The sequence below is a fragment of the Thunnus albacares genome, chromosome 8 (genome assembly GCF_914725855.1).
Source record: "Thunnus albacares chromosome 8, fThuAlb1.1, whole genome shotgun sequence".
NCBI lineage: Eukaryota > Metazoa > Chordata > Actinopteri > Scombriformes > Scombridae > Thunnus > Thunnus albacares.
In genome coordinates this window covers 659,752-731,840 of record NC_058113.1, presented here as the reverse complement: position 1 = coordinate 731,840, position 72,089 = coordinate 659,752, and the positions used below count along the sequence as shown (strand labels likewise).

General features: G+C 40.1%; 2 protein-coding genes and 1 long non-coding RNA gene across 6 annotated transcripts in view; 2 read left to right on the top strand and 1 right to left on the bottom strand.

Moving 5' to 3' along the window:
• The window catches only part of tcaim (T cell activation inhibitor, mitochondrial), a 13,570-nt gene extending 2,491 nt beyond the window's left edge, over positions 1 to 11,079 (bottom strand). Inside the window, exons 1-10 of one of the 4 annotated variants that reach the window (XM_044359339.1) lie at positions 10,802 to 11,079; positions 9,017 to 9,117; positions 7,369 to 7,501; positions 6,929 to 7,025; positions 6,597 to 6,852; positions 5,586 to 5,708; positions 2,621 to 2,718; positions 1,426 to 1,517; positions 1,105 to 1,337; positions 886 to 1,017 (exon numbers count right to left, since the gene is read on the bottom strand). In XM_044359339.1, coding sequence (XP_044215274.1) covers positions 886 to 1,017; positions 1,105 to 1,337; positions 1,426 to 1,517; positions 2,621 to 2,718; positions 5,586 to 5,708; positions 6,597 to 6,852; positions 6,929 to 7,025; positions 7,369 to 7,501; positions 9,017 to 9,051 — 1,199 coding nt within the window. In that variant the 5' untranslated portion in view covers positions 9,052 to 9,117; positions 10,802 to 11,079. Of the gene's footprint in view, positions 1 to 885; positions 1,018 to 1,104; positions 1,338 to 1,425; positions 1,518 to 2,620; positions 2,719 to 5,585; positions 5,709 to 6,596; positions 6,853 to 6,928; positions 7,080 to 7,368; positions 7,502 to 8,334; positions 8,421 to 9,016; positions 9,118 to 10,801 lie in introns of those variants that run through there. The other 3 variants (XM_044359338.1, XM_044359340.1, XM_044359342.1) reach the window with 3 other exon arrangements.
• Positions 11,080 to 23,415: 12,336 nt separating this feature from the next.
• On the top strand, positions 23,416 to 25,885 carry LOC122987649. The gene is made up of 5 exons (XR_006404542.1): positions 23,416 to 23,620; positions 24,390 to 24,460; positions 24,870 to 24,923; positions 25,073 to 25,141; positions 25,322 to 25,885. It is a non-coding gene; the product is annotated as an uncharacterized LOC122987649 (long non-coding RNA).
• Positions 25,886 to 36,789: 10,904 nt separating this feature from the next.
• ggctb (gamma-glutamylcyclotransferase b) lies at positions 36,790 to 63,579 on the top strand. The gene is made up of 5 exons (XM_044359596.1): positions 36,790 to 37,060; positions 37,146 to 37,291; positions 37,416 to 37,548; positions 61,655 to 61,848; positions 63,475 to 63,579. The coding sequence occupies exons 1-4, from the start codon at positions 36,950 to 36,952 to the stop codon at positions 61,814 to 61,816; spliced, it is 552 nt and encodes a 183-aa protein (XP_044215531.1). The 5' UTR covers positions 36,790 to 36,949; the 3' UTR covers positions 61,817 to 61,848; positions 63,475 to 63,579.
• The last annotated feature ends 8,510 nt before the right edge of the window (positions 63,580 to 72,089 follow it).

Sequence of the window (72,089 nt, the reverse complement as noted above, 5' to 3'; positions counted from 1 at the left end):
CCACTGAAATACAAATTGAAACATAACTGGCAGATAAGATAAATGGTCCACAGCCTTTTTATTAAAAATGTTAACTGCATGAATTAATTGATTTATTAATGTGAAAGCATCTCTCTACAATATCCTGCCTATATGAGTATAAAAAACTGAGGGGGAGGCAGAGAGCTCCACTATGGTGTTATTAACGTCATGTCTCTAGCAGTGGAGAGCAGCTTCTCTGCTGTGTGTTGGATAGGCATAGCTGTCCAGGAATAGCTGTCCAACACGCTGAGTGGGTGCAGGGTTTTTGAGGTGAAACAAACTGAGAAACAAACAAACTGAACTTTAAGTTGTTTGTGCTGCAGTGTGTGTTGGTCAGCCAGTCTCATTTGTTACTGCTGGAGTTCACTGCTCCGCTCCGCTAATGTTAGTCTCTGAGTGATGGCGTTGAAAGTTCACAATATACTTCACGTTTGTCTAACAAAGGTAATTATATACTTATTAAATCAAAAATGTTTGCAACCGCTCCCTTTTGTGAAAATGAACTCTAGAGTGTGTGCACTGTAGACTGTTTTGCCTTTTCGTTCCGTCAACATCACGTTATTCACAAACACTTAGAAAATCAATTTTTGACATTTGTGAATTGATGCAGAATCATCCATGTCAGCATTGGGCTGCATCTTAGAATCAAATAAGGCATGGTCACATTATACTTCGAATCGATGGAATTTCTCCACATTCCCTGAAAAAGGGTGTGATGTCACTTGTCACGCTTCTGATATGGGTAAATAGACTGATCAGAGCCATGACAAACCGTGTCTCATACAAGATCACCTGATTTGCAGACGAAATCTCAGGAGAGCTCTCAAGCTTTATACCATAAATAAAGTGGTTTGTGTGACTCACTGGTTTTTGCGGTGGGTGCGTTGTCTGGCTTTGGGGGCATGGCTCTGGAGGAAGGCCTGCAGCTTGGGAGGGTCACAGTTGGTGGGGATAATGAAGTGGCCCATCTCATGAAGACTGGGGGAAGAGCGGTCACTGTGACACAAACGACAAATCATGTCTTCGTTACTGAAACAGCAAAGAGTCGTGTGTTTTAGGTGTTGATGGTGTGTGACAGCGTACTTCTCCAACATCATGGTGAGCCCCTGCAGGCTCCTGGGGTGCAGACGAAGCCGTCGGGACAACAGACTCTTGTGGAAGGTGTTGAGGGTGCTGTAATGTTCAGCGATGGGCTGGACTGGTCCCAGCCTCTCCACGTGGACTACCTGAGTCCCACCAAGGAGGAGGCTGATCCTCTCCTTCAGCCACTCTGTCTGCTGCTGCAGGCTACGATAGCTGGGAAGCTGCTCAAACAGCTGGGAGACACACAGGCAGAGGAGGTCAGGAAACAAAGAGGAAACATGCAGAGAACATGTGACAGCAGGAGAACTGCAGCTGCATTACTTTGGTCCACTGATGATGAACATCCATGGTTCCCAGCATGACGTGTCCTGAAGCGTTCATCCCTGACTGGTCACTAAACACAACAATGTGTCCTGGAGGGAAGGTAGAGGAGCAGGTTAAAAAGGAAGTTCATCAATTTTACACATCTACATAAGTCTGTCTACTGGTCTTGGGTAGAAGCACTCAATAAGTGAAAGCAGTACAAGAAAGTCGTCCATGGGACTTAAAATTAAAAAAAAAAAATAGATCTAGGAAAACTACTCAATTGACATCACCTAGCAGGTATTAGAGAGTAAAAGTTTGAATCAGAAAGTCTTCTTTCTGGTCTGGTTACATAAGCCTAGTCAAACATGGACTTCATTACAAGTAACCAAGAGAAAGCAGTTTTTGTGTGCAGCACAAATTTCAACAGAATTGGACATGCATTCTTATTTAGAGATAATATATAGGAATGCATGTGATAGAAGAAACACAATTTTAGTTCCTTTAAATGTATCCACTCTGATCTGATCCTGCCATGCTGTGTCTTCAATGGAGGGGACTGTGTGAAGGAAAACAAGGAGTCACTTTTGACAAATAAGAAGCATCCCAGGAGATCACACCAAAACAAAACATGCATCCTTGAATTCTTCAGTTGTATGATCTTCAAATTAAGGAGAGATGTGATGAATATTAATCCCATGTGACCATACCTTTACAGACTGATGTGTTATTTATTTGGGGTGGCTGTGGCTCAGGAGGTAGAGCGAGTCGTCCACTAATCAGTAGATCGGCGGTTTGATGTCAATGTGTCCTTGGGCAAGATACTTAACCCCAAATTGCTCCTGATGGCTGTGCCATCAGTGTATGAATGTGTGTGAATGGTTAGTTTCCTCTGATGGGCAGGTTGGGACCTTGCATGGTAGCCCCTGTACCCATTCAGTGTATGAATGTGTGTGAATGAGTGAATGTGATTTGTAGTGTAAAAGCGCTTTGAGCGGTCGGAAGACTAGAAAGGCGCTATAAAAGTACAGTCCATTTACCATTTTATTTAGCTCTTGATTGGCTGAACACCTAACACCTGATAAGGTGTAGAGATGGAAAATATGCAGGACCTGGAGAACCACTGCTTTAATCACATGCTATGATCTTGTCCACATAGAAAGACTGACTGCAGAGATTTGGCTTATCAGCTGTCCTCAGTGAGACTCTTTACCTTGTAGGTTGTTCAGGGCCTCAGGGTTCTGCTGAGACAGCCGGCTCAGACTCTGAAGCTGACAGCACCTGTGGGCCACTCCCCAGCTGCGCTGCCACCTGCACAACACAACTGATGTCATCATCATGTTAACACATACTGAAATTTGTATTGCTTCATGCACAACATTCAATTCATTCTTATCAGTTATGGAAGTTTTTATTGGACTTTAATAGTTGTAACCCACAGAAGACAATCCACAAATGTATACCATGATCCACAAATATTTAACTATCCACCAACATGTATTTTTTATTTGTGTTGTGTAAAGTCATATCCACAAAAATACTGAGCCATATGCAAATACTTGTAACTTACTCTGTAAACATTTATGCATTTGTGGATCCATTTGTGCATTTGAAACTGGTTTTGCACAATTGTGGATAGCTTCCTGTCAGTCTGTGGGAAATCTGACATTTGTGACTTCTGTCCTGTTTGTTTGAATTGGATTTTTGTCCAATTTGTACCAAAGCTGATCTGTAGAAACAATCCACAAATGTGAGGTGCAGTCACTAGCTACACCTGCAGGTGGAGACATTCCCTCACACTACAACTACAACTACAATCTGCACTGGAAAAAGGCTAAAATAATAGTCTACCTAGCGTCCGCATCCATACAACAGGAGAAAACAAGGACAGCAGCCTGGCTTCAGCAATAAAAAATAAATATAATTTTTTTTGTGCTTGTATTGCACACACACCCACCTGCATGCTGCTTTGACCAGAGTTGACCTAATTCCCGAGTTAAAATAAAATACACTTAAGTGTACTTAAAATTTAAAAGAACAGCACTGAGTACATTTAACACACACTATTACTTTTTGTATCAAATTTCTGTTTTGCTGTACTGTCATAGTGTACTTTAACCAAGTTGTTTTAAATACTCTAAGTACATTAATATGCAGTACCTTTATAGTTGTACTACAATGTATTCATTAAAAAGTGTATTACTTTTTAATACCAAAAGTGTACAACAATTGCAACACCTTTAAGCACACTTTAATCATTTTACATAAAAGTATGCTATAAGTACACTGGAATGCAGTATTCTGAAGTGGGCTTTATGGAATACATGTGAAAATGTACTTAGTATACTTTTATAAATCTTTCTTTAAATACTCTTGACATCCAATACCAGTGTGTGTAATACAACTATTTATTTTACTAAGTATAATGTTAATAAATACAATAGTAGTACACTTTGAATTTATTGTATTTGCACTTATAAAAAGTAATTCAATATGCAGTAGGATAGTATTCAAGTTGCAATTTAATATGTTTATTAATAGTGTGTATATGTTAGATATAACACAACATATGTTAATACCAAAGAGTGAACAAAAAGTGCATTAGTGCTTTAATCATTTTACATCACAGTATGTTATAAGTTAATTGAAATGCAGTATTCCTGAGTGGGCTTTATAGAACACATAACTACTATGATTTTCATATACTTTTACAAATCTTTCTTTAACAACTCTGACAGGAAAGTGTAAAATAATAAACATAAATAAATGTATACAGTGTAACTTAAGTAGTAACTAGAATATTTGCGTTTTGTGAAGAAGATGCATGTGAAAGCAACAGGCTGTTAGCTGCTGCTGCTGCTGCCAACTGCTGCTACTGCTGCTGCTGCAAGTTTCTACTAGTAGTGCCCCCTATGGATAGAACTGTATCAAATGTCACACACTCGTGCAATGTGGCTGTATGTACAACATTCACAAATTTGGTTGCAATCCAATTCAGTATTGACAAGTTATAGCCTGCAGTGCATCAGGCCTTCAAAAGTTTGGTAACCAATTACAGACAAATGGTAACCAACATCCAAAAACAAGCTAATAAGATTTGTTGGGGGTCCAAAACATAAAACACCTAATAACTGACCACATGGTGGCACTATTAGCACTGTGTTTTGATATGTTGAGCATTTACACAAGGGACACCTCTACATGAAGTATGAATAATTTTGCACTTTTAGTTTTTGAGGTATTAGCTTTCAAACATTTGTCCCATAGACTGATCTGCTGCAATACCAATTGGACAAAAATCCGCAAGCAAACAGGAGGGAAGTCACAAATGTCATGTGGCCCACATACTGACAGGAAGTGATGCACAAATGCACATGTACAAATGCATCCACAAATGCGTAAATATCACTTAAAATGTATTTTTGTGGTGAAACTATTTACATTTGTAAAACCTTTATCATTTTTATCTCAAATTAAAATATGTGTTTACAGAGTAAGTTATGCATATTTGCAAATCGCTCTGTATTTTTGAGGATGTGACTTTACACAACACAAATAAAAAAATACATGTTTGTGGATAGTGAAATATTTTTGGATCATGGTACACATTTGTGGATTGTCTTCTGTGGTTTACAACTACTGAAGTCCAATAAAAACTTCCATAATCAGTCTCACTGCCCATAAGAACTGATATTAAATTTATTATTCTGACATTCAAATCCTCAATGACTTCTGACTGCTCACTCTCTAAACTAAAGAGCCAGGATGTTGGAAATGAGAAGTTGTGATTATTTTGCAGGGAGCAAGGCTGATCAGATGCCGTCAGACAGGTGACTAGACTCAGGTAGCAGGTGTGTGTTATGTACTGAAGGTGGAAACACAGAGAAAGCACCAACTAGGTCTTCATGCACAGGTAGTGCAGAGGGCAAATGTCAAACAAATGAACTACGACCTGGGAAATCGTGCAAAATTTAACCAATTACACCTCTCATATGTTTCTTGTAAACAATGTAACTTGGAGCTTATTACTTTACAACTCTCTGATCAGGTGCAACTCCTTTACTGATCTGTATCATTGTAATAGCAGAAACAGCAATAGCAGTGAGAGCAGCATTTCAAAGTGCTTGCTGTGTCTTTCTGCCATAAGTGTTGGAGGGACGCAGTAGTGGTGAGTGTACCTGATGTCAGCCAGGTGAAATTTGAGGCCTAGTTCCTTCTTCAGTCTGTGTAACTCTTCTCTCCGAGGGAGACTAGCACTATGCTTCTTCGTTGCCTCAGGCTCGTTGTTTCTTAGCCACAAACTGACAAAGACAAAATAAAACAACTCACACATGAAATAACTTGAAAATGTACTTCATATTTCCTACTCCTCTTTGGAGTTTGTCAATGATCTATCCCTCTTATGCCAAAGTTCATTTGATTCAAATGAATTTGTGAAATTTGGTGGGCACTCAGGGATTTACCATTCACTAATGGCATACTAGGCCTTACTGCTTACTAGATCTGGTTACTTTACTTCTCATTATCAATAAATGTTAAAAAAATACACCTACCAACATCTCTAAATCTCACTAGTGAACATGTTTTGACTTGTTTGTTTAATCTGTACACCAAACTAAAAGTAAAAACAACAGTTTGTGGTTCTAGAGGGTAGTTATGTGCTGAACTGTTTCTTACAATGTATGATATTTCCATCTGTACCAAAAAGTACTGATGTTCAGTTGTAACTGAGTTGTAATTGTGTTGTGATACAGAGCTGAGGTCCAGTGCAGTGTTTCTCCTGTAACTGTACAGGCCTGGTGGGCCGCCAGGCCAAAAATTTTTTTTTAAATGCCAAAAATAACACTAAATACCTATTCACTCAGAAATCAATAGTGTTTGGGAGCCTCTGAGCAGCAATGTTTTGAAACATGAGTCTATGTCTGTGTCGATGCCTGGAAAACTCCTGGTAGTGTAGCTCCTTTTAAGGAATAGGGCAGTGCATAAGCGAGTGAGTGGTTAAATGAGACAGCAAGCGGCAGAAAAGTGACGGTGAATGCAAGTTGACCAGAGGAAAAGGTTAACAGTAAGTTATCAATCTGGCAGTAAATACAGTACGGGTTACAGTGTGTCAGTTAATAAATACCGCAGTTCACCCACCCACCAGGCCAAAGTAGTCAACCTAGGGAAAACACTGCACTGTTACTAACTTGAGTGTAGGCTCTACTCTCTTGGCCTGCTGCAGCTCCTGCTCAGGGTCTCTGAAGCCAGTGAAGGTGTAGTAACTCTTATCCCATTTGATGGGTCTGTAGAAAGGAACGCCTGCCTCAGCTGGATGTTTAGATGCTTCTGCATTGGCTTTCAGTCCCTTCATGTGCTCCATGGGCAGGCTGCAGGACTTCAACACATTCATCACCGTGCTCAAAACATCGTTTGTGTGCAGGGTGAAACTCACTGAACGGAACCCTGTAAACCAATGGGAGGTTTAAGATTCCCTAACAGACCTTCTGAATATTATGAGCAATATCATCAGAAACTGTACCTGAGGTGAGGAGGTCTGGGGATACATCACTGCTGTCCTTTGTGTCCCTCACATAAAAGGTGAGCTTCATTGGCTGAACTGAGCCTGACCCGGGCTTCTGCAGGTTTTCCAAATAGCCATTTAGTCTCTTTAATGAATTTTCATTCACTTCCTGCAAAACACAGCATCAAATGTTCTACACACGGTGTGGTGAAGCTGCCTCTTCCACAAATTCCTTGCATGGCCCTCCAGCAAAACATTACACTTCTGTGTTGATGAGAGCCTGTTGCTACACACACAAGGACACACTGTGCTACTGTCTGAACACAACCTTACAACACCTTATGTCAGTCTGACCATAAGTCAAAGTTAACAGTCTCAATTCAATTACTTCAGATTTGTTTGATTCACAACATAATATTTGGTTGTGTTTATGAATTACTAAACAATGAGAGACCTACCCGTTCCTTGGGATATTGACCGAAAAAGTCAGGATGGACTGCAAAGTAAAATGGTCTGAGTGCATTGACAGCATCTGCACCTGACAGAGCTCTCTGCTGCACTAAATGTGTGGCCACATGTGTCCGCTCCAGTCTGTAGAGAAAAAGATATGGAAGTTAAGGGGTTTTTATAGTCCAGAGTTGAGTGACTAACTAGGGCTGTAACTAATGATTATTTGATAATTGATTAATCTATTGCTTGTTTTTCAACGTATTGTTGACTCTAAAAAATATCTGATACATTACTTCAAATGTACAATACATTATTAAAATTGTTGTACATTCATTTTCTGTCAATCATTTCAGCACTGCTCAATACATGAACTCCTACTCCTTCAACTACATTTTATTATTAGAGAAGATGGTGAATACAGGAGTCTGATACCGGACTCTGTTCAGTAGTGCTAGCAGAACTGCCTCCATCTCAGTGCAAACAAAACCAAAGAGTTGGTGGTAGATTTTATTTTCACATGACAAAACATCCCACAATCACACCAGTGAATATCCAAGAAGTGGACACAGGTTGTTCAGTCATATATATACCTGGATGTTCACCTCAACCCAAAACTGGATTGAAATGTTTAATGTGCACATAATGTGGTTCTGTATGAAACTTTAGACACATATGATCAATGAATAATCATCTTATATTTCTCATGGTGTAATCACACTGATGGAACATTCCTATCAAATAAATGTAGTTTGAAAGTGAGTTTTTTTTTAGGCTGCGTGTAGTCTGTATGTATTTTACCAGCATTTTGTTTAAATTTACATTTATTGAAATATAGTCAGTGAATGCTGATGAACTTCTAAAAATGTACCCTCAGGTTTCACCTCAATGCTTTTTCAACTGCAAATCACCAAACTCATAATTACTGGATCAGACTGTGAGCTTACAATTGTGTCTCTATGTAAAATATCTCTTACCTGTTTGATCTATATTTTTTCTATCTTCAACTATATTTTTCATCTTCAGTTGCTGCCTCCTGTGTTTTGTCCATCAGACTAAAGCTGAACAAATATATTTAAAATATAATGTAGGCTACAGCCTAATACACAGTCAGATTCCACCACTTTATCATCCATTAAGGAAATTCAGGTCTGGTAAATGATAATTTAATGGACGACCCTGAATAAAACTTTATTGTGTTAACTTATTGACACTTTTCCCCAGTCTAACTCAGCCTCTGTCACTGCTGCTGTGTTTATTGAAGGTATACAGTAAGTGCACAGTCCACAGACATGAATGCTTCTACCTCCACCGGATTAAAATGGAGGCTTTTATTTACCTGTTGCCATGATGAATTGTAGCATAGAAGCTTAATTGTAGCTTTTTTCACTCAAAATACATGCACTTAAGTATGAGTGAACATAGTCAGAGTTGATTGAACGGACTCTGATAATCTGTTCTGGAACCAAAAACTCAGTTTCCCATCTCAGGATTTATCAACTAAGAGTTCAGGGATAGGCTCAGAATTTGTTAAACATGCTTTCTGGAATAGACCCACGGTGATGACCGAATTCATGTGAGCTTCAGCTGTTCTTAAGTTGATACAGCTACAATAATACCATGCACACAGTCCTGTCATATATCCCAAATGAGTGTTACCTGATGGTGCAGCGCAGGAGGGAGTTGACAGACATTACTGATGCTGTTTGTCAACAGATGAGCCTTAAATCATGACCTCTGCAGCCAGTCCATCAACAGTTCTGATAGCAAAAGACATGATTTTACCAAATTGTCACACAGCATCTGTCATCAGGACAGTACAACTTTCAGCAGTATTCCTCCCAACAGGCCGGTGGTTGGGAAAGGGGTCACTATAACCAGAGGCCTGTACCACGAAGCAAGTTATGTTTAGCCTCGCTCTCTTTGGGTTGGCTGGTTTCACTTCACCTAACATTGTCCGTCCTTGATAACAGGTATCAGGAAGCTGGCTAGAAACTAGCTCAGTCAACTCTGGGTTTTCCAGCTAGGAGTGTGTTCATATGAAAGAGGTGGGATTGTTAATTATGGGCAATATCATCAGATCCATGAATGAAGTACTTAATATGATATGAAATGAAACAGTGATACCTAGGGCAAATTTTGGTTATGATGGCAGCACAGTCGTACAATGTAGACACATGAGAAATAATTCCCAAATATTAAGTCTACAGCTTAAAAAAAAGTGTGTGATTATACAAGTCTTTAGTATATAGCAGGCCTATCTATATGTATTTTTTGCTTTTTTTGTCAGATGATAAACAAACTATTCTGAGTATGTGATGCTTATATAAAAGTTACAGTAATGTCAGACGTTGTTGTTTCTGCTGCCAAAACAGAGAGGAAAGGTAGTCAGTGCCTGATGAGGTCTATTTGACCCAAATGTTGCATTTATAATGATGGGAGCTAACAGTGTGTGGATTATTTTTCTGATAAAAGACAACAAAGGATTTAGTTTTTATTTCCAATATCACCACAAAGTCACCTCATGTTATTCTGTGCTGAGAGTAAAATCACAGAGACTGTCAGCAAGCCCTTTAGGAACGAAAGAAACTTTGCACAATTGAAATACAGCTTCACTCATCATTATGTGTTTAGTGCCATTAACTATCACTCCGTTTGTTAGCTCTGTTTTAAAACCAGAGTGGAAATGGAAAGCCGGGAAATGTAAAATGATTCTACTGAATATATATTGCTCTTTTTTTACCTGTCACTTTATTGTAAACTCAGGACTTTTGTTCATGTCAGGATCCTGTAAGAATGATGACTCTGTTTTTCCAATGATCCGACTGGTCAGTGGACGGATGCTGACAAATTGTGATGTGATCCTCTTGACTGTTCAACATAAATTACCTTGGTGATTTATCCCGGTTAAAAGTGAGCCAGCTTCATAATGCCTAAAGATAGCTGGCGAACACTAAGCTTCGTGGTACACGCCCCTGACACCGCAACAGGAAATCAGTGTTAAAGTTTATCAGTAATGCTCTTTGGCACATTCTAAACTACAGCATAAAGCAGCTACTTCTGTAAAGCTGCTTTGTAAGCTATGGTAAGCTCTTTCATGTATGACAACTAAAAGCAACACACCACCAGACCATCAAAACAACTACCAAATTATGTAATATAATAATAACTACAGTTTATGTACTAAACAAACAAAAAGAAGACATATCTTCCCTGCAGTAAGGTTAGCTAGTACTTCAGCTTTGTTTGCTGTGTGACTTCTACTCAATGACAGCAAGAAAACATGGCTCCAGTTAGCTTCTCTCGCTAGCATATTAAGTAGTAGCATTATATGCCTTTTGGTTGTGAGCTGTTACTGTCTAGCTATCACAGCTACAATAAATCACAAATAATGGTAGATATTAAGGTGGCCTGTGACAACAAACAGCGAGGCTCTGCCCTCACCGTAAGGACCACTGCTTCAGGTTAGCTGCGTCTGTGTTGGTTTTCCTCCTTCCTCTGGCTCTTCTTTGGCAAATGAGCTACACTTGTCCGCCACCACCTGGGCTGGAGTACGACTCAGTACTCCAGCAGTGAGGAGAAGGATCAATAGTTAGAGCTGGAGTTTTTAGAGTTCAAAGTATTATCACTGCTATATATATATATATGCCACATTAACAAAACTGATTCCACAGCCTACACCGTCAAATTTACAAAGATGAAATTTGGAAGATAGGTAGAAAGGTTGCAGATCTGGCCAAACACAAAAATGGATCCATGTCCAACGCAGGGGGGCGCTTTACACACACACACACACACACACACACACACAAGCACACACGCACGCAGTCTGTCTCGCTCAAGAGCTTGTCATTGTCACAGAATCCTGTGCATTTAATTCAGTGGTTAACGGTCATGCAGGACAGTCAGAAGGATATGACTTGACATTCCAACTTGATGAACTGTTTGGTTCAGACTGTTGGTTTTTTGCCAAAATGAGGAAGTTTTCTTTTAAAGTTTCAGGTTTACTCTTGGTCTCATATTCCAACTAAAAGAAATATTTTAAAAAGTATAACATTATAACAAAGGTACAAAAATATATTCCGAACCAATCAGTTCAGAGGCCAGGGGCCATACAGGAATTTGGCCCTCCAAGGAGAAATCAGCATCATCGCCGTTTTAACGCACGGGCCTACCAGGGCTCAAGCTTGGGAAAAAAATAAAATAAAACTCACGGGGAGGGATAAAAAAAAGTCATGTCTCCTTTGTACGTTTTTTGTACGTTTGTGGTGTCTGGGTTTAGAACGAAGTGAGACATGACCTTATGGTTGTGGTGTTTGTTTTGCTGTCAGCAACAGTTGTTGCATTTGCACTTTTAGTTTCACTCTTTTTTAATCTTTCTCTCATGTCTTTCTGTTTCTAAGAAGCTTGTTTAAACCTCTGAACTTCAGTTTGTGGCATAACTATTATTCGGAGTTGTTGTCGGTGTGATGCCGGAGCGCGAAGTTTGAAGCAGAGGTTCGTATGCCGTCTGCAAAGAGTAAAGAAGCACAAGAGATTAAACTGAACTGATTAGGGGTTGTGGGGAAAACAAAACAGACCCTTTGGCGAGTGGATTGAACTCTGAGACTCTGGGATGAGTTAAACACACACACCCTCACACACACACAAAACCCGAACCCTTCTTCACTCTTCATCGTTACCTGGCACCCCCATACACAGCAAAGTATATCTCAGCTTCCACTCGGGCATCATCCATCAGCTGAGCTGGTGCTACGGCACTGCTAGCTTAGAAACATCTGTGAAGTTTGCGGACATAGTAGCTAAATCTGTCCATGGAAAAATAATTTGTTTCAGCGGATATCTTAGTTACAATGAGATTGAGCTAGCAAAGCAGTTTTGTGTTTATGTGTGAGGTATTTATTCAGTTTGGGAAATGCCGCGATTTCCAGAAAGCATCAGCTGAAGTTGGCTGGCTGAGTCAGCAGGGACTAGAAATCATCTCTTTTGCTAGGTTGTTACTAAGGGTCGACCTACCTGCTAGAGTATTTAACTAGGTTTTATTACATCAGATTCTACTGATGTGAGTGATTGTTTAGTCATACCCCATGTATTTTCATGGAAATGGAGATAACACAAGCAAAAGTTTCTCTATTTTTAGAGCGAACTGCCTCACAATATGAATACATTTTGTTTATATATTTTATTTTATTGGTGAATGTTGTATAATCGCAATATTACACGACAGGGTGTGCTTTACCTTATTGTTGGCACTGCAGTGATACTTGCGGTTTACTGTCACTGTCGTGTCGTGTCATGATGGTAAAGCACACCCTCGCGTGTAATATTGCTTAATTTGATACCATGGCAAAACCAGAAATCCCATTCAGGACACACTCCTTTATTTAAAAACGTTTTTATAAACATTAACAATTGAACAGAAACTTTGTGTGCTTCATTATTTAAGCATACAGCCTGCATTAGAATAAGAGTTACAAATTGAATATTGGCCTGTAACCTTCTAGTAGAAAGCAAAGCAGCCCAAAAACAGTCATTTCAAATCAGAGGGACTGTAAGAAATGTGATGCTGTAACAACAAATACAGTTGTGTGATTATATGCTCTCATTTTGGTTTGCAATCCTGTAGCTATGACTGAAACTTTAAGTGTTTCAGCATTTAAACAAACACACACTGGCTATATTAGAGTAATAACACTGAGTTATAGAGTGTTGATACCAATGATAAGATAAAAACACTGGTATTAGTATCATTTTCTAAATGCCGGTATTGATTTGGTATCTATATGTCTATGGTATCCATGTATTGATTCTTTTGACATCCCTAATTATATCCACTTTATAATGTGGTTATCAAATTGTGTAGAAGAATTATTCCCAAACTGGGATCCAAAGACCTCCAGGAGTCCTTGAGAGGGCTGCAGGGGTTTCCCGCGAAAGCACGAAATAGATTCATTTCACTTATATTACACTAACTTCCAGGGAGTGTGTCTTCTGAGAGGGGATTTTTTTCAGACAAAATCCTCTCAGACACGGGTCTGTGGTCTATTGTGCATCTATTTTGGAGGTCCTCAACATGAAAAAGTTTGAGATTGTTGTGAGTGTGTGGACAAATTGTCACATCACATTGTTGTGAGTGTGTGGACAAATATATACAAGACAGTGCCATATAGTATTGAGCTGTTTATTTATTATTCATTGTTTGTTGTATAATATTATCTGTTGTACTGATATCTTTACTTTTGTGTACTTTCAGAAAAAGAGGAGGATGATTAGTACACTGCACTATTCACAAACATCCTTCTCTCAGAAGTGGTTCCTGGTGGTTTGCACTACACATTTGTCCAACAATCCAACATATGGAAGTCAGGGACAAAAATATTTTAGCCTTAAACTTACTGGCATTAACTGTCACTCAGTTTGGTGTATAAGAATAAGTTCAAAAGCAGTTGATCTTAGAGATGCACAGCCTCTGTGTTCAACATTAACTGATGTCAACTGCCCCAGGAGTATATGAGAAATGCATTTGTTTTGTTATATAATGTATGTTCACTTTGACAGCATTAAATAAAACCTTATGTGATGTAAGGTAAAGGTCTTTACGTGTATGTTAAGTAAAAAACTTTACTCTGGAATTCTTTCACATAAACTGCTTGTTTGTCTAATAGTGTGTAATGCTACAGTAAATCAGAGGCATGCATACTAGAGTTAAATAAAATAAAAAATTAATTTGCACAAAAACAGGCAGAACCTTTGTTTGACTCTACAAACCCCTGAAACCCCAAAGAAAAACCTAATGCAAAATCATAAAACCTCATATTATATACTTTTCATAATAGCTCATTTTTATGTTCAACCATCTGGTCATTATTTCTGAGTTCATGAATGACCTTGATGCTTTTGTGATAATACAAGTGTGACTTATCTTATAAATTACTGCCTCAGCATCTTTCGCCTTTCTCTCACACTAAAAATGGACCTGGTGGCCTTTAATCATTTCACACAGAAAACCAAATTGCTAAACCACAGATTAGCCTTCTTGCTAACTCCCTGGGAACTGTCTCTTATTGACATAATGTTATCTTTGCACACTCACTGGCACATTCATTTGATCATGGGAAGGCAGTTTCCACCACACTACCCTTGTATGTTAAAAAAAAAGAAAAAAAAGAAATTGCACATCAAACATCTCAAAGTATAAAAGCCTCTTTTTTGCTGCCAAAACATTAGTTGGAAATCCAAATCCAGCATCACCCTATTGGATTTGGTCCTTCAGACACTAGGCAATATTGGATACATATCATATTTGTTAAATATATTGTTATATTATTATAGTGGTGAGATGAACTTATCGTCATGCAAAAAATGGCCAGGACCTTGATGCTTTATCTTTATCTCATCCGTACAATGTTTCAACCTACAGACAAAACAAAGGTAGCTATCACACTGTTAATAAAGCACCAGGCTTTGTCTGTCTTCTTATAGTGGGCAGACCTCCAGCGGCACCGCTGGGTGATGGCAGAGACGATGATTTTAATCTGAGGGAATTGTCAGTGGAGGTCTTGCAAGTCCTGCTTGATCCCTGCGACTAGCTTGACGCTCTTTGTGTTCCCAAGGTCATTTCCACCACGGTGGATCACCAGGACATCTGGCACAGCTCTTCCTCCAAGGCTTCAATGAAAGAAGGAGAGGAGGTTTCTTTAAACCATGCACCCCTAGCTGAACCACTGTACCTGGGCATCCAGACTAAAGTTGGTCCCAATGGTCTCCCTCATTCGTTTTTCCCCCACGGCAAATGTAGCTGTTTTTTTTGGGTCCCGTTGATTGTAACACGAAAAGAAAACAACATTACCTTTCTATGAAACCTTGTGCTGGTGTGTTATTAAATTTAACATATTTTATATTATATTTCTATGTTATTTATTTTTCTACATTTTACCAGTCTGCTGTGTGCTCTATGAGTGTATAATGGATGTAATTTAATGTTAAAAAGTTCAGTTAGTTTATATCATTCTCTGCTGAAATCACAATAGGCAAGAGCTGATATCCAGGTCTGATTTCCAGATATTTCCATGATATTTATACTCATTCTTGGCCTCTGTGGAGGATGTCAAGCTAGTCAATGACGGCATATTTCTTTGTATAAAATGAGGATAATAAAAATAAAACAATGAGTAACTATCCATTCAAATATATGAATTTACATGAGAAAAGCAGAGGTGTGTTGCATTGCTAACTACCAGCTGCTAACATATTGAATGCATGTGCTAACCAAGCTAAAGCATAGACAGTATGAGCTAAAGATAGATGATGTAGCTGTGATAATTATTTAATTTCAATAATAATGAAAATTACATTACTTGTATTTTTAGAGATATAGTATGTTAAGATGTATGGCTTTAAATGTGACTGTGGTTCGTTGTTGGACTTAGCTTATTGTAACAAGCCTTCAGTTGTAGTATTTTTAAAAGCAGTCAAAAGTTCTTCTTTTGTGTTTTCTTGCGAGTTGCGATTGTGTTGGGTGAGTATGAGGTTTTTCCAACTGGTGTTGCCGTACCCAGATGTCCAATCACGGAGAGGAAACGTAGCTGATCTTGCAAAAACCTGATTATGATTTATATCACTCATAATTTCATAGACTAGACTATCTTTTTGATTAATTCAGCTTATTGATGGTTTATTGAGTTTAGTGATACTGTGGGATCAGAATTATTCTTAACTATATTTTGATGTATTTTCTTCAAAATAAAAACCCCACCTGGGTTTCAATACCAGGTGTTAAATCTAAAGGAAAACTTATGGAGCAGTGTGCTACACAAGTGAGTTTGAGAACTTCTCATATACCCAAACACATAGCCTATTTCAAAGCAAAAACAATTGTATATTATCCTTGGGGTTTACAATGCCTCTGCTAGATTAACTTGTGACCACTGTTATTGCAGTGATAGCAGCCACAATCAATCAATCATCAATCAATCAATCAATCAATCAATCTTTATTTATATAGCGCCATATCACAACAGAAGTCATCTCAAGGCACTTTTCACATTGAGCAGGTCAAGACCGTACTCTTTAATTTACAGAGACCCAACAATTCCCCCATGAGCAAGCACTTGGCGACAGCGGTAAGGAAAAACTCCCCTTTAACGGGTAGAAACCTCAAGCAGACCCCGGCTCTTGGTGGGCGGCCATCTGCTTTGACCGGTTGGGTTGAGAGAGAGAAAGAGAGAGGAAAAGGGGGAGGGGGGACAGAAGAAAAACAATCACAACAACAAACAACAACAAGCACAAGCAGCAACAGCCAGGGAAGGATGCCATCAGGACTGTGAAGGACCGCGAAGGTTCGGCCCGGGAGTCAGGTTTTTCTGTGAGATGAGAAAGCACAAAAAACTCCGGGGAAGAAGCAAAGTTAGTGACATGCATTGATGTTACATGAATGCATACAGATGGAGAGGAGGAGGAGGAGAGAGGAGCTCAGTGCATCATGGGAAGTCCCCCAGTAGTCTAGGCCTATAGCAGCATAACTAAGGGCTGATCCAAGGCGAGCCTGGTCGGCCCTAACTATAAGCTTTATCAAAAAGGAAAGTTTTAAGCCTACTCTTAAAACACACAAGGCCAGTTTGCTGCACCCCTAAAGTTAAAGATTTCTCACCTCAGATCAGAGGTTATAATGTCTGCTTATATTATTTGGGATAACATAACTATAATCATTTGATGTTTGGACCATGTCCTCTTTCTGATGACATACTTTTGATGAAGTCACAAAGAAAGTTGCATTATTAAAACTGTGGAGATGTATGACTATATGTTGGGATGTCTTCACTGAGCGGTTTAATCACTGCCCCAAAATTGGGTGTGCTTGTTGAAAGGGAAACATTTGGGTATTGTGTTTGTGGGTGGTTGCGGTTGCTATGGTCCTTGGAGTATCGAGCGTATGGATCATTGTTGTTTATAGATGCCAGTTTAGCCAAATAACAGTCCCTAGCATCCTTGCCAAATTTGTCTCCGTATGGCATTCTCTCAGTTTGCTTCTGCTTCTCCAGCCTCGGTGTCATCACAAATAACACATACGTAACTGACAATGACTGATTGAGTTCTTCAAGAGCCATCTTAAAACACACTTCTACTCATAAGCCTTCAAATGTGCCTAACTTAACCAGCTCAGATATTTCTCCTGAAGTCTCTGTAGGTCTCAGTACGTGAACTTCAGTGACAGCTGTATGCATGCTGCAATGTGAATACTTTATTATGCCCTGAGATGACTTTTGTTGTGATTTGGCACTACATAAATAAAAATTGAATTGAATTGAATTTGCAGGGTCAGCTACGTTTCCTCTCTGTGATTAGAACATCTGCTGTCGCCATAACAAACGTTCACAAACAAAGGTAACCAGTTAACAGGAAAACTAGTTGATTTGTAACACCAGTGTTTCGGTATGACCACAGACCGTTATCTGGTGACTTTCAGGGGAATGTGTTGTTGTTGTGGTGACGGCAGGTGTTGAAAACACGAACAGAACATGTTGGTGTCCTCCTAAAAGTCTGAAATTATCATATGTTCAACTCAGTATGTATTTGTCTGGTCCTTTTTGTATTACATTATGTAAATTAAATGGTATCACCAACAAGAAGCATTCACATTTCTTATTTTTCTGAAATCAATCTTTTTAAATAGCTTGTTTGAGAGGAAATGCTGAATCTCATTGCAGTATCCACACTGATGGTCACAAGTTAAACAGATGGTAGGCTGATCAAACCCAGTGAATACTGGCTATGTGATTACACAGTTTACACAATATTTAGCCCCAAACTCTACTTTTAGTGCGTGCACAATGACAAAGCAGGTTAATTGGTTGAATATGAGCCCCTTTCAGATTGAAGATAACAGTGTAAAATAACAAGATAGACTACAGCTGCACTGCCAATTTATAGGCTATGTTTTGCTTCCCACATTGTAAGAAACTTTATGAGGTGAATGCTTCTTGCTGAGCATAGTTTAACATACGTAAATGGTTGGCGTAGATAATAAACACATTGATTAAAGTAAAACTGGGCTGCCCATACAAACCAAATGCCCGGCCAATTACTCTTCTCTGGCACCAGGGCTGGATAGTAATGACATTTAATTATTAATTGTTAAATAATAAGTGTATGTTCACTTATTCAACTTCGTCTGAGGAAGATCATCTGTGGCTAAAACTTTGGCAGTTGTGTCACACATACAAACTCTGATAGTTAGCCTGTATCATGAAAGAAAGCCAGAGTAGTTTATTGTTTTGATGTCCAATCATGTTAAACTTGATCTGCTGTGTATAATGTTAAATTTGTCATTTAAATAAATGTAAACGGACTTGCTGTTGTTTGTCATTTCACTGTCACCAAGTGCTCTTGGTATGCACATCTAGTAGGCCCTATGTGCTCCTGATTGATATAAATTTAGTGCTAATCCATCAATCTTTTGAACTCCCACCCTAATCCTAAACCAATTTAATACTGTTGAATAATTCATCATAATTATATATTTTCTCCCAAACAACAAATATCATGTGCAGTATGACTTCTAGTATTGTCGTTTAATTGTAGTGGAAATCTGATGATGTTTCATATTTTAAAATAATCCTTGAAAAAATTGATATACAAATATGACTGGGTATACATTCCTAAACTGTGTACAGTGTTCCAAAAAGTAGTAATTTTTAAAACAGTAATTCTTTGCATATTATTTGTTTTGTGTGGGGAAAAGTATTTTTGTTCCAGATCATGTAATTATTTTGGATCGTATAATATCATATAATTCTACTTAATCAATATACTCATACATCTTACAGTGGTTGGTTCAGGAGTTTCTTTTAAAAGGACAGTTCCACAATTTTTGAGGTCTGTCTTGAAACAACAGTCAGGTGCCCAAATGCCACAATCATTCATCGTGTTCATACTGACCATTAGAAGATCCCTTCATAATGCACTTTCATTGTAAGTGATGGGGGACAAAATCCACAGTCCTCCTTCTGTGCAAAAATGTATTTAAAAGTTTATCTGAAGCTAATATGAAGCGTCAGCATCCAAATGAGTCAAATCAAGTATTTGTCTTTCAATGTTAGTCTTTTTATTGCCAATGTCCCTTTTTGTGTTACTGTACTTCTGCCACAGCTCAACAGGGAAACACTGTCCAAGGAAACACAAAAAGGGAATCTGATGATAAAAAGAATGTAAATGTGGCAGATATCCACTTGATATGACTAACTCAGACTGCTGAAGCCTCATATAAGCTTCAGATCAACTTTTAAATGCGTTTTTACACAAAATGATTGTGAGGACACACTGGATTTTGTTGCCCATCACTTACATTAAAAGTGCATTTGAAGGGAATCTTTTAATAGCAAGTATGAACAAGAGGAATGATTACAGTGAGGAAAACCTCTTTCACTGTTCATATGGACACCTAACTGTTGTTTTAAGACACATTTGAAAAATTGTGAACCTGTCCTTTAACAATAAGAAATCCAGCTGCTGTGAAACACACACATGCCAGAAAAAAAAGAAAACAAAGCAGCATCTTCTGTCAATAATAGTTATAATCAGTGAGCCAGGCTAGCAAAATAAGGTTGGCAGTAGGAGTAACATCTGGTTACTGATTTGCTGCAGATCTATATATGGATTTACAGTATTGTCTGCGAGAAACCTGGTTACTTTGGTGTATGTACAGGAGTAAAGAGACAGCACAAGCCCACAACACTATATGAGAAGAAAAACAAAGCGTGAGAAGAACAGATGGTAACAATCACCTGATGATTAGCGTGTGGATAGTTGTTTATTCTGGATTATGTATTTTCACACATGCCCTGAACTCATTTTCTCAAACAACACAACTTACAGAAAAGCATTGATTAACATGACCACAAAACCATGATCCATTTGACTGATGTTACATTAAAAAAACATTAAAGGCAAAAGCAGACTCAAGTAACATTAGTTCTCTGTCCCATGTGTGGAATCAAATAATGGTCATAAATATTTTGAGCTTGTGACATGGTTTGCGAATGTGTAATAAAGTATAATTTTCACATGTGTAAAAGTTTTTGTAGCTGTAGAAATATTTTGTGTATGTGCAATTAAAATCTGTGCAGGATTTTTTTCAACAGTGAGGTTTCAGGAAGTCTGAGAGACGGACACACAAATTTCCTACCTGTGTGCGTGACACTGAAGTTACAACTACAAACTACAAGTTACGAGTACAAATTTTGACTCTGTTTTGACGTGTGAATCCGATTGGTCAAATGCAGAGTCAGTTTGTCCAATCAGAGCGCAAATGGTTCCATTGCGTTCATCCCCCTGCAGGTCTTGAAAGATGGGGCCTTTTCCAAAGTAGCCCCTACACCTTCTCCCTATCCGCCATATTAAGTGCCATCCCAAACCAACTAGCTGGGAGTGGAAGTGGGTTATAAAAACCTCCAACAGTGAGCCTGCATCGATGCTGACTTACTTAGCATGTGCAACACCTATTGTGTTCATCATGGATGAAAAGTTAAGTTCTGTGCGACCACCTGTACAAACATTTACGAGTAAACTGCTCAAACTAACATAGACATTTAATATTGCCACACAGATGTTAAAAACTTAAAGGTTACATTGTATTTAGGGTCAAATATACTGTTCCCTAGTCTAGAAAACGGTAGACGTGGTCATTTGATTGTAAAGTGTTGTATATTTTTGTTTTTTTGCGAAAAACAAGCAGCTTATAAACATAAGAATGCAAAACGAGAAGATGTTTACAAAGAAAAGAAATGCAACCAAAGATGCTTGGGAGTAATTTTAATATTATAATATATGTATGTGTTGTCATATCTCCAGAGACAACGATGTTCACAACTTCTGGTTGTTATATCCCAGTTAGTGGCAGGTAACTATACTTCTGACTACAAATGTATACAGGACAAGGTAAACACTTCCCCCTGAAACACTCATTGTTTCAGGGGGAAGACATTCATTAATGATTGTGCATAAATGTAATTACCACAGATAAATTCTATTAATGCACAACAGGCTTTCAGTAATACTTGCAGTGTTATTGTACCATTGTATTGCCATATACATGTGAAATTTAGCAAATGACAATATAACCCAGGATATCTGATGTGAATAATGAAGCTAGAACGAAAACATTTTTGAATTGCATGATGACAAGTGGTCTTTAAAAAATTGATAATTTTAATGGCATGTCTGAAAAATGGCTCATCTCTACTTAAACAAAAGGATCACGATGCAAGGAGTGTAGTGATGTGGTATATACCCAAGAAATGTATTTTTGTATTTTTGATAATAAAAATGTTTTAAAAAAACAACAAAAAAACAAACATCTGTCTTCTGAAAGATCTCCTCTCATCTTGTAACAGCTGGTGGATGATGGCAACTGATGCCGCTCCCGCCCGTTGACTGCGGTCAAGCCAGCCGCCACCCTGGAAATCACAGTCAAGCCAGCCACCACGTAATTTCCTACTGTGCGTACACTTCCGTTATTACTATAATGAGGCTTTTCTGCCGGATCATGAATGATCCGTCAATTAAACATGTTTTGATGTCACTTTCATTTACTTTACAGTTGACCAATAATATTACAATTTGATTGAAAAAATGCACTATTTATTTCACTTGTTCACCAAGGAGTTTATGACTCGGGAGAATTCAAAGTGGAATTAGAATCTACAGAGTCTTGACTTCACTTATACAGATTAATAATGTCTCATATTCAGCATATTATGAAAAGGAAACTGTCTGTTTCCAATGAAGGTTCCACTTCTGATACATCCTAGAGGACCCCAGCTAGCTGCACAAAAACCTCCAGAGTATTTCACTGGCGAATTTCACAGTAAAGGCCCATTGAAAATATTATACACCAAAATATATTCAAAAAAATATTTTAAAAAAATCAATCAATGATTCCACTTCAGTTCTCTTAGTAACACCCTGAATCAGGAATCTTGGGCTCTTCCACTGGCAAAGTGCTAGTGAGCAGTCTGTGGAGACCCTTACCCTCATCTTTTTTCTGCATATTTTTTATAGACTTGACAGCACCCTTGGCAGTCTGCCTGGTTGTGCGTGTCATTTTTGTGAGAGAATGCATTAGGAAAGTGCTCATGTGACAATACTGAAAACCAGTGTTTCCCACAGAATTAGATTCTATCTGTGGCAGTAGCTCACCCAGGGGAGGGAGCGGGGGTTCTCTAATTAATCATTCAATAATACCGCATATAAGGTGCTCCACTGCCAATAGCATACAGCTATGTGCAGCTAACCTTGACAAACCAGCTGTATTTTGACAGTGTTGTATTAAGAACATAGACTAACTTATCAGAGATAACTTGCAGGGTTTCCGCCAATGTAGTGCAAGTTGACCCACCGCCAGGCCTAAGCATCGGGAATTAAAAAAAAAAAAAAGTATTTTAATATGTTTTCTAAACTAAAATGTATATAAGTAGTGTAGCTACTTTAAGGAATAGCTCAGTGTATAGCGCGCAAGATAGAGTGTGTCTGGCTGCGCCAACACTGGTCTGTAACTCACACAGCCCGCACATAGAACCAGAATTGGAGCAACCCCGCCTGCCATCTGGGGAGAGACTCATTGAGGGCAGACAGAGAGCAGGAGAGTTTCTGCCGAAAACACACACAAAGATCCGGGGAGACATGGTAAATGATAAATGGACTGCACTTACATAGTGCCTCTCTAGTCTTCTGACTACTTAAAGCGCTCTTACACTACAAGCCACATTCACACACACATATGCTAATGGCAGGGGCTGCCATGCAAGGTGCCAACCTGCACATCAGTAGGAACTAATCATTCACACATAGGTTCACACTGTTATGTAGAGTAGGAGGAATGGACCCAAATGCAGAGACTTAAGGCTGAGTGACATAAGGCACTTTATTGAATGCTTGTGCATACAAGACAAGGCTGGCATGACAAAGCAAAACAGAATACCACACAAGCAGATCAAACTGAACAGACTAAACAGGATGGAACAAACCAGAATGAAACAGATCCAACAAAGACTGAACACAAAACCAGGACTTAAAAACTAACTGAACTAATGAAGAAATGACATGCAGGTGGGGAGATGGGCAGAGAAGCTCAGGTGAGGGGAGTGAGGTGACAAAACAGGAGAACAGACAGGGAACCATTAGGCTGGGAGAGCATGGTAGGACTGACACAGAGAGCTGAGGGGTTCTCTGTGTCAGAGAAGTTCAACATAGCCAGGCTTTCTTTCGGTAAACTGGCTTGACAAACCCTAAACTCGCAATCAGAGATCATTGGTATCACGATGGTGGTTATGATCTTTCTTTGTTAACCCAGGCTTTCTGCTTCAGGTTCTGTGTGTGTTCCCATAAAAAGGGGCGTTTGATGTGTCATTTGACTCTTAGTCTGCATGAAATGGATAGATTGCGTGCCGTCTACTTTAGTCAAGAAGAACAATGGAGGGTTACAATACAATACAGTTTTACAATATAAAACAATTATCACAGCAAAAAGCTGCAAATAAGGCAAGAGAGGAATGCTGGCAGAACATTGCTGGTTGTGTGAATTCGTAAATTGATATATTTATTTTACCACTCAGTGCACTCTCAATGATTCCCACATTCAGAGCTTAAACTTGATGCAGCAGATTTAAACATTATACTCAAGAAGTGCATTTAGGTCTGACTCTGTCCCATAATGAAGGATAAGTGGAAATTATTTTAGCTTTTGGCCCAATCAAAGTGAAATTAATTTTATAGATTGAATATTGCCTGTGATTAATACCAATAGACTATCACTTTTCTTTCTTCTTTTTTTTTCAAAGTATTGTCTTCAATAGTGGTTAGTTTTTTTTATTAGTTTCTTTTTACAATTCCAAACACAGTTTGATATATTTCAACAAAATCCCATCCCACAAGTAACCCTTACCTATTGCACCATTATAAATTTACAATATGACATATCAAAACAATGGTAAGTATTATAAAAGACTAATCAATTTTCTAATTGGTGTTCTAATAGCTGTAGTACCAGTAGCGTAAAAAGGACTTGGCAGCAAATCAGGACCAAGCATAAAAACATCCTCCAAAGTGGTATGTAATTGCTGTGCCTTTATCATTCTTTTAGTGTGTGGATGATATGCTGTGTAAAATGTAAAAAGTGTTAATATTACCTGAAGCAAACAGGAAAAAAAATAGAGGAGGAAGACTGGAGCGGGGCCAGCTCCACCAGACTTCACAATTTCAGAGAAACTGGCCTTCTCTAACAATCAAGGTCGGCCAATAATGGAGGGGATTAAAGGGGGTGTCACATCTGACCCTGGTGTTGGCAGCTCCCAGCAACATTTGTTTGTCCTGGGTATGTATAAGTGGTTTGGTGATAAAGTACTAAATGCATATTTGTCCAGGCAATCTGGTGTGAAAAGTCTTTACAGTCGACGGAGATACTATGGTTTTGCCGGAGCCGCCAGCATTTTATGCAATTCTCTTAAATAATTTTTAGGAGGAGATCAATGATGAGGAGACACTGTCTGGACACTCAGGGATGGCTGTGAGGGTAAACTTATCTTTTATCATATGTTGAAGTTGTGGACCCAGTTATGCCTAATGTATCAATTACATGCTTGTGATAGTCTGCACATAGGTTTAACTGCTTCAGGTGACCTCAAAAAATTAAATAGCTTCACTTGCTGATTTATTTCGCAGGAAGAGGAAAATATGCAACACTCCCCTGAGCCTGTGGCCTCCACCTCTAGGCCTTCAAGAATGCAAAGGGTAAGGGTTTTATATTTTCTAGTAGTCCTATGTCCATTTTTTAGTGAGCCTTACCAAGAACACACCATGCTAGGTGAATCATGAACACTCTACAACATCAATATGACTGAAAAGTCTATCCCATTGATCTCTGTTGCTTGATGAACAATGATGTCCTATCAACTAATACTATTTATACAGGTTGGAGCAGACAATGTGAGGGTCCTATACAAAAGGAACCTGGAGCTGGACAATATTAAAAAAGAACAAGAAATCAAAAAGCTCAAATTGGAAATTGAGCAACTGGAGAAGGTATTGCAGTAAATGGTATTTTTATTGGTTAAGCATGATTGACATTGTATACTTATGACTCTTTTTCTCTTTTCCCAGCAAAGGCAGAACAACTAAATAAAAATGTGAAACACATCCTGTGATTGGTGATTTTTTTTCAAGGTTCAACTTGTCAACTAAACTTGTCATTGTACAACACAGGGTTGCAAAACAAGACGAAAGTTCCTAGCTCCTTCATGCTACACACATAGAACATAGGCTACAGTATTTACAGATAATTCAATTTGGAATAAAACAGAATCAAAATGATATATGAAATAAAATATTTCTTTCTTTTTTTTTTTTTACATAAAAAATTGATTGGTAATGCCCTGTCTAATGGCTGCCCCAGTGGGATGATCCAGAGTGATGGGGTCAACGATGTCAGGTGCCACCAATGGCACATGAGGGGTTCTCTCCTTTCAGATGGTGGTGAAGAAGAATACCCTTTGCAAGCAGACTCAATCATCAAAGGAGAACACATTTAGTTTGGAGACCTGATAATCAAATAACGTCTGAGACAACTCTTTGATCAAACATATGCCAAGTTGGTGTCCTTTCCACCTCCTGACCCCTGCTGATGTGACCTCTCCTGTATTGCCCCTGGATTTGCCTTGATCTTGTATGTAAATGCCCTCCCTTTCTACCCCTTTGTTTACCATTTGTTATTCACCCTCCTGACCTCTACTGAACTGACCCCTCCCGACGTGCCCCTGGCAAACCATGATCTTGTATGTAAATGCCCTCACTACTTTGATCCATACTGTAGCTTTTGTTCACCATTTGGTGCTTTGATCTTTACTGTATAAAGTCTCTCCACTTCTTCTGCTCTGGGTCAGTCTACTGTATCAGACCAGCTCTGTGTCAGTAAGCTCACCGCATTTCCGGAATGCTATTAAACCACTTCCACCACAGCAAACTTTGAACCAGGATTCGAGTGTATTTTCTTCAACAGTGGCAATGTTGTGGAGCACCATGCATGCTGATATGATTTGGCAGGCCCGCTCGGGAGAGACCCTCAGACCACGGAGACTGTTAAAAAAGGACTTGATGACCCTAAAGGTCATCTCATTCCTGACCCGGCATTTACTGAGGGCCACATTAAAGCACCTCTCTGGTGGTGTCTGTGGGTCAGGATAGGGGGTCATCAAGAACCGTGTGCAAGGGCATCCTCTGTCCCCCAGCAGAAGTCCATCATAGTGCCCTGTTAATAAAAGGAGAGGAAATTACTTGATCAGTGCCACAATTAAACAAGTAATAGCATTAATTGTATATATTTGCCATACCTTGCTAAAACCGATGACCCAGTGATGACTCCTGGGAAATGTGGGAGTCATGAAACGAGCCAGGCTATTTGGCCTCCACACTTGTGACCAATAATTGGTGGTCACAAGTCATCTGCAAAGGCATTTCAGGTTAATTTAACAATGAAAGACTGCAGATTGAGGACCTGAGGACTGAGGATGTGCTGATGAGCTACGGTAAGCGTATTGTGTAATTTCCAGTTGCCGACTGTGTTTACTGATAGCGTTGTTGCTGCTCTCAACTCAGTTGATTTTGCTATATTTCACATTACTGTGGATTAATACCTGCTGTATATTTAAACTTTCATCAGTTCTACACAAGCACTCTCAGAGCTTTCTCTCTTAGCGACTTTTCTCGCTAATCGCAGAGTTGTTAGTTATTTTAGCTCTGCAGCTAGCATTAGCAGCTAACTTAAACTAAACAGTTAGTGATGACTTCTCTCTCTCCCTCTCGTTCTCCTGCTCTCTCTTGCTCGGTGTGTCCAATGTTTAGTTATAATGGTACGTGTAATAAGTGTAGTTTATTTGCAGTGCTGGAGGTGAGGCTCAGTGAATTGAAAGCACGGCTCCGCACCATAGAAAAACAATCAGTAGCTAATGTAGTTAGCCAGCCCCCAGTATCCGGTGCGGGCCGACCTAGCATAGCTTCTACTCCCCTGGTAGTTCCCGAGCAGCCGGCAAGCCAGGGTGGCTGGGTGACTGTCCAAAGGAAGCATAGCCCTAAGCAGAAGCCCACGGTTCACCACCAACCAGTTCATGTTTCTAACAGGTTCTCCCCCCTCAGTAACATACCTGCTGAGAAACCAACTCTGATTATTGGCAGTTCCATAGTCAGAAATGTGAAGTTAGCGACACCAACAGCCATAGTTAAATGTATTTCTGGGGCCAGAGTGGGCGACACTGAGTCAAATTTAAAACTGCTGGCTAAGAATAAACGTAAATATTTGTCAATTGTCAATATGGATTGTCATCCATATTGGCAGTAACGACTCACGATTACGCTAATCTGAGGTCACCGAAATTAATGTTGAGTCAGCGTGTACATATGCAAAAACAATGTCGGACTCAGTTGTTTCCTCTGGACCGCTGCCTAATCTGACCAGTGATGACATGTATAGCCGCATGTCACAATTCAACCGCTGGCTGTTGAGGTGGTGTCCAGCAAACGATGTGGGCTTCATAGATAATTGGCAGACTTTCTGGGGAAGACCTTGTCTTATTAGGAGAGACGGCATACATCCCACTTTGGATGGAGCTGCTCTCATATCTAGAAATACGGCTGAGTTTATTAGTCGACCAAAACCATGACAACCCACGGTTGAGACCAGGAAGCAGAGCTACACGCTTCTCTGCGCTTCCATTAGAGCAGTTACCTGTCTGTCCTGTGTCTGTCCCCCAACCATTTAAATCAATTAAATCCAAAGTAAACAAAAGAAGAGTCATTCATAAAAATCTAATAAAAAATTAAAACCACCACTGCAATAGTACAACAAAATAAGAGAATTAAATGTGGACTCTTGAACATTAGATCTCTGTCATCTAAAGCCGTATTAGTAAACGATTTAATCTCAGATCATCATATTGATTTATTTTGTCTTACTGAAACCTGGGTGTGTCATGAAGAATATGTCAGCCTAAATGAATCCATTCCGCCCAGTCATATTAATACTCGACATTCCTCGAGATACTGGCCGAGGAGGTGGAGTTACAGCCATTTTCAACTCAAGCCTAATCATCAACCCTAGACCTAAATTTATTCTCATTCGAATGCTTTGTTCTTAGTCTCTCTCACCCAACCTGGAAAACTCTACAGCCAGTTCTATTTGTTATAGTGTACCGTCCTCCTGGCCCGTACTCTGAATTCTTATCTGAATTCTCAGAGTGTTTATCAAATTTAGTCCTTAGTACAGATTAAGTAATTATAGTAGGTGATTTTAATATTCATGTGGACATCGATAATGATAGTCTCAGCACTGTGTTTATCTCGTTATTAGACTCAATTGGCTTCTCTCAGTATGTAAATAATCCCACTCACTGTCTTAACCACACCCTTGACCTTGTTCTGATTTATAGGATTGAAAACAGCCCTTTTCAGCACTTTGGCCAGGCTGACAAGATTCATAACTCTATTGATCCATGTATTCCTATAGCTCTCAGTAGTAATGACTTTATGAGCTTCTTTAATGATAAAATTCTAACTATGAGAGGCAAAATTCACCACCTCCTGCCCTCAACAGGCACCAATTTTTCCCAAAACACGGGCACCTTAGAAACAGCTGTAAATCCTGACATATGTTTGGACTGTTTTTCTCCAGTTGACTTTCCTGAACTAACTTAAGTGATTTGTTCAGCTAAACCATCAACCTGTCTCTTAGAACCCATCCCAACTAGGTTGCTTAAGGAAGCCTTACCCTTAGTTAGCACTTCTTTACTAGATATGATCAATCTGTCTTTAGTAACAGGCTATGTATCACAGACACCTTCTACATAACAATAGTTTATTTGAGGATTTTCAGTCAGGATTTAGAGCACATCATAGCACAGAGACAGCACTGGTGAAAGTCACAAATGATCTCCTAACTGCATCGGACAAAGGATATGTCTCCATACTTGTCCTGTTAGAGACCGCATTCGACACAATTGACCATCAAATCCTTTTGCAGAGACTGGAACATTTAATTGGCATTAAAGGAACTGCATTAAGCTGGTTTCAGTCCTATTTATCAGACTGATTTCAGTTTGTACATGTTAATGATGAATCCTCCATGAAGACAAAAGTTAGACATGGAGTTCCACAAGGTTCTGTACTTAGACCAATACTATTCACCTTGTATATGCTTCCTTTAGGTAATATTATAAGGAAACACTCCATAAATTTTCATTGTTATGCAGATGATACCAATTATATTTATCAATGAAGCCTGATGAAACTAATCAGTTAAACAAACTCCAAGCATGCCTTAAGGACATAAAGACCTGGATGACCTGCAATTTTCTACTACTAAACTCAGATAAAACTGAAGTTATTGTGCTTGGCCCTAAACACCTTAGAAACACATTGTCTAATGATATAGCTACTCTGGATGGCATTACCCTGGCCTCCAGCACCACCGTAAGGAATCTGGGAGTTATCTTTGATCAGGATATGTCCTTTAACTCCCACATAAATCAAATCTCAAGGACTGCCTTTTTTCACTTACGTAATATCGCAAAAATCAGGCACATCCTGTCCCAAAAATATGCAGAAAAACTAGTCAACGCATTTGTTACTTCTAGGCTGGATTATTGCAATTCCTTATTATCAGGCTGCCCTAACAAGTCTCTAAAGACTCTCCAGCTGGTCCAGAATGCAGCTGCACGTGTACTGACTAAAACTAGAAAAAGAGATCACATTTCTCCCATTTTAGCTTCGCTACATTGGCTTCCTGTAAAATTTAGAATTGAATTTAAAATCCTTCTCCTCACTTACAAAGCCCTTAATGGTCAGGCACCATCATATCTTGAAGAGCTCATAGTACCGTATTATCCCACTAGAACACTGCGCTCCTAGAATGCTGGTGGTTCCTACAGTCTTTAAAAGTAGAATGGGAGGCAGAGCCTTCAGCTATCAGGCTCCTCTCCTGTGGAACCATCTTCCAGATTCGGTCCAGGGTGCAGACACCTTCTCTTTGTTTAAGAGTAGGCTTAAAACTTTCCTTTTAGATAAAGGCTCGCCTTGGATCAGCCCTTAGTTATGCTGCTATAGGCCTAGACTACTGGGGGACTTCCCATGATTCACTGAGCTCCTCTCTCCTCCTCCTCCTCTCCATCTGTATGCATTCATGTAACATCAATGCATGTCACTAACTTTGCTTCTTCCCCGGAGTTTTTTGTGCTTTCTCATCTCGCAGGAAACCCTGGGTTGCAGGCTGAGCCTTCGTGGTCCTTTGCAGTCCTGTTGGCATCCTTCCTTGGCTATTGCTACTGCTATTGCTGCTGTTATTGTTATTGTTATGATTGTTGTTATTCTGCCCCCCCCCCCCCACCCCCCTTTCCCTCTTTCTTTCTCTCTCTCAACCCAACCGGTGAAAGCAGATGGCCGCCCACCAAGAGCCAGGTTCTGCTTGAGGTTTCTACCCATTAAAGGGGAATTTTTCCTTACTGCTGTTGCCAAGTGCTTGCTCATGGGGGAATTGTTGGGTCTCTATAAATTAAAGAGTACGGTTTTGATCTGCTCTATGTGAAAAGTGCACTGAGATGACTTTTGTTGTGATTTGGCGCTATATAAATAAAAAATTTGAATTGAATTGAACAGGGGGAGACGAAGCGTTTTCTATAAAGAAATGGAAAAGGCTCTCCACCCGCCCACCCCACTGGCTTCTTTCCCTTCATCTCAACCTCAACCCTGTCATCTTCATCAGGAGTGGAAAGGAAGATGAAAAAGAAGAATGAAGAAACCATGCAAGAAAAACAAAGAAATAAAGAATTAAATGCTATTTGTTCCTCAAAGTTTTTTAAATTTATTTTGAATAAGAAGTATGTTTAATTAAGCATTAAGTTAAGGATGTAAGATTTTCAAGGTTTTAATATGATAGAAGACGTATAATGTACACTTAAGATTACAGCCTACATCTCCTGTACTTATCCTGTAACTACAAGGTAACAAGGGGGAACTAGCAGTGCTTTAGAATACAGCCCCCACATCCTGTAGTTACTCTGTAACTAAACGTAACAAGAGGGGAACAACCAACATAACTTACTCTGTAGCTACAGAGGACAATGTGAGAACAGTTTGTTTCAATTTTACTTGCCATAAAACAAGGAAGAACAAAATAAATGAACTACAAAGTTTGCAATCAGAAGAGCATATGAACCATATATTTGTGTTCTGATTCATACCTCATGTTTTATCTTTAGCTATATTTATATTAGCTATAGCTATATATTTATTTCCTGGGATGAAAGGAGACCATGCACAGAGCTGAAAAAAGAATAAGTTTGCACCTTGAGGAGCCGTAATGCCAGATGAAAACAAATACCAAGGAAGACTTTCAACATTTTAATGACTTCAAAATTGTCAACATGTTTTTACGCATAAGTGAGTGACATCTTTGGTGGGTGAATTCTGTCCACCAGGTGGAGCCACGATGCCATAGACGAGTGTCAAGTGATGAAGTTTGCTGGTGAGTTGAATGACAGCTGAGATAGTCTTCAGAGGCCGAAAGCATCCATGACAACACACTGTCCCCTGGACCTTTGTTCCGAAGTAAACACACAGATGTACCCTGTAATTATTTTAAATGCCTCAAAATGAAAAAGGAGCTATGTATTTCACCTGTTTGTCGGTAATAAGGTAATTTTGAAATAAAATCACGTCAGATTTATTATGTGCTGCAGAAGTCATCACTCCATCTTCCCTGATACGTCCAGATTTTTACTCAGTTTTATGGTCATACTGTACCCTGTAATAACACCTAGTGGTTAAATAATAACTATTGTATTAGTTCTCTCTAAATTCTTCCCAAATTTCCAGATTATTGCTCAGTAAGTCGTACATACTCTGTAATAATAGAATAGGTACCTGATAGTTAAACAATAACTACACTATAAGTAATTTGTAAGTTCCTAAATTGTTACCCCCTTATTCCATAATTTCACATCTTGTTCCCCTGTACAAATGTATTGGTACATACTGTGCTGGTACACCGTTAGTACAAAAAATTACACGATAACTGCAGAGTAATTACACTGTACATTGCGGGCTGTAATCTAAAGCGTTACCAAAATATTTTAATAAGAAACTACTGTAGATAGACTGGGTTGTTTCATAAACTAACTTACTTAACTAACTGTTCTGTATTTTTACAGTTTATTTCATGTAATTTTGTGGTATGGTTAATTTCTGTAATTTCATGGCATCCATCTGGACACTTTGTTGCCAGATTTTTTACTGTTTTTTTTTTTTTTTTTTTTAACTTTTTTTTTCTTTAAAGTGTATACTAAGAAAATCTCTTTCACTTTCAAACTACATTTATTTTTTAAATCTTAAATATTGTATTGTATTTATTGAGACAATGTAGTTTTAAACATAAATGTTAACATTTGGTGCACTGCATCAGAGTTAGCTTTAAAGCTAATTTTCATCTGCAGTCCCTTACAATTAACAAGCACATAACAGCACAGTAACAAACAGTACAAAGCAAAAAACACACAGGACACACTACACAAAATACAAAGCCACACACAACAGTACATCACATACATCCACAATGTCAACCAGAAATCAACAATGCAAGCATGTTAAACCAAAAGCGAGATTATTTGAGAAGACCATGAGATCAAATCCAGACTCAGTGGCCACAGAGCTGAGCAGCCTTCAGCAAATTATTCAACCTGGTTCTGAATGCACTGATTGAACTGCATCTCTTCATATCATCAGGTAGGGCATTCCACTTAGTTGTGCCTTTCACAGAGAAAGCTGACTGCCCAAATGCAGTGTGATGAAATGGTATGGTACAATATTGTATAGAGGATACTCTGGAGGATCTAATACTGAGCAAGTGTTCACAAAGTCACATAGTGGAGGAGGGGCCAAACCATTTAAAATTTTATAAACTAGGCACAAATTTGAAAATATTCTAAAATTCTCAAAGCTCAGTAAATTGTATTTCTCTAGTACCCTACAGTGATGGAAATGCATTGGCTTTTTGTCAAGAGTTTTTAGAGTTTATTTGTATAAGAACTCAAGAGGTTTTATGCCTGTTTCTCCAGCCTGCCCCCAACATGTGATGCAATAAGACATATGGGAAAGAATCATAGCATGCATAAATATCTTGGCTGTGTCCAAAGAGAAACAGTTTCTAATACATCTAAAATTTGCTAAGTTGTACTTTATGATTTTAACTGTTTTTTTAAACATGTTTCTTACAGTTCAAATTTAGATTCAGTCTGCAGCTGTGTCACAATCCTGCTCACTGAGAAATATTAGCATATAATCTCCAATATTACATGAAAACTATGATAAGAATGTTCCATTGGTGCAAGTACACCATGAGAACAACCTATCTGCTGTCTTAATGTGCACAGTGTTACAAAAAAAACTTCCTCTTGCAAAAAGAACAATGATGTAACGATGATGTAATAATCACTGAGGGTGAATTCACACGGTGTAATATTTGAATGTGAGGGCAAAAACTGCTGTTCAAAGAAATGACTGATAAAAGCAGTAATGTTAGTGAAGATGGTCCTTGAGTAACAAACTAATGTCTGACTGGGATTATTTTCATCAAAATCTTTTTGACTCCTGTTAAAGTTTTTTTAGTTTGCCCACCTTCCCTGTCAGCTCCTCTATAATCCAAACTTGGTTGTTTATCATCTAAAGTAGTCAAGATTCAAGATTCATATATTATCATTTTACAACACAAGGTTGTGTAACAAAATGTAATTTGTAGTCCTTTTATGCTACTCACAAAAACAGAAATGATATAATTGGATTAATGAATAATAAGTCATAAAAATAAAACTATTTTTATATTGGAGTGCAGAGGATGAATTGAGGAGTCTCAGCCTGAGGAAAGAAGCTGCTCTGTAGTTGGTGGTATGACAGCCGATACTTCTATACTTTTTACCAGATGGCAGCAGGGTGAACAGGCTTTGGCTGGGGTGGGTATGGTCTTTTAGTATCCTTTGGGCTCTCTCACCTCACCTGTATCACTGATGTTAGGTAGATGGATGATCACCCGTTGTAGAGCCTTCCTGTCTTGGGCTGGGCACATCTCATGCCAATTTGTGATGTTTCCAGTCAGGATGCTTTCTATTCCTCTGTAAAAGTTAACAAGAACTTGGGACAGGAATTTACCTCTCTTAAGTTTCTTTAAGAAATACAGTCGTTTCTGAGCTTTTTTTGTGGAGATGTGTGATGTCTATGATAGGTTTCTGTGATGTTGATTCCAAGGAACTTTGTTATCTCCACTGATGTAGACAAGCATGTGTGTCTTTGCCTCCTTTTTTCTAAAATCAACAGTCAGCTCCTTGTCTTTGTTGACATCGAGCAGTAGGTTTTTCTCTGAGCACTATTCTGAAAGATTGTTGATTTCCTCCCGATATGAACTCTCATTGTTGTTTGACATCTGGCCGATGATAGTGGTGTCGTCAGCAAATTTCACAAGAGTTCTTTCCATGTTGGGGTTTGCAGTCATGGATGTACAGTGTGAATAGGAGGGGGCTGAGCCCTGGGGGGCTCCGGTGTTGAGCACTAGAGTGGAGGTGGTGTGACCACCAATCTGAACTGTCTTGGGTTTGTTTGTGAGAGAGTCCAATATCCAGTTGCAGAGGTTGGTACTCAAGCCCAGAGTGCTAAGTTTTCCAATCAGTTTCATGGGGAAGATTGTAGTAAATGCTGAGAATTAAATGCTGAAATCAACAAACAGCATTCTTATGTAGGTGCTGTTATTTTCAAGGTGTGCAACAACTGAGTGAAGGACAGTGTAGATGGCATCTTCTGTGGATCTGTTGGTTCTGTATGCAAACTGGTGAGTCCAGGCTGTCTGTGATGTTGTCTTTGATGTGCGTGAGAACCAGTTTTTCCAAAGCCCTTCATCAGAATGGGAGTGAGTGCCACAGGGTGGTAATCATTTATACTAGACATTGCAGACTTTTTAGGTACAGGGTTGATGGTAGTTGTCTTGAAGCAGGTGGAAACACTCTCCTGTGACAGTGATATGTTAAAAATGTCAGTAATAATATCAACTAACTGGTTGGCACGTATTTAGTACTTGGCCAGGGACGTTATCAGGCCCAGCAGCTTTATTCATATTCACTCTCAGCAGGATTCTTCTCACATCCACTATGGATACTGACAGTGGCAGGTCCTCTGGAGGCGGAGTGGACTTTACAGCTGACTCTTTGTTGAGGATATCAAAGCGAGCATAGAATGAGTTAAGCTCATCTGGCAATGTGGCCTCACACATTATGGGGGCACTGCTGCTTTTGTAGCCTGTGATGTTCTGGATCACTTGCCACATATCTTTGGTGTTGTTGGTGTTGAGATCTCTCTCCAGTCTCTGCTGATGTCTCTGCTTTGCCTCCTTGATGTCAGCTTTCATTCTTGCTCTGGCAGTGTTCTGCACCTACCATTTAACAGCCAAGTATCTAGGGTGTTAAATGGTCATGCTTCCTTCCTCCACAGTCATGCTTCCTTCAGCTGATGATATTATCTAAAATGTTTTTTTAAACAATTCAGATCTTATGAGAGTACTTGGGCTACTCTAATTCTCTTTACTCTGGCCTCAGCTATAAATTAATTGCATGCCTCGAAGCACATCACTCCCATTCTTGCATCTTTGCAGTGGCTCCCTGTGAGTTTTAGAATTGATTTTAAGATATTTCTTATTACTTTTAAGGCTTTGCATGATCACATCCCTAGTCGTATTGTTGATATGTTAATCCCTTATGAGCCACAGTGCAGTCTGAGATACTCAGGCAGGGGTCTCCTAGTTTTCCAACCACTTGCTTTGTTCACCAGACCTTTTTGGTCTGTGCCCCTCAGCTGTGTACCCTGTCTGAGTATCTCAGGCTAGCTACTCTGTAGCATCTTTAAAATCACTTCTTAAAACTCACTTTTATCTGATAGCTTTTTTTAAATCTTGTTTTGGTCTTATTTTTCTATGCTCTTCATTTTTTAGTGTTTCATTCTGTTATAATTTTAAATTCTTCTTTGTTGTTAGTTTTACTGTTAAGCACTTTGTAACTCTGTTTAGAAAAGTGCTATATGTTGTGTTCATGAATATGAATTTGAAAGTTATTATTATTATTTATCTGACGGTGGTGAAAGTATGTGTGTGTGTGTGTGTGTGTGTGTGTGTGTGTGTGTGTGTGTGTGTGTCTGTGTGTGTGTGTTTGTATGTATGTATTACAATCTATGTGTAGGGCTTAGTGGTGTTGGCTCAACACATGAGGCAAACCATGTATTGTGAATGTGAATAGAGCTCAGTGGCAGTGCAGGGGATTAACATGAGAATAGTGTGTGAGTGCTGGAAGGCCTGTACTTCATTTTTGTCCCACTTCAGCTCATGCTCTCTCACCTCAGCCCTCTGCTCCTCCAAACACTCAGCTGTGGTTCAGTTCTCTACTGTCATCGTTGCCTTACCCTGACTGCTCATAATCTTCCTTACCTCACCCTTCCTTGTACTCATCTTCTGGTGAAACTGGACACAACATGGAGAATAACCACACCTTCCTGTACTTTGCATATGGCAGCAACCTGCTGAAGGAGCGGCTCCAGCTCAAGAACCCCTCTGCGACAGTACACTGTGTGGCCAGGTTAAAGGTACAGTCTGACGTTACGAGAATCAACATTCTCTCCTATCTGAATTGTACACAAGTATGACTTCTTTCTTTTTCTATTTTTTCAGGACTATAAATTGGTGTTTGGGAACCATAAAGGCCTTGCCAGTGACCGGTGGCATGGAGGTGTGGCCACAATAGAGCACAGTCCAGGGGACGAGGTGTGGGGTGTGGTGTGGAGGATGAACATGTCTGATCTAGAGTCTCTAGACAGGTGAAGTTTTCATTCATCAATTTCTTCAATGGCCTCTGCTTATTTCCTTGAATGTTTCCCTGTGAAACTGACATCCACCATGATATGTGTATTTTTATGTTTGCGCACATGTGCACACACACAGTCAAGAGAATGTGACATTAGGTGCATACAGTCCTGTGGAGCTATCAGTGAAGACAAAAGGCCAGGAGCTCAACTGTCGTACGTACATAATGAACAGCTGTGTGTATGCCCCACCATCACCACAGTACCTACAGGTAAGACTGCTTTCACTGCATCCATGCTTGTGGGCTCACAGTACTTGAATGTAATGCTACAGATCAGAAAGTCATCTTTTCTACCTATTTTTAATGATAAAGCCGATTCCAACAAATCCCATGAAAAGACCAAAACCAACTATGTGTTAGTCTATCTCTCAATACTTTCTGAGAGACTTTCTGAAATACTTTCTCTCTACTTTCCCTACCCTGTCTGTGACTCTAAGCTCCTTCGGAAGATGTAAATCTTCAGCTCACAAATGTATAGTTTCATTATAATTAATATTTTCATAATAATTATTTTTTAATATTTTAATGTATTTCCATTTTTATCCAAAACCACTTTAACCAAAGTGTTGTAGTAACCTAAACCAAACCACACACAAGATGCACAATATGAGTCCCAGTCTCTGGTGTCAAAGTCCTGAGCTTTTAACCTGTCATCATTTCTCTATGATTTCTGTGCAGTACAAGGACCTGGACTGGACTTCCTAGACTAGAAAAACTTTTCCAACATAATCCAGAGAATTTACACTTCCTCAGAAACATGTCTAGCAAAACAATTTAGTAGTATATAAACATTATTTTCAGGGGACAGAGTAGGACCAAAATATGTGTGTGAGCAGGAATTTTTAGAGTGGAGAAATAAACTTGTCAAAAACATTACACCAACAGCAAAAATAACAATACATTTTAAAAGTGAATTTGAACACAAATATACTCAAGTATAGTCAAGTTGAGATAAGAAAAATAAGACTCAACATCAAAATGTGCAATCTGTCACCAATGACTGATTAATTTTGTGGGTATGCATGTTCATTAATTTATCCTTTATTTACTGGCACTGTCTTGGCATTTCTGCGCTGTAATTTTTTGTTGTGCATTGACCGAGATACACAGTGATAGATCTGTAATAAGATCAAATATCCTGATATCATAATATCAGCCCAGCTGATTTATCTAGCTTTCTGGCTGTACATTATAATAATATTCACCTTAGCCATGACAAAACCTACACATGGTACTCAGTAACCTTTTAAAATGTAAATTTGCAGTAGACAGGAATAGCTTGTGTAGTACTTGGTTGATTCAAACTTATTGTTACATTTTGAGTCTATAACAATGAAAACTATGATACTGTCATTGAATTTGGGGTAATTTGTTACAACTTTGTAATGATAGAATTATAACCACACAGCCCTGGTCACTAGTCACCCATGGATGACATTGTAAGTGATGCTTTGAATGAGTCTCTCTCCCTCTGTGTGATGTCAAACCTGGTTGTTTTAATGTTGTTGTTTTGAATTAGAAAGACAATAGAACAGATCATGAATCAGGTCAGGGGCATCACCTCCTATTTCCCTCTGTGAAGCATCTGGAATAGGGATCAGTCTGCACACACTCCTCATCACCTGACTATGTGATCAACAGGTCAAAACAGTCAGGATACGCCCTCTCTGCCATGCTACGTTTCATAGTTCTGACAGCTTGTGAGCTAGAATACCAGATTGTTCTTTTGCATGTGAGAGCTCCAAATATGCCTGAGAGAAAAGCAGCATGCAGAGAGGGACAGCGTGGCTTTGTAGCCACAGCTTTGTCTTCTACAGTGTATATACAAGAGTCCACTGTATTGTTCCCTCTGTTATGCTGGGCCTTGTCTCTGTGTGAGCTGTGAGTGAGGTGTTCTCAAACTGTTCACATGGTTGTTACATACAGAACAGAATATAGTGTCTTTAATGGTACAAATGTCGACTACATTTATCCTCCACCCAGGCCCAAATCCAAATGTTCCATAAACTGGAAATTTCAAGGTCATGCTACAGTCTGAGTCACCTAAGTGAACATATGGGAATGTGATGGAGATGGATTCATGTGGACACTGACGGAGGTTCGCATCTGTTGCTGCTTCTGTATGTGATATACTGTTTTTACTACGGCTGATCCACACAAGAGCTATAGTGGTTTAAGACATGATTTTTTGCATTAGCCATGAAAGAGGAGTTTGACAGTGGGCACCATTGTACAGTGTATGGCTATTTTTTTGAATAACCTCTATTTTTTCCCCCAGAATTGTCTTTTTAAACTCTTTTTGATTGCTTTATTCTGAAGACTGGGACATAAGTGGATGTACACAGACTTTTTTGGGGGGGCAATTTCTCAATTTTTTAGAAAAAGGGCGCCCCACACTCACTGCATTGTCCCTAAGCCTCCTCCTGATGTTTGCACACTATCTAAAATCATATACCTAAACACACATACACACACACTGATATACATAGAATAATTGTCATGTTAAAAATACACCTCTTGTCCATCAATTCATCTCTACTTCCAACAAAAGATATGGAGACAAACACACAGTGATGTGATTTAGTAGCTCTATTACTTTAGTCACTAGGGGTCACTGCAGTCTGTGAACTGTGAATGGGTGATAGTGATGCAGAGACTTCTGAGTAGGAGATCAATGAAATATATATAGTAATGTAAGCTAATTAATAGCAACCGATGTGCTAGTTCACAAATGACTATGAAGTATAATATACAGTCAAGTTCAACAGTATGAGTCCATGAGTTCCATGACATGGTGTTAGAAGAGACCCTTCCCGACTGAATGAGATAAGGGGCATGATTGGAGCAGCGAAAATGGTGACGTTTCATGTAATGGAATCGTTTGACTTCACCCAGCCATCGGCATTGGCTGACATGGGGACAGCATTTCTCTCACTATCACATAGCAATGAAACTTAACCAGGAAAATGGTGAAGTTCAAGTTAACTATTTGTTGTATGCTGTGGGCAGTCTGGACTCATTAAAATAGTAGTAGAAAATTGCAGGCCATCCAGGTCTTTATGTCCTTAAGGCATGCTTGGAGTTTGTTTAACTGATTGGTTTCATCAGGCTTCATTGATAAATATAATTGGGTATCATCTGCATAACAATGAAAATTTATGGAGTGTTTCCTAATAATATTACCTAAAGGAAGCATATACAAGGTGAATAGTACTGGTCCAAGCACAGAACCTTGTGGAACTCCGTGTCTTTGCCTTCATGGAGGATTCATCGTTAACATGTACAAATTAAAATCAGTCTGATAAATAAGACCTCAACCAGCTTAATGCAGTTCCCTTAATGCCAATTAAATGTCCCAGTCTCTGTAATAAGATGTGATGATTAATTGTGTCGAATGCGGCACTAAGATCTAACAGGACAAGTATGGAGAGAAAACCGATCCGATGCAGTTAGGAGGTCATTTGTGACTTTCACCAGTGCTGTCTCTGTGCTATGATGCGCTCTAAATTCTGACTGAAAATCCTCAAATAAACTATTGTTATGTAGAAAGTCACATAACTGATTAGAGACTGCTTTCTCAAGGATCTTAGAGAGAAAGGGAAGATTAGATATAGGTCTATAGTTGGCTAAAATGCCTGAATCAAGAGAAGGCTTCTTAAGAAGAGATTTAATTACAGCTACTTTAAAATACTGTAGTACATAGCCTGTTACTAAAGACAGATTGATCATACCTAGTAAAGAAGTGCTAACTAAGGGTAAGGCTTCCTTAAGCAACCTAGTTGGGATAGGGTCTAAGGGACAGGTTGATGGTTTAGCTGAACAAATCAATGAAGTTAGTTCAGGAAAGTCGACTGGAGAAAAACAGTCCAAATATATGTCAGGTTTTACAGGTTCCTGTGTTTGGGGATAAATTGGTGGCTGTTGAGGGCAGGAGGTGCTGAATTTTGTCTCTAATAATTAGAATTTTATCATTAAAGAAGCTCATAAAGTCATTACTACTGAGAGCTATAGGAATACATGGATCAATAGAGTTATGACTGTCAGCCTGGCCAAAGTGCTGAAAAGGAACCTAGGGCTGTTTTTATTTCCTCTATTAATACTGAGTAATAGGCGGCTCTGGCATAACAGAGGGCCTTCCTATATCCTCCTTTTTAAAGGGGCGATGGAGTCGAGTGTTATTCGCAATGAGCCTGCAGCACTATCAACAAGATTATCAATTTGGGAGGGACTAAAATTAGCATAAGAGTCCTCTGTAGTATTGAGACATCGCATTGAATTCAATACTGATGGAATTGCTTCCTTAAATTTAGCTACAGCACTATCAGATAGACATCTAGTGAAGACATTTTTGTCTAATGGCGTGCAATCCAGTAATAGGAATTCAAAAGAAATGGTCTGATAAAATAGGATTTTGTGGAAAAATTATTAAATGTTCAATCCCATAAGTCAGACCAAGGTTGAGGGTGTGGTTAAGACAGTGAGTGGGTTTATTTAAACACTGAGTGAAGCCAATTGAATCTAATAATGAGATAAACGCAGTGCCAACACTATCAGTATCAACGTCCACATGAATATTTAAATCACCTACTATAATTACTTTATGTGTACTAAGGACTAAGTTTGATAAAAACTTAGAATTCAGAGTACAGACCAGGAGGACGGTACACTATGACAAATAGAACTGGCTGTAAAGTTTTCTAGGTTGGGTGAGAGAGACTAAGAACAATGCTTTCAAATGAGTTATGATTAAATTTAGGTCTAGGGTTGATGATTAGGCTTGAGTTAAAAATGGCTGCAACTCCACCTCCTCGGCCAGTGTCTCAAGGAATGTGAGTATCAATATGACTGGGGGGAGTGGATTCATTTAGGCTGGCATATTCTTCATGAGGTTTCAGGTTTCAGTTAGACAAAATAAATCAATGTGATGATCTGAGATTAAATCGTTTACTAATACGGCTCTAGATGACAGAGATCTAATGCTCAAGAGTCCACATTCAATTCTCCTATTTTGTTGTACTATTGCAGTAGTGGTTTTAATTTTTATTAGATTTTTATGAATGAATCCTCTTTGTTTACTTTGGATTTAATTGATTTAAGTGGTCAGGGGACAGACACAGTTTCTATGTGGTTTTGGGTGGGTAACTGCTCTAATGGAAGCGCAGAGAAGCATGTAGGACTGCAGCTCTGCTTCCTGATTTCAACTCTGGGTTGTCATGGTTTTGGTCTACGAATAAACTCAGCCATATTTCTAGATATGAGAGCAGCTCCATCCGAAGTGGGATGTATGCCGTCTCTCCTAATCAGACCACGTCTTCCCCAGAAAGTCTGCCAATTATCTATGAAGCCCACATCGTTTGCTGGACACCACCTCGACAGCCAGCAGTTGAATTGTGACATGCAGTTATACATGTCATCACTGGTCAGGTTTGGCAGGGGCCCAAAGAAAACTATGGAGTCTGACATCTAACCCTAATCGAGAGTCGTTCCCGCCGACGTGAATAACAATCGTCCCATATTTACGTTTATCCTTAGCCAGCAGTTTTAAATTTGATTCTATGTTGCCCGCTCTGGCCCCAGGAATACATTTAACTATGGCTGTTGGTGTCGCTAACTTCATGTTTCTGACTATGGAGCTGCCAATAATCAGAGTTGGTTTCTCAGCAGGTGTGTTGCTGAGTGGGGAGAACCTGTTAGAAACATGATGAATGATGAAACATGGTGAACTGTGGGCTTCTGCTTAGGGCTATACTTCCTTCGGACAGTCATCCAGCCACCCTGGCTTCCTGGCTGCTCGGGAACTACCGGGGGAGTAGGAGCTACACTAGGTCGGCCCACACCGGATACTGGGAGCTGGCTAACTACATTAGCTACTGATTGGTTTTCCATGGTGCGGAGCTGCGCTTCGAATTCACTAAGCCTCGCCTCCAACACTGCAAATAAACTACATTTATTACACGTACCATTTTCACTAAAGGAGGCAGAGGAATAACTAAACATTTGACACACCGAGCAAGAGAGTGACTAACAACTGTGGGATTAGCAAGAAAAGTCGGTCAAAGAAGGAGAGAGCTAAGAGTGCTTGAGCAGAACTAGCATAGGTTTAAATATACAGCAGGTATTTATCCACAGTTGTGAGAAATATAGCAAAGTTAACTGAGCTGGGAGCAGCAAAAACACCATCAGTAACCACAGTCGGCAACCGGAAATGACACAATGCACTTACCGTAGCACGTCAGCACGTCAGCTGATGTCAGCTGTAGCTGCTGCTGTCAGCTGTAGCTGCTGTAAAACTAAGCTTGTGGGGGCAGTGAGAATGGTGACCAGTGCATGGTTCTTAGGAGCCATTTCAGAGGACACAGATCTTGATGAGGACAAATGGTTCACAGACCTGCTAATTAATGGTACCACTGTACAATTTAGAATTGACACAGGTACAGGCATTATTACAATATTAGAACACACATACCTAAACCTGCCCCAGTGCCTTCTTAGAAACACAAGAGCAATTTTCAAAAGCCCTGATGGAAAGCTTACTACTTACTTAACTACTTACTACTAAATTTCTAACTGACTCCAAAAGAAATTGACATAAATACACACTAACCTTACTACTAACCTGCTTGAACAAAAAATAGATAATCAAATGGGGCATTACGGGGAGTAGATGGGATTTGAGGCTGTTTTTGGAGACATTGGGCTGTTAAACTCTGAGCCGGTGAAAACAGAGCTCAGATTGTGTGCAGAGTCCTATAGTATCACCACACCATAGCGTATTCCTTTCCCTATCCTGCATCAAGTGGAAGAAGAATGGATGCTGTCTCTAGGCATTATTGAGGAGCTTAAAGAAGTACTCCCATCGTGCCTGTGATTAAAAAGAACAAGCAACCCAGAATCTGCGTTGATCTAAGTAGACTTAACAAAGCAGCGAAGTGGGAGGGGTTTATTCTACCCACACTGGAGGACATTGCACCAAAGCTCTCTGGTGCCACAGTTTTCTCAGCTGTTGATGCCTTGAGTGGATTCTGCCAAATACCACTTGTCAGCAGCAGGGAGTTCACAACTTTTATCACATCAGTGGGCTGCTTCTGTTTTCAGAGGCTTGCTTGTGGAGTTACGTCTTCCCCGTTAGTATTTCAGCAAAAGATGAGCCCTCTCCTGAGAGATCGTGCAGTTACTGTGTTGGTGATGCACAATATCTTGTTTTTTTTACAATAAACCTCAGAGCAGTAATGTAAAAGGTCCTAAGTAAAAGTGTCAGTTTGGGAAATCTGAAATCCTATATTTTGGGCACATCGTTGGAAAAAATGGTATCAAGCCCAACACTGGAAAACTCAGAGCACTGCCCAGCCCCACCAACATTCCAGATGGCAGGTTCCTCATCAACAGCCTACCAATAAACAATGCTGTGTGGATTTGGGGAGAGGCATGGGAGCAAGTATTTAAACAAGTGAAAGCCATGTTGACCACTGCACCAGTTGTGGCGTATTTTGATGCAACCAAGCCGTCGTTAGTGTAGATGCAAGTAGTTATGGGGTCCGTCCCACAAAGCAGGTTCAACAAACTCTGAGTCTAATCCTGAACTCTGAGTTGACCTACTCTGAGATAGGAAACTCTGAGTTTCCGGTTCCAGAACAGCTGATTTGAGTCAGTTTAATCAACTAGTAGTTTCACCTGGAGTTAAGCGCGTGCACCACAACTATAAAAAGCCAGCATCAATGGAGCCCCGATTCAACGAGTCACCATGGCAACGGGGAAGAGGAGGGCTGCGTTTTTCGCCCCACTAGAACTAGGAATCTTAATTCGCTCATACGGCAAGTTTGAGCATGTTTTCAGAAAGAAGTGCAACACAGCTGCAGCTGCAAAACAGAGGGAGACGGCGTGGGAGAACATTGCTGCTCGGGTCAGTGTATAAGTTTAAATGTAGTCCTTTGTAATCACAATAATATTACAGAGGAAAACTGCTTGAATGGTCGCCTATTAATTTATTTCATTTAGGTGCAATGCCGCAGGGGAGAAGCGCACTTGGCAGCAGTTTAGGATGAAATATAAAAACATTGTTCAAACAAGTAAAACCTCGACATAATCTCATGGGGGTACCTCATTTTGATCATTTTTTACATTGTAAAGTAAATATTAAAGCTGCAAACAGCATTGAACGGGCCTTCGCACCCTTGCGCACGTCGGGCCACGGCGCAATTGAAGGGCTTCTGTGACGGGCATGTAGATGTCTTCAGACCCGGGCTGTTTTCAGACAGTGCAAGAAGGAGATAAACATCACTTCCTTTGTCCACTATTTTGCCCGCTGTTGGGGCTGCTTTACTGAAATTTCGTAAGGGGCGCTATTCAGTCAGTTTGCATCACTGATGGAATATTGTCATGTACATGTGTTCAGGCCGGGAGTCTTATCAAACATGTAAAGTTTGGTGCGGATTGGAGCATTTACAAAAAAGTTATAGCAACTTCCTCTGTAATGGCGAAACATCAAATCTCAACAGTGTGAGGATGAGAATTTTCTGCAGGGTGAGACATGGCTGCCTTGCTCACACCTGTGTCATAAAAACATGCAAGTTTTGTGCCCATTCACTTGAATTTCAATTAGTAAATTGAAAACCCTTGATGAGTTTGTGTGTAAAACAAATTAATTTCCTAATTTTCATCAAGTCTATTTTTAGGATTGTAAAGACTTTTAACTAGGGATGCACGACATTGGATTTTTGCTGATATCCGATATGCTGATATTTCCAACTCATCGTGGTCCTCATATAGGCTATAGTCTTTCTTGATCATTAGTACAATATATGATTGCATGTGTAATAGTCTCCTCAGCTGAGTGGGAAAAAATATGTGCATATATCAACATTGGCAATTGGCAAAAATGAAAGTCAAAAAGTAATTGTGTTAACTAACTAATTGTGATCCAATATTGAACAAGATAATCATGATTATGATTTTTGCCATAATCGAGCACCCCTAAAAACAACATAAATTGTGATTTACATACACACACACACACACACACACACACACACACACATACAGTTTAAATATGTATATGATAAATTGTAAATATGTATGCAATGAATTGTTTTCTTAAAGAAACTGTTACTTGAACATTTTTCAGTGTGCTCCTAAAGTTATATGTGTGCTCCTAATTTTTTTTCATTTAGGAGCACATGTACTCCTTGAAAAAAAAGTAAGAATTGAACACTGCTGTCGGATGTGTAGAAACACTAAGTAACTGGAATGTGAGGATTAAACGCTGCTGTCAGATGTGTAGAAACACTAAGTAACTGGAATGTGGCGCAGACCAAGGGCTTCTGTCACAGGCATGTAGATGTTTTCAGACCTGGGCTGACAGGTCTTACTTTACTCATCCCCCCCTCCCATTCTCTCTCTCTTCCTCTCAGCTGGAGAGAAGGATTTCAGAGTACTCTTCTTGTGAAATATCCTGATTAATCCCATGACTTTGGCCAAATCTTACATTAATAATCACATTTTTTTGTAGGAATTTTCGACGCAAATCCATTGATACAGGTTTGAAAGTGGTTGGACTTATAGTTTAGACGTCAGACGCCCCAGTTTGGCACAAAGTCCATGCCCAGAGATTGCCTCCCCATTGGTTTACATTTTAAGGTGTGATGTTGCACTACAACTTTCAGGACTTACTAGATCTAAACCGTTCGAGTTATTACAAAGTTTTTACTTTTGTTCAGCACAGTGTGATAAGACATGTATTAAAGTTTGAAGCCGATACCATTAACGCCCTAGGAGGAGATAGCGTTTATTCAAGGTCCAAAATTGGCACAAAGTCATACTTTCATGGGTGAACTGCAGACTTCCTGTTGGATTTAGGTCAGGGGTGTCAGTGTATGATTTGTAGGTCTTGATGAGACGAATAATTGAGTTTTGGTTCGATCTCTCTACAACATTCCTACGGGCTGTGGCGGCCATTTTAGATACATAGGTGGCGCTCTCGAGCACATTTTGGCACTTTGGGGGTTAATTTTTACATTTTATCAAATATTTCACCAGACCTGATGTGCGTGCCAAATTTGGTGAGTTTTTGAGCATGTTTAGGGGGTCAAATTTAGAGTTGAAGTGGCAGATTAATAAAGAAAGAAACAAACACGCGAAATACAATAGGGTCTTCGCCCTTTGGGCTCAGGCCCTAATTAAGTGGCTGTTTGACTGTGCAGTTGTTTTATCCCCAACATAATGCTGGTTTCACATACATAAATGTCTTCTCATCTACATCATGTTCTGTTAAATAACTAAGCCTATTTAAACTAACACAGACTTCTACTCAGCCAACAGAAAGAAGGCAGATGCCCGTAAAACGGGTGGTGGCCCAGCACAGCCACCTCTAACAGAGGCAGAGAGCTGGCCATAAGCCAGAATTTAGGAAGGCCAGTGGCTGGCTCTGACATTGTACAAAAAACTTAAATAAACTTAACTAAAATAAACTTAAATAAACTTAAATAAAAAGAAACACAGCACAACACACAATATCTGCTGGGATGTGAGAGCATGACTACGATTGGTAATGTTGCAAATGTAAGGACAAATTAGGTTGTGTATGTAGATGATGGACTGTGACGTGAAACGGTACCGCTCAAAAAGATAATTGTCTGGAAATGCTAGAACATCTATGCGCGGTCTGATAACCAACTCTCGACAAATATTTAATACTCTGCGCAGTAATGCTGCACCTTCATCCACGGGATCGTTATCAAAAGGACATGCCATGTTAGTGAAAAAGTCGCCACTTACTGTGCCTAATGGACTTCTAATATACAGACTCTGTTTTTTTTTTAATGATTTTTTTAAATGACAGACGGCAGAACTAGGCTACGCCAAAACTCGCCTGCTGACTGAATGAATGAATGAATCAAATGGAGTGTGTGGCTCTGAAAGAGGGGCGGAGACTGAGCGAAACTCGAGGTTCATTGAGAAAAACCTGGTCCCAACCAGGTTAGGTTCATAGAGTCTGTTACTACGGTAACTGACCAAGAGCTTAAGTTACCTCTCTCTCTGAAACAGGCTAGAGTTATCCCTCTTTCTCTGGTTTGAGTTACCTCCCTTTTTGAAACGGAAAACTCCGAGTTTCCCTCATTTCAGGGTTAACAGACTCTGAGATTTCACTAAACCTGCTTTGTGGAATGGAGCCCTGGTCTGAAAGGAGCTCTGTATCAGTAGCAGGGAGATTGACTCTGGCCAGTTGCCTTTTGCTCACAAACACTGACTGATATGGAGCAACGCTACAGTCAGATAATAAAAAGAATGTCTTGCAAGTGTGTGGGCATGTGAGTGGTTTGTCAGGTACCTACAAGGTATGGAAAAGTTATAAACCATTTGCCCCTCTGATAAACTCATATGACCTCGATAAAGCACCTGCAAGATGCCAGAGGTTGTTAATATATCTGATGTAGTTCTGTAGTAGTCCCTGGAAAGCAGCTTGTTGTGGCAAATTCTTTGTCTCACAACCATCTGCAGGACAGTGGTGTATCTGACACTGAACACGATGCAGGTGGCCTATGTGCAGGTGGTGATATCAACAACACCAATAACAGGTGACAGATTAGATGCTATCAAAAGAGGCTACATAATCTGACACACCAGATGGTTTGTTACACAGAACCATCTGAGAAGTTCTCCTTGGAAACTGTTTGGAAAAGGGCAGGCATTTTCAAAAATTATCTGAAAATAACCATCTGGATCACCATCTACCACCATCTTACCTTGCAAGGCAGCTGGATTTGCGAAATTGGGAGATTGCGAGATCACGCGAGAACTTAAACTTAAAGCCTGACAAGATGGATTCTCGTCTGATCTTCTGATCTTGCGAATCCAGCTGCTTCTCAGGGTAAGAGGCTACTAGCAAGGATGCCGACCTTCAGAGGGCCGCTTGCTACATCAGTATAGGCTGGCCTGTAGACCTCTCACAAATATCACACACTGCATTCCATGCTGCCAGAGCTCACCTATCAGAAGTTGATGGACTCCTTCTGTATGATGATAGACTAAGTGTCGTGGGGGGGCCAACATGTCGTTTTGGTGGCCAGGGATTTGGTGGTCAGGGATTGGATGAGACATCACTGAGATGGTAGAAATATGAGTTCTGCCTGAGGAACCAACCTACTCCCCATAAATCTCCCGGTGCCCCTGTCACTCCAGTTCTCACAGCTTCCCTCAGAGGATAGAGGACCCCAGTAGGGAGAGCGGTCAAAACTCCTATCAGGTTCAAAGACCATGTTCCAAAGTAGGACTGTTAATCTCCCATGTTGTATGTGCATGGGAAGTTGAGGATATTTTGTTACCATTACACCAAGTTCCAAAACAAAAAAAAGAGGCAGATGTAAAATGAAAAAAAGTGAAATGTATTTTTGGACACAGTATCTGTTATGTGTTTGTGTTAAGAAGTTGCAATGACTAGCAATTAATATTTGTTTTTCACTTTATGTTAGAAGCTGCATTGAAATATTTTTGCCTGGTGGGAGAACTAAACAAAAAAGGAAGATATGATGTGATTTAGATGTAGCTCTATTACTTTAGCCACTAGGGGTCACTGCAGTCTGTGAACTGTGTATGGGTTATAGTGATAGATGGACTTCAATGTACAGTATGTATAGTGTCCTAGGAGAGGGATCCGTCCTGTTGCTCTTCCTGAGGTTTCTTCCATTTTTCCCCACCAAAGTTTTTATTTGGGAGTTTTACATTATTCAAATTGAGGGTCTAAGGATAGAGGTTTTTGTATTGCTGTGCATTGTAAAGACCCCTGAGGCAAATTTGTGATCTGTGATATTGGACTGTACAAACAAAATTGATTTGATTTGACTTGAGTGAGACAAGCTAAGTGATAGAAACTAATGTGTTATAGTCGGGTCATGAATGACTACAAAGTATAATAAACAGTCAAGTTCAGCAGTATGAGTCCGTGAGTTTCATGACACATACTATATTATTATTAATTATTATTTCTGTAATGATACACTTGTTAGCCGGCTGTTGCTTTTTACGCAAACCAGGTTTCAAAATAACAAATAACTACTTCCCTTTGCTGCCACCTCACCTCTGTCTCAGGCAGTAATTAGAATCTGTCAGCAGTGCAACTATATGCAAAAATGCTATGCTATTTTAATGTGCCATAGGTGTCTTTAGTATTGCTATTACTACTGATGCTACAAGACCACAACTCAAACCACAAACAAATCAAGTTTTGTACTGTAGGTTGAGGAGAAGTTCCCAGTTGGATAGGTTCTTACAGATATACAGCGGCTTGTTTTAGCCTTCCATAGATTTCTTATGTGTTGCTCAATCACACTCTTCTGCCACCCTGACTGAACTAGCATTTACTGTGGTGTGAGAAGCAGACAACCACTAGTGTGAGTGTCTATTTGGTTGTCCATAGGGATTGAAAAGACTGTGCAGTGTTTGAATCTACTCTGGATACTTCAGCCTGTCTGTCCAACACACAAGGAGACAGACTGTTCTGATAATATAAGCATTAACACTTAAGTTGCTCTAGGCAGAAACACAAAAAAGGAACACGTCATGCAGGTAAATGAACTGTTGTAGAAATCCAGAAAACACTGTTCTCTGCCTCCTGCCCACCGGTGACGCTACCCTCATCAGCAGAGTCATCTGAAAACTTCTGCACATGACAGGACTTAAGAGGAAGGGTGAGAGGACAGTCCCCTGCAGTACACCTGTGCTACAGCCCACCCATTCAGACACATCTGCACAGCTGCACAAACTGTAGTCTGTCTGTCAGGTAGTCAGTAATCCAGGAGGTTAAGGAGTCATCTACCTGCATCCTCTGGAGCTTTTCTCCCAGCAGCACAGGCTGGATTGTGTTAAAAGTGCTGGAGAAATCAAAGAACATAATTATAACAGTGCTGTGAGAGAGGTGAGAGAAGGCTTGATGAAACAGGTAGGTAGGTAGGTAATGGCATCCTCAACTCCAACCTGAGGGTGATAGGCAAACTGCAGTGGGTCCAGGGAGGTGCTCAGCTGAGGTCTGAGATGGGCCAACACCAGTCTCTCCAGGACTTTCGTTGTATGGGATGTCAGGGTATGTATGGGGTAGTCATTGAAGGCAGCTGGAGATGACTTCTTTGCCACCAGAACACGGCAGGATGTCTTCCAAAGCACAGGAACCCTCTCCTGACTCAGGCTCAGGTTAAACAGGTGCTATAAAATCCCACATAGCTGGCCAGTACAGGCCTTTAGGACTCTGGGGCTGATCACATCAGGGCCTGCAGTCTTGTTGTGGTGCAGTCTCTGTTCATACCTGGCATTAAAATGCATCTTGGATGATCCTATCACAAGTGGACAAGTACAGTTGTGAATGCACTCAAGATGCATTGAGGACACATTGAGATCTGAATGCTCAGACCACATTTGGAGGTGGTCTGGGCCACATATGTCTAAGTTCTTTTAGCAGTGTGTACCTCAGTGTGGCCACATTGAAGGACTGCCACTCAACTGACGTTCTCTGCATAAGCGGAAGTATATACTCATTCGTGCGCCAACAGCCTCATATTGCAATGTGAAACAACAAGAAGAGACCTCAACAACAGGCAAAATGGATTCTCGTGGAAGGAGTGTACATTAAACATGCTGTCTGATTTCCATTGGTGCTGAAGAGGTTTGATTTTTGCCACACGCCAAGGTTTTTGCAAACTTCTTTTAATTTCCAGCAGACTAGGCACGGGAAGTGCTTTGCTGCCTCCTGTGGGTTAAAAACAACAACGCATTTGGTCTTTGCAAACAGGATTAATATACATGTTTAATTGCATATATAGCGGGGAAGTGAGATCTGATCACAAGTGGTCACTCGAGACACATGTCTCAAGTGACAGGAGAAGCCTTGACTAGCAGAATGTGTTCACACCGAACTCCAGCACACTCCTGCGGCCCCTATTTTTATACTTGGTGATTTTAATCATTGCAGGCTCGAGCTAGCCCTACCTGGATTTTATCAGTATGTCAAATGTGGAAAAAGGAATAATAGAGTTCTGGACAAATGTTTTGGGAATATCAGTAGGGTTTACAAAGCTAAGACTCTCTCTCCTCTCTCCAATTCGGATCACTCTATCGTTCATCTCCTGCCCACATACAAATCTGCACTCAAGTATAGCAAGCCCCAGCACAAGACAGTGCTGCAGTGAACTGAGGACAGTGTGGAAACACTGAGGGGCTGTTTCCTTAGCACTGACTGGAGCATCTTCTATAACTTGGACATTGATGAGGCTGTTGATACAATTTCAGATTATATTAACTTTTGTGTTGACATTGTAGTGCCTACAAAGAACATTTTACACTTTCATACTGCCCCACAGGCTGTGGGGCAGTATGAAAAACTTGACAAACATGAATTGTCAGAGGAGGAAACAGATTATTAACCTGAACAAACTAGAGGGAGCTAATTAACTGAATGACTTTTTCCTCAGGTTTGAAACACAGGACTTTTCTCAGGAGGGGGCTGAGGTCTTAGACTCTATAACCAACACTGATGCCCCTGATTGGCTAGAAATTGATCCACAGCAGGTTCAGACTATTTTTAGTAAAGTTTGCTATAAGAAATCTATGGTACTGGATGGCTTGTCTGCTGTCCTGCTAAATCATTGCTGATATGAACTGACTGCTACTTGGTGCCTCAGACAGTCACATTGTGCCAGCTCTCTGGAAAAAGTCCATAATAATTCTAATACCTAAAGTTACATGCCCTTCTGCCAATAATGACTTCAGACCTGTAGTGTTAACTTCTGTGGTAATGAAATGTTTTGAGAGGGTGGTGGTTAACAAGCTCAAGACAGAGGTGGCTTCCTGTATGGATCCTTTTCAGTTTTCCTACAGGCAGGGGCAGAGTACAGAGGATGCTGTCATCAGTGTGACTCACTTAATCAGTAAACATTTAGAGGACACTAAGGCTTATGCGCGGGTTTTATTTGCAGATTTTAGTTCACCTTTTAACACAATACAACTTTACCTGCCTGTCCAGAAATTAAAGGACATGCAAGTCAATTTTTCTTAATCAAATGGTTTTATTTTATGTTTAACAGATAGGTCCCAACAGGTTAAGGTGAATAGCTCTCTCTCAGAGGTCAAAACTGTAGTACAGGGGTCCCTCAAGGCTGTGTAAGTTCACCTATCCTATTTACACTGTAAAAAAATGATTGCAGAAGCTGCTAGCCAAATAATTATGTCATTAAATTCTCAGATGACACAATTATTTTAAGCCTGCTGAGGGCTGATGACTGCCCCTCTGTATACCACAATGAGATATCCACTTTTAAGGTCTGGTGCAACAGCCGACACTTTTATTCTAAAGATCCAAGGGAGGTGAGAGCCCATGAGCCTGTGATTGCTGGCAACAGAGACATTGAACAGGTGTGCTCCTTTAAGTATCTGGGCATAGTAATGGACAATAACTTAAAATGGAATGTTCACATTAAGTATTTGTGTGTTAGGCTGGCTCAAAGAATTCTGGAGAAACTTTCTCCACCAACTCAGACTGTTTGTTGTGTGTACAGAGATGATGTTTACATTCTACAATGCAGTGCTGGAAAGCATTATCAGGTATGGCATCATGGTACAGTACCCTAACGTTCCAGCTGAAAACTAGATTGGCTAATATGGTGAAGACAGCGATGAAGGTGACAGGGAAGAAGGATTACCTGTCCCTCCAGACAGGCGCATAGGATATTGGAAGACCCGTCACATATCTTATTCCCTGACATTATTACCTTCAGAGCAGACGTTATAGAGCTAACAGATGTATAAGTAACCATTTTAAGCTTTCCTTTGCCCCAACTTCTATTTCACTACTCAATAAACAACCAGCCCAACCCCCATGTTTGTAGTGCCTCAAGCTCAGTGCAGGAGATGTTATAAGGAAGTAGGCTTCGTGGTTTTTTAGTCTAGGTAGTATGTTCTATGATTGTTGAGATTTTATCTATAACAAAGTGAATTATGTGTCACTTTAACATGGGTTATGTGCAATAGGGCGTGGCTGCACTTGGAGTGAGCTCCTGATTACATCTCAAACTTGGACCTAAAAAAGTGGAACATTTTGTAAAAGAACCTTCAATAATCTTCAGCAAGGACTCTGAAGAAGAAGTAATAGCATTGATCAGCAAGAACAGAAGAGAAAATATCGTCTTTGGATATATTTTCCAAATCAAAACAACTAGCTGTCAACTGCTAACTGCTACTTGCTGTTACCAATATTCCAAAGGAGATACAGCACTAAAGAAGCTAACAGAAGAGTTATTTTATGAAAACCAGAAGAAAAATTAAAGGATCCTTGCTAGTAACGTAATCCATGCATGCTGGAGCCTCTCTATGCACCCTGGACTCTAGAAGGCAAGGTCGAGAGGAGGTTGCGGGTGCACCGGGCCAGTGCTGAGGGGCTTAAGAGGAGCTTCTACCCTCAGGCCACTGGGATCCTGGATGGGATTGCTGCCTAGGACTGTCCTCCAAGGCAGTTTATCGTACCCCAGAGCATGCCTGTCAAAAACTGCGTCAAGTTCAAAGCAGTTTTTCATCAGAAAAAAGACCTGGGCTGTGTTTCATGGAGTGCTTTTTGGACTACTGTTGGTACTCACTGCTGTATTGCCTGTATGTGTCTGTCTGGCCAGAGCAATCAACGTTGATGGAAAACCTGGGACACCAAGTGATTGGGCTTGGGCCAAATGCTGGCTCATGGCCAGTTGACGCTCCTACAGTGAGTTTTCATCATAACTTACTGCAATATTTTGCAATCTATTCCTCTGTCCTGCGGCATGGATGACCCCGGTGCTAGAGCGAATCACCGATCCAGTGGACCAGTCATCTGCCACCCTGTTTCGGAGAATAGCAGGTCTCCTCTCCTGTTCTTCGGAGATGTTCAACTAAATCCTGGACCAGTGACCCCTGGAGCACTGCAGAACTTTGGTGCTGATTTGTGCCTGAGTGTGTCTGGGACTCCTCTGGTGCTGGTGATGAGTGAGCATCAACTTTCTAAGTCAGGCTTCTCCCTTAACAGACTAAACTTTGTTAACACCAGGCATGATGTCTCAATGAATAACTTTTCGCTACTGGACTGTGGAGACCTTGATAGGTCCAGTGTCTCTCTCACAAAACCTGCTGCTGATGCCACTGTGTTGAAACCCTGCAGGAGGCAGAGGTTATTCAAAACCTTCCAAGCTGACAATCATGCAAAAGTCTTATGGGACCAGGAGCTCAAACTGCGGGGGGCTATTTGGTGGACATTTTCACATCAGAAGCATTACTGCAAAGAGCAGTCAGTAAACAAACAACTCCTGCGAGTATGTTCACGGTGCCTGGATACCAATGTTTTAGAAGGGACAGACCTGATGGAAGAGGAGGAGGGGTGCTTTTTTATGAGACAACATCAAATGTGAACATATCATTTACAGTGTGGGTAACACGTTAGACTATGTTGGGATAAAAATAATGTTCTCCCAACAAATGTCTTTTAACATAGGTCAACAAATGTCACATACACATCAGGTGTCTATAGGCCCCTCTCTGCAGATGACACTTTCTATGATCAACTCATAGAAGTCTTGAAAGAGTGCAATCTCAACAAAGAATTATTACTCATGGGTGAGTTTTAATGTGAACTGGGAGGATACATCTAAGAGGAAAAAACTAAAAATGATCACAGAGAAATTCCAACTAGAACAACTAGTAAAAGGCCCAATTAGGATTGCAAAATGCTCCAGTACACAAATTGATCTAATATTTACGAACAAACCAGAAAGAATAACTAAAAGTTATAATTTGATCACTGGCTTATCAGATCATAACCTAACCCTATATGCGAGAAAACTGACTAAAAATAGATTTAGGACCATGGCAACTAAGACAATGATCCTTCAATGCATACCCAGAGCTAAGCAAGACGAATTTGTCAGTGAAATTAACAGCTTGAACTGTACTGTTCTCTGATGATCTGGACTAAAGCTGTGATACTTTTACTCACAGAATCAACTCTGTGAGGGAAAGATTTAATGTGAGGATACAGATAAAATCTAAAAATAGAAACAATTTACTGTGGTTTAATAAAAATTTGTGGAAACTAATGAAATCTAGAGATGCTGCACTAAGGAAGGCAATTAAAACTAGAAGAGACACTGACATGCTGATTTATAAAAGTTTAAGGAACAAAGTTATCCAAGAGCTAAGAGAAGCTAAATGTTAAAAAAATGGTTAAAACTATAAAGTACAACTTAGCAAATTTTAGACATATTAGAAACTGTCTATCTTTAGATGCAGCCAAGATATTTATATTTATGCATGCTATGATTCTTTCCCTTATGTTTTATTGCATCACATGTTGGGGGCAGGCTGGAGAAAGCCATAAAACCTCTTGAATCCTTATAGAAAGAAACTCTAAAAACTCTGGACAAAAAGCCAATGTAGGGTACTGGAAAAATACAATTTACTAATTATTCTCAAATTTGTGCCTTTTTATCTCTATAAAATTTTAAATGGTTTGGCCCCTCCTCCACTACGTGACTTTGTGTACTCTCGCTCAGTATGTTCTATTAGATCCTCCAGAATATCTTCTATACAAGATTGTACCATACCATTTCATTGCACTGCATTTGGGCAATCAGCCACGAAGCCACAAATCAGTTGAATGCCATACCTGATGATATGAAGAGCTGCAGTTCCATCAGTCTGTTCAAAACCAAATTAAGAAATCTGCTAAAAACTACTAAGCTCTGTAACCATTTACTCTAAATTTCATTTCATGGTCTTCTCATGAATGCAAATAATCCACGTTCACATTAGTCATTTATAGTTGACATTGTGAGTGTATGTGATATGCTATTGTGTGTAGCTCTGTGTTTTGTATAATGTGTCCTGTGTGTTTTTTGCTTTGTACTGTTTGTCACTGTGCTGTTATGTTTTAATTGTGACCTGCCTAAGGGACTGCAGATGAAAATTCGCTATGCTCTAACTCTGGTACAGCATATAAAACGGTAACATTTATGTTCAACACTGTACAATTTTCTTCAGGACATTAAGGTTTATCTCATCTCATCCCATCATCTCATCTCATGTCGTGACGCATTCTAATGCCAGGTGTGAACTGACATACTTAGAGCTGTCCATTTGTGATTGGATCACCTAAGATGCATTCTAATGCCAGGTGTGAACATCTAGCATCTGGCTGGGGCAGTGGAAGTGTATACGTATTTCATGGTTGCATACAGTAAATCCAAAGTTTTATTTTCTCTGGTGGGGCATTTAACAAATTCATAAAAACTAGTGGAGTGCCCGTTCAAAACGTGCCTGTTCAGAACAGGCTTGATGCTTATTATTTCTTGAGAACTGCATAAACATGTATGGATTGACAAACATATCAATTAACACATCAATGCTGGTGCTAATATTGACTATGACACAAAATTTATTAAAAAAATCAGCATTTCATGGGTTGTAAATGGTTCAACTTGTTATCTGCTGTTTAAAATCAGCCCTGAAAAGGCGGGGCCAATGCTGACGTAGAGTCGACTGTTTGGGAAGTCTCTTCACATGGAACTTATATGAGAAAGGTAATGGCCACCTCCCCCAGCCCTGCGCTCATTTTCAAATATATACTGATCGAGAAATACAGTTTTAGCTTCAGCAACTAACAGCATTGCTGGCCCGCTGGAGGGGGCCTCTCCATCTGTGACTGTCTGCAACACAGACAACAGAAAATCTGTGTTGCAACAGAAATCCTCCTCACATCTCGCCCTGCAGCTCCTCAACTCTCCCGCTATCTGTTTCTGCAGTTATCAGCTTGTAAAATCTTGTTTCACCAAAACTATCATGTAGGCAGAGCTGCTCTGCAGTGGACAACTTCAGCTTACAGGTCAGCTACTGCTCTGCAGCAGACAGCTTCAGCTGATAGGATCTGTCTGCTGCGGAGCCACAACGCCAATTTTGGTGGAGCTACATTGCAGCCAACAGGTTCAACTGACAGTTCCGCTACTGGAGCACCTACACCTGCTGCAGAGCTGAGCTGCAAAGCTACAGAGCTGCGGTCAGACAGGTTCCAGCCCGGTCGCCAGAATAAAACGCTGGCATTGTAAGTTCCTGCAAACCACAGATACGTTGAATATTAACAGTTCAACATGTGTAATACGTAGCATATTAACATTTAAACAATACTTATCCTATCAACATTTGATGAAAATGTATCATATCAACATTTCCAGAATACATATCATAACATTTCTAAAGTGATGTAGTTCACATGGGATCTATATGAGCTGACTTTCTTCTTAGGAAGAGGAAGCATAGGTGGATGGTTAGGAAGTTTGTTGGCAGAAAGCTGGAAATCAGCACAGAGCACGGTTAGAGACCACCTTGAAACCAGTGCCTGCTTCCTATTTCAACCGACAAAACATGTTTTCAGCGAGACATCGGGACATTTGCAGTCGTTTTTATTTTATTTTAACCCAAACCATAATCTTTCCCTAACCCTAACCAAGTGGTTTTGTGTCTAAACCTAACCAGATCTTAACCACAGCGTTGTCACATCATAAAACATCATTATTCAACAGATAATGGCCAAAATTGAAACGTAGATATTCAATGTATCTGTGGTTTGTAGAAATGTACAATGCCAATGTTTTGTTCTGGCAATTAGGTTCACAGGTTCAGTAACTTTCCCCCGGTTACACCGCAAATTAGCATTTTAACAGTAGACAACTGCAGGAACAGTCAGCTGGATAATTAAAGAGCTACAGGACGAATGCCAAATGACCTCTGGCCAATTTAAATGTCGTTGCACTGTTTGTCTTCCTCTCATTATTATTATATGTCACTGCAGCAACCTCTGCCCTGCTGCCTCACACAGCTACTCCCCCTCAGCTCTCAGTTTTCTGGCCCTCTCTCTCTCTTTTTCTCTTGTCTTTATTTGAAGTGAGTTGGGAAACCCAACACTTTCACAGGCTTTCTCTCTCTCAGAGAAACTCTTCCACCACTCTTTCCTCACCAGAGCTGTCTCTCTGTCGCTCACTCTTGCACACAGTTCACTCACCCTCCCTCTCTTTTTCTCTCGTCTTTTTTAAAATGAGTCAGAAAACCCACAACTAAGCCTAGCTTTTAACATTATAAAATAAAGAGAGATGTCATCCGCTCCTCTCTCTCATGGCAGGGTTGTACAGCTCTGACCATGACATGCAGTAGCAGAGCCCAGAGGCCCTGCCCCGCTGCAGCAGAGGGGAGTGGCTTCCTGTTCACTTGTTTATTTCAAGTTTATTAATATTAAATGTGTTGCATGTCCAAATTGCACCAAATTTCCACAATGCACTTCCTTGTGTTGGATTTGGTGGGACTGCATTTGGTTATTAGTAATAAATAATAATTATCAACAATAATTATGAAATCAAGGAATTATTAATATTAATTAATAAACATTATACTACCAACTAATAATAATCAAACAACACACATAACAGCAGTTGTGCATAGTCAAAACATGTAAGCAAAAGTGTGTGTGTGTGTGTGTGTGTGTGTGTGTGTGTGTGTGTGTGTGTGTGTGTGAGACAAGATAGTTGATGTAATCTGGCCAGCTGACGTCACGCGACCTTACGATAGCGAAAGTGATCTGGCAAGATGACATTGCACGAGATTCACGATGGTATGACTTCGGGGGGGGAAGTCACGTCACATCAAGAGCCATCCGGCAGATGTAGCCGCAAAAATCTGGTTAAACAATAGCAAGATAGCGCCGACCAGTGGTCAGTGGCATCTCTGTCAGTGTGTGTGCGTGTGTTGGTAAAAAGAGAGGGAAGGAGAAGGAGGGAAAGCCAATTCTCGGTCCCGCAACTGTGAGGGGAGAGCAGTGGTTGCTTTATCCACAGAAAGCGCGCGGTACGGATGGTAGTCTGTGCGCACGTTGTCTGGTTGTGAACTGACAAAGCAATTTAATTTTCACTCGCGGTGGCACAAACATAGCAATCCCAAGTGGGACAAAACAGTCTAGCGTGGTGAACACAAACTAAACAGGCAGCAACTTCAAATACTAGAAAATCTATATTATATATAAATACTAGAAACAGAAAATCCTTTCTCCTTCTGCAGGCACAGTGAGAGCGGAGCAAACGAGCACTCTCGTGGATCCAATAATAGTGTTCGGGTGAACACGAGTCGAAATGTCATCTCGTCCAGCGAGGCTCCAAAAAAAGGGGGAATAAGCACACGTGCGCAATTTACCTCCGTTGGCAATCTGGCTGGTGGAGAAAATGGGACCTTTTCTAGCTCGGTTACACTGGAAAGCAGTGACGTTTGTCTGCAGCCAGCACTTAAAGGGGCGGTGATGTCACGGCTGCGTTGCCATTGCTCCCTGTGGTGTTGATGCATCTCTGCCAATCAGAGACGAGAGTTTGAGGCTTCCTGCTGAGTTCACAAGCGCGAACTGGCAAAGCATCATGGGAAATGGAGTCTGTGAGCAGCATTTTGGCGCTGCTCCTTTGTTTCAGGGAACAAAGGAAAAAGGTGGCCTCGTGGCCAAGCTTCAGAGAGATCCCCAGCAATGCACTCACCAAGTGTGAAGAGGATATGTGAAGGACAATCATACATACATACACACAGACAGACAGACAGAAATTCCTTGCTTTATATAGAAAGATTTGGCAGTGCAGCAGACAGAGAACTGTGGTTAAAGTCTGCTGAAATAACCATGAAAGCATTTGGGTGTTGATTTTGTAATCTCGCGGTGACAGAGTTGTTGACCTCTCAAACTATTTAACATGTCTGGAATTACACCATTTGTTGTTCAAAAGCGATGCAGTCCCCCTTCTTTTCTTCTTACTGCTCTACCTGCAGTCTCTGTCGGCCCGTACAGTCTGAACGGTGATGGTGGTAGAGTCTGGAATATATTCCTATGAGCAACTGCATGTAAGCTTCAAAAATATAATATTCAACAATAGACACTGTTTCTACTGTTATCACACACTTGTCAAGCTATATATACTGTATGTGTGTGTGTGTGTGTGTGTGTGTATAACTTGATTTCTGGCTACAGGACCACTGACTGGTATGTCATAGCCTATGGATTATTCTTATTCTGATGGCCTTTACTTTCTCCAGATATGACTTTGTTTTCCTTTTCTTTAATAAAATTGTGATTCAAACATCTCTCAGCTCACTCTTGATGTGTTGAAACTCATCATAAATAAAACTGAGTTTCAAAACATCAGCAATAAGCTGATATTTGTGGTTGTTATTGGTTGTTATGAGCAAATCAGGGCTTTTATTGTACATTCAGGACAGTCAATATATTCAGTTTCATTAACTACTGCAGGTGATTGTGATGGGAGCAGAGCAAAACGGCTTGCCAAAGGACTACCAGGAGAAGTTGAGAGCAATCAAGACCAACATGTATGAGGGCCCTCTACCTATGATGGCTGAGCTGGAGCGAGCCAGAAGAGCCAAAGAGAGGGACAACCACCATTCTGATGCCTGATGATTAAGCAGAATCTAGGTCCATTTTTCACGGTAAGAAAGTCCCTGTAGAACTGTATTCAACCTAATACTGAAGCTTGAGGCCATATTCAGACCAAATCAGGTGTTGCGGTGAGAGTTTACTTTTACAGTTTACTTGTTTGTGTGATGTTTTGTAAGTCTTTTGCAGACAAAAAGTTGTGCTAATTAGATTAATGAAGGCTCAATTTGTCCTGTAGATAACATGTAAACCAATTCCTACTGTAAATGTCCTAAACATCGTTATATCTGTCCTGTAGGGGGAAGTGCTATGCTGCAGCAAGGGACAGTGAATATACTCCTTGTAATGACAACGTTTCCAGTGTGATCTAAACAGTTTCATACACGAATGTCTATTAAGTATTTTCTTTTTATATACGAGGCTTACAGTAAGAACTCGTTTTAGATGTCTAGTAGGGCTGTAGTCTCCGGGTCGACTGGTCGATTAGTTGGTTGATATGCTCTCAAATTCTCATTGGTCGAATATATCGCTGTGTTACTTTTATAAGGAGAGAAGTGCTACATCAATTACACCTTTCAGGATTGATCTATTATTTCAGGGACAGACTAACAAGTCACCTGTGAAAACGGGGTGTATTCAAAACATCCCCATTGTCTTCACAACTTTGAACTTGCGCAACCTAATGGAGACTGCTAGGTCTAACTATACTGAACATTTACTGGGCATTTACTAAACATACTGAACGTTTACTGAATCAGTGTTTCTCCTATAATTATAGCAACGAAAACCCCTGCCAGGCCAAAAAAATATTTTTTAATGCCAAAAATAACACCAAATATCCATTCTTTCAGAAATGAATAGCATTTGGGAGCCTCTGTGCAGTGCTGTTCTGATACCTGAGCAAGGAACTATCCATTTATAGGTTCCTTGTACGTGAGTCAACCTCTGTGTTGGTAGTGTAGCTCCGTTAAGGAATACAGCATTGTGTAATCTGTGTGCGCAGCGGGTGGGAAAGCGCGAGCAGCAGAAGTGACGGTGAACACAAGCAGAGCAGAGGAAAAGGTTAGCAGTAAGTTGTCAGTCTGGCAGTAAATGTACTGTACAGACTACAGTGTAACAGTTAATAAATGCTGAAGCTTCTCAAGACCAAGAAAAGTCACGTCTGTTGTTTCCCCAACTGCTGGAAAAGTGAGGGAGGTTAGCTAAACAGAGTAATGGAGATAGGAGAAATGTGTGGATGCGGAGTTCACTCTGTCCCATATCATGCAACAATTTTTAATCCCCCTCCCCCCTCCCATTACGATTTCAGTCGACCAAGATTTTCTTTGGTTGACTACAGCCCTAATGTCTAGATCAGTGGTTCTCAAATGGGGTCCACAGACCCCCAGGGGTCCTTAAGGTAGTTCCTGGGTGTCCCCAGCAAAAAGTCGAATAATTTATTTTCACTATAATTCCATCAATAAGTAACACAATGACAGAATTTATGACTATTTTGGTCATAGGTTTCATAAACTTTCTGTAACAAAACATCTAAAAGCAAAAATCTTATCAAATAGTGGTCCATGGTCTAATTTGTGTCAGTTTAGGGGTCCTTAAAGTGAAAAAGTTTGAGAACCACTGGTACAAGTGTACTGTTTGTTTTGGTGAGCCCCAAGTTACGTCAAGTGTTCTCTTCTTAGGAACCTCTGGGGTTACAACACAGCCTGAGGACTGCCAGCCAAGATGTTGTGCCCACAATGTCCCCATGTTCTTCATTCATCTTATCTTCTCATTCATATTACAATAAACCTTATAAACCTATACTGCATTCTGTTAAGGTGATCTTTGTTAAATTAATAATCTATTATGACAATTGCCAGGTTATTTTTGTCATAGTTGCTCAAATTTGACCCCTGAACACAGTGAATGCATGAACATAATGAATGCCATGTTGGCCCAATAAGCGCAGCCATGTGGACCTAGCAAGGGTTTGGTTCCCTGTCAATCTGACAGAAAAGAAAAACAGGGAACTTAACATATTGAACCTGGCTGCAAAAAATGGCTCATTGGATTTGGATTGTCACCTCTGTGGTGTGGAGGGAGCCCAAGCCAGTGGGGCAGGTGGAGCATTACCAACTGCTGGGGTTACCTCAATGTAAAGCTCTGGAACCACACTCCTGAATAGGGGTTGCGCTGTCTTTTGTTCCAGAGTTGCCCAGAGTGAGAGGTGTTGGGCTTGTGTGGCCCTGTTCACACCTGGCATAAACATGCATCTTGAGTGATCTGATCACAAGTGGAAAGCTCCAAGTACGTCAGTTCACACCTGGCATTAAAATGTGTGTCCACATGCATCTTGAGTGACCACTTGTAATCAGATCTCACTTCCCCACTCTATATTCAAATAAACATGTGCATCGTTTCCATTTGCAAAGACCAAATGCGTTGTTGTTTTTAACCAGCAGGAGGCAGCAATGCACTTCCCATGCCTAGTGTGCCAGAAATTAAAGGAAGAAGTTTGCAAAGACCTTGGCACATGGGCAAAATCATACCTCTTAGGCCCAAATGGAAATCAGACAGCATGTTTCGTGAGTACTCCATCCACGAGAATCCATTTTGCCTGTTGTTGTGGCTTCTTGTTGTTTCGCACTTTAATATGATGCTGTTGTTGCGCGAATGAGCATGTACTTCCGCTTATGCAGAGGACGGTCAGTTGAGTAAGCAGACCTTCAATTTGCCCCAGGACACATTTGTGTACACACTGCTAGAAGAATGTGGCCATATGTGGCCCAGACCACCTCTGACTTTGGTCTGCGTGATCTGATCTCAATGGCCCTCTTTACACCTGGCATTAACATGTGTCTCCGATTATCTGATCACAAGTGGACAGCTTTAAGTACATCTGTTCACAGCTGGTATTAACATGTGTCTCCACGTGCATCTTGAGTGACCACTTGTGATCAGATCTCACTTTCCCGCTCTATATGCAAATAAACATGTACATCATTACCATTTGCAAAGACCACATTCTTTTGTTTTTCACCGACAGGAGGAACAGTGTTCAACTTGTCTGATAACAGGATAAAGAAATATACAATGCATTGTGTGCCCGCTCACGAAAATCAAATGCCCATCCTATTGATTTGCTCTAGCACCACGTCGGAACATATATTCAATTCAACTCAGTTTTATTTATATAGCACCAAATCACAACAAAAGTCATCTCAGGACACTTTTCACACAGAGCAGAGGCCTGTACTACGAAGCAAGATTTGGGGTTAGAGAGGTAACTTCAGGTTTAACTCTGGGTTTTCAGTCCTACGATGCTGGTTCACTTCTTACCGGGGTTCATCACCATGGTAACTTATGCTGAACAGCTAACCTGCTCCAGAGCAGGTTAACTTAAGAGGATCGGATCACAACCTGTCAACACTGAGACCACTGACCAATCAGATCACTGGGAAAAAAGAGTCATCATTCCTACAGGATCCCAACATGGATAAAAGTCCTGAGTTTACAATAAAGTGACTAGTAAAAAAGAGCAATATATATTTCTATAAGTCAGTGAAAACATTTTATTGCTCCAGATTTCCACTTTGGTTTTAAAACAGAGCTTCTAACAAACGGAGAGATCATTTATGACACTAAACAAACTAAACTTTAATAGTATGAAATTCATTTTATCCCAAAGTGACAGCTGACAGTGTGGATGATTTTACATTCTGATTCCATCACTGTAACTCAGAATATCATGAGACAACTGTATGATGATAACTGGAGATAAAAGCGAAAGATTATCTTTTATTAGAAAAATAATCCACACACTGTTAATTGGCTCCCATGATTATAATGCAATATTTGGGTCAGATAGACCTCATCAGTCATTAATTACTTTTCCACTCTTTGCTTCGGTAGCAGAAACAATCTGACATTACTTTAAATTTCTTTTTTTATGTGACATATTCAGATGGTTTCTTCATCATCCAACTAAATACCAAAAATTACTCTCTCTGTACTTAAGTCATATATAACAATTCCTACATGTATTTAAGCCGTAGCCTACTTTTAATATGTGGAAATTATTTCTAGTGTTTCTACATCTTCTTATTCTGTTGTATGATTACAGGCTCGTTTACATTTCACTTGGATGAATATGACTTTTGCTGTCTCTTAAACATAAGTTTTCCGCAGGCACTTGGTATTGTAATAAATCTGAGTTCAAATAGAGACCAAGATTTATGTGGGATAAACGTCAGAGACCTCAGAATAACTGACACTAGACCACAAAAGTATCAGGCAAAATGAATCTTTATTAAGTTAACACCAACAAGAAAAGGGTCTCTGGAGTTTGACTAGATAGGATAGTTATGCCACTTGAGGGGGAGTCAGGGCTGGCCACGCTATAAAAATACACACCACCATCCAGGGATGCAAAACACACATCAGGGATGAGAGCACATCACTATAAACTTCAGGAAATGCCTGGGAGCACACCACACTGCACACAGTGGAATCACACTTTTACTTTAAGAAAGAGGGTGAGGCCAATACAAAGCCTTCCCCTGCCCGGGACCCAACTCAACCCCACCCCGCTTCTCTCCTGCCCCCACGATTATAAGATACAAACAGAAAATACACAATACATACAAGTTAAAATATATACTAAACATACATGGTCGACAAGACCCCTCCCCGGGGTCTAAGCTTGTGGCACCATCCAACTCTCCGGGGAACTACGGCTCTGTCGGACGGTGCAGCAGGTGAACAGGCAGGGAACGCCAACGGCTGCATGCCAGAGGCGGCAGCGAGGTTGGAGAGCTGCAGCGGCTTGCGCTCCTAAAGCCCCAGCCCTAACTAACTAAAGGAGGCAGCGGATCTCCCCTCCTAACACAGGAACTCACTAACCCCCTATCGTACCTGGCTTCGTCGCCAGCAGCCCTAAACAGCTGTGAACGACACCCTCCTGCTCCCGGAATGAACACAGCCACACTGCACAGGAGCTCGCTCCCCAGACTTACACACCCCTATGCCCTTCCCTTTTTCCAGAGTCCAACAGGCTGCGCAATCAGTCACACCTGACGTTCAATCACACCTGATACTCATTAGTTCATCGCTTGTCAGTCCAATGAAGGTATCTTCACCAATTCACATCACAGTATCAATGTTTCATCTAATATCATGAAGTACTTCATTCATGGTTGTGATGTCGCTTGTAACTGACAACCCGGCCTCTTTCACATGAACACGCTTGTAGCTGGATAGGAAAACCCTGGGTTGACTGAGCTCGTTGATAACCAGCTTCGTAGTGCTCATTATCTGGATGGCCAATGTTAGGTTCAATGAAGCCAGATAATGAAAAGATATCCTGGGTATGTTGAACTTGCTTCGTATTACAGGCCCCAGGTCTAGACCATACTCTTAATTTACAGAGACCCAACAGTACCCTTGTGAGCAAGCACTTAGCGACAGCAGCAAGGAAAAACTCCCCTTTAACAAGTAGAAACCTCAAACAGAACCCTTGGTGGGCAGCTATCTGCTTTGACCGGTTGGGTTGAGAGAGAAAGGGGGGCATGGGGGGATAACAACAATCATAACAATAACAATAAGGTCAATAGGAAGGACACAAACACTAACGTGAAGGCTCGGCCTGCATCCTAGGGTTTCCTGCGAGATGAGAAAGCACAAAAAACTCCGGGTAGGAAGCCAAGTTAGTAACATGCATTGATGGTACATGAAGGCATACAGCTGGAGAGGGGGAGGAGGAGGAGGAGCTCAGTGCATCATGGGAAGTCCCACGGCAGTCTAGACCTATAGCATCATAACTAGGGGCAGATCCAAGGTGAGCCTGGTCAGCCTTAACTATAAGCTTTATCAAAAAGGAAAGTTTTAAGCCTACTCTTAAACGTAGAGAGGGTGTCTGCACCCCGGATCGAATGTGGAAGATGGCTCCACGGGAGAGGAGCCTGATAGCTGAAGGGTCTGCCTCCCATTCTACTTTTGAAGACTGTAGGAACCACAAGTAAGCCTGCATTCTGGGGGCGCAGTGTTCTAGCGGGGTAATAGGTTACTATGAGCTCTTTTAGATATGATGGTGCCTGACCATTAAGGGCTTTGTAAGTTAGGAGAATGATTTTAAATTCTATTCTAGATTTTAAAGGAAGCCAATGCAGCAAAGCTAAAATGGGAGAGTGGGAGTTTTTGTTAGTACATGTGAAGTTGCATTCTGGACCAGCTGGAGAGTCTTTAGAGACTTGTTAGGGCAGCCTGATAATAAAGAATTGCAATAATCAAGCCTAGAAGTAACAAATGCGTGGACTAGTTTTTCTGCATCTTTTTGGGACAGGATATGCCTGATTTGTGCAATATTACGTAAGTGAAAAAAGGCAGTCCTTGAAATTTGTTTTATGTGGGAGTTGAAGGACATATTCTAGTCAAAGATAACTCCCACATTCCTTACGGTGGAGCTGGAGGCCAGGGTAATGACATCAAGTGTAACTATATCATTAGATAATGTGTTTCTAAGGTGTTTAGGGCCAAGCACAATAACTTCAGTTTTATCTGAGTTTAGTTGTAGAAAATTGCAGGTCATCCAGGTCTTTATGTCCTTAAGGCATGCTTGGAGTTTGTTTAACTGATTGGTTTCATCAGGCTTCATTGATAAATATAATTGGGTATCATCTGCATAACAATGAAAATTTATGGAGTGTTTGCTAATAATATTACCTAAAGGAAGCATATATAAGGTGAATAGTACTGGTAGGGCTGTTTTTATTCTCCTCTATTAATGCTGAGTAATAGGCAGCTCTGGCATTACAGAGGGCCTTCCTATATGTTTTAAGACTATTTTGCCAGACTAAACGAGATTCTTCCACTTTGGAGGTATGCCAAATCCTTTCAAATTTTCACGATGCTTTCATTTGCAGGTTTGGGAATTATACCATGAAGCTAACCTCTTATGTTTTATTATCTTCATTTTTAAAGGGACAATGGAATCAAGTGTTATTTGCAGCAAGCCTGCAGCACTATCAACAAGATTATCAATTTGGGAGGGACTAAAGTTAACATACAAGTCCTCTGAAGTATTGAGACATGGCAGTGAATTCAATACTGATGGAATTGCTTCCTTAAATTTAGCTACAGCAGTATCAGATAGACATCTAGTGAAGACATTTTTGTCTAATGGTGTGTAATCCAGTAATAGGAATTCAAAAGTTATTAAGTTATGGTTCTGATAAAATAGGATTTTGTGGCAAAAGTATTAAATGTTCAATTTCAATCCCATAAGTCAGAACAAGGTCGAGGGTGTGGTTAAAACAGTGAGTGGGTTTATTTATACACTGAGATTGAGTGGATTCATATTCTTCATGACAGCCAAGTTTCAGTAAGACAAAATAAATCGATATGATGATCTGAGATTAAATCGTTTACTAATACGGCTTTAATGTTTAAGAGTCCACATTTAATTCTCCTATTTTGTTGTACTATTGCAGTAGTGGTTTTAATTTTTATTAGATTTTTATGAATGAATCCTCTTCTGTTTACTTCAGATTTAATTGATTTAAGTGGTCGGGGGACAGACAGTCTCTATGTGGTTTTGGGTGGGTAACTGCTCTAATGGAAGCGCAGAGAAGCATGTAGGACTGCAGCTCTGCCTCCAGGTCTCAACTCTGGGTTGTCATGGTTTTGGTCGACTAATAAACTCAGCCGTATTTCTAGATATGAGAGCAGCTCCATCCAAAGTGGGATGTATGCCGTCTCTCCTAATCAGACCAGGTCTTCCCCAGAAAGTCTGCCAATTATCTATGAAGCCCACACCGTTTGCTCGACACCACCTCGACAGCCAGCGGTTGAATTGTGACATGCGGCTATACATGTCATCACTGGAAGTATATAAGGAAAAAGGAAAGTATATGTAAATATATATATATATATATATATATATATATATATATGTATATATTTACGCACAGCACAGAGGCACAGCAGCATAACTTCATTGATTATTTAAATCTCCAACACACAGGATTAGTTAGGATCTAACGTTTATTAATGTTCTGTGTTGCTGTGTTTGCTGTTACACACACACAGTCTACGTTCATACTGTGAAACTGTTTGGAGTAAAGCAGCCATCCTCCTGATAAATCCTGAGCTCCATTATGTCGAGCAACTTTTTTTTGTTGCTGTTGTTGTATTGTATTTATTGGGACCATGTACAGTGTTAAATATAAATGTTAACATTTGATGTACCACACCAGAGTTAGCTTAAAGCTAATTTTCATCTGCAGTCCCTTACAAATAAAACATATAACAGCACAATAACAAACAGTACAAAGCAAAAAAAAAAAAAACACAGGACACATTATACAAAATACAAAGCTACACACAATAGCACATCACATACACCCACAATATCAACTAGAAATTAATAATGCAAGCTTGTCAGATTAAAAGCAAGATTATTTGCATTCATGAGAAGACCATGAGATGAAATTTAGATTCAGTGGTTACAGAGCTGAGTAGTTTTAAGCAGATTTTTTAATTTGGTTTTGAATGTACTGATGGAACTGCAGCTCGTCATATCATCAGGTAGGGTATTCCACTGGGTTGTGGCTTTCACAGAGAATGCTGACTGCCCAAATGCAGTGCAATGAAATGGTATGGTACAATCTTGTATAGAGGATATTCTGGAGGATCTAATAGAACTTACTGAGCGAATGTACACAAAGTCACATAGTGGAGGAGGGGCCAAACCATTTAAAATTTTATAAACTAGGCACAAATTTGAGAATAATCTAAAATTCTCAGCTCAGTAAATTGTATTTCTCTAGTACCCTACAGTGATGGAAATGCATTGGCTTTTTGTCAAGAGTTTTTAGAGTTTGTTTGTATAAGGACTCAAGAGGTTTTATGGCTGTTTCTCCAGCCTACCCCCAACATGTGATGCAATAAGACATATGGGAAAGAATCATAGTATGCATAAATATCTTGGCTGCGTCCAAAGAGAGACAGTTTCCAATATGTCTAAAATTTGCTTTTTGTAAAAGCAAATTTGCTTTAAATTGTTTTTATTGTTAGATGTTATCTGTATCCTCACAATAAATCTTTCCCTCAGAGTTGATTCTGTGAGTAAAAGTATCACAGCCATAGTCCAGATCATCAGAGGACAGTACATCATCCCAGTTCAAGCTGTTAATTTCACTGACAAATTCTTCTTGCTTAGCTCTGGGTATGCCTTGAAGGATCATTGTCTTGCCGTGGTCCTAAATCTATTTTTAGTCAGTTTTCTCGCACATAGGGTTATTATCTGATAAGCCAGTGATTAAATTATGACTTTTAGTTATTCTTCCTGGTTTGTTTGTAAATATTAGATCAATTTGTGTACTGGAGCATTTTGCAATCCTAGTTGGGCCTTTTACTAGTTGTTCTAGTTGGAATTTCTCTGTGATCATTTTTAGTTTTTTCCTCTTAGATTTATCCTCCCAGTTCACATTAAAATCATCCATAAGTAATAATTCTTTGTTGAGATTGCACTCTTTCAAGACTTCTGTGAGTTTATCATAGAAAATGTCATCTGCAGAAGGAGGCTTATAGACACCTAATGTGTGTGTGACATTTGTTGACCTATGTTAAAAGACATTTGTTGGGAGAACATTATTTTTATCCCAACATATTCTAACGTGTTACCTGCATTGTAAACGACACAATCACATTTGATGTTGTCTCTCACGTAAAAAAGCACCCCTCCTCCTCTTCCATCAGGTCTGTCTCTTCTAAAACATTGGTATCCAGTATCCAGTAGTGAAAAGTTATTCATTAAGACATCTTGCCTGGTGTTAACAAAGTTTAGTCTGTTAAGGGAGATGCCCAGCTCAGAAAGTTGATGCTCACTCATCACCGGCACCAAAGGAGTCCCAGACACACTCAGGCAGGGCAGAAGAAACTATTCAGCAACGAAATATTTTTTTTAGACAGACAAGTGAAAAACTAGTTGTTTTCTGATTTTGGTTTAATTTCTATTCCAATTGTCAATTTGAAAAGGAAAACGGGTTAGGGGAATGGGAAAAATAGGAAAAAATGGGAGGTGGATAACATTTTTTTAATTTACATGAAAAACAGAAAAACAAAATAATGCATTTCTTTATCCTGTTATCAAACAAGTTGAACACAGCTTTGGACCAGGAGGCAGCAATGCAATTCCCGTGCCCAGCCTGCCAGAAAACAGAGGATGTCAATGTGGCTCAGAACGCATTGTGTTTACACTGCTAAACGAATGTGGCCACATGTGGCCCAGATCACCTCCAAATGTGATCTGAGTGAT

What these genes read in the sequence shown, in the direction of transcription:
- ggctb (XM_044359596.1), top strand. Translation starts at nt 36,950, where the DNA reads ATGGAGAATAACCACACCTTCCTGTACTTTGCATATGGCAGCAACCTG. An exon ending in GATCTAGAGTCTCTAGACAG is followed by an intron (nt 37,292 to 37,415) that starts GTGAAGTTTTCA and finishes GCACACACACAG; the next exon opens with TCAAGAGAATGTGACATTAG. An exon ending in CATCACCACAGTACCTACAG is followed by an intron (nt 37,549 to 61,654) that starts GTAAGACTGCTT and finishes TAACTACTGCAG; the next exon opens with GTGATTGTGATGGGAGCAGA.